Source organism: Sinocyclocheilus rhinocerous, unplaced genomic scaffold (genome assembly GCF_001515625.1).
Source record: "Sinocyclocheilus rhinocerous isolate Xijiao unplaced genomic scaffold, SAMN03320098_v1.1 scaffold975, whole genome shotgun sequence".
Lineage (NCBI taxonomy): Eukaryota > Metazoa > Chordata > Actinopteri > Cypriniformes > Cyprinidae > Sinocyclocheilus > Sinocyclocheilus rhinocerous.
The window spans coordinates 2,435,281-2,488,150 of record NW_015628726.1 but is presented as its reverse complement, the minus strand read 5'-3'; the positions used below and the strand labels follow the sequence as shown (position 1 = coordinate 2,488,150).

Genomic DNA, 52,870 nt, shown 5'->3' with positions numbered 1-52,870 from the left:
GTTTTATACATATCTTACATATAAGTTTTATATTATTTACATATGCATATACATATAAACATATGCTTATATATGTTCCACAGGTTTTCCCCTAAAATCTATGCAGTAAAATAAATCCACACATTCCGTTTGGGGCTAGTCAGTGGTGTGAGTTGGCATTCTCCATTTCTTTGGTCTGTCAGTGGCCAGCTGTGCGCACAGGTCCCGGTGCAGAAGTTCACCGGTGTGCCCCTCAGGCTGGCTCCTTTATTCAAGTCGACCAGGACCTTGTGACTTGTGTGCAGCTGCCTGTAATGGACCCTCCAAATCTGGCTACTATCAAAGGTCTAATTATGGGGATGCATATTGACAGGCACTTAGGGGGTAGAGAGAGACTGATGTGTGTGTTTATTGTGTGTTCGGGGTGTGCAAGTTGAGGTGGCCAGGGTTTAGTTTCATTGAAGATTTAAAAAGTTGATTATTTTGTCATTTGAAATGTACCCCAGACTGTCCCCAAATAGGATGCATTCAAACATTTGCAGTCGCCATGTGAAAGATACAAGCTTTACGACCGCCTCAGTGTTTGCATTTACCCAGGCTCCTTTGGATCGCCTTAAGTAATTGAAACACTTTACTCTAATAGGTCTATTATACTGTAGACACAGTAAAGAAAGAACAACATGTTTGTATACTGCACATACACGAGCTAGCTCACTTTGCCCTTCTCGCATAGTTTCTCATTCTAAGCCAACGTCAATATTATTTTGTACTTTCACATGTATGTTATTCAGTGTGGCCGTATAATAAATCAATCACAAGATTTGTTCACCTGTTTCACCTGATTTATTTTTTTTTTTATCTACCACAAGAAAGTCATAAGATTTTTTTTTATTTATTTAATTTTATTTAGCTGGAAATTGTTTTCTGTGATAATTTTTGTATGAAAGTTTATTAAGGTTATTCCTTCATGAAGCTTTCTGATTATTTAGGAACAACACAGGTCAATTGTATTACTTCATTGATTTTGTTTGATCTTTTGTGTGGTGTATTAAAGTTCTTGGGATGTTTGCTAGGTCATGTGACGTGAAAGGTCTATGGTAAAGGATGCCACGTCCAAACACTTCTTGACACAAACAAAATGGCTTTGTCATAAGACCGTTCTGTCGACTCTACATACAATGTATTATGGCTTTCGTGTGGTAACACCCATAAATATTTGACATGACGTACACATTTTTGCCATGTGAAGTAAATGTACGTGACTTTGAGAAAGTTCTGGAGACTTCTCTTCCAAAGGAAAGCACAATACTGTTTATAAAAGAAAAAAAACATCCTAAACTTTGCTTTGTTGAAACTACAAAATTATCATATTTATTGTAACTGAAACAAACTCCCCCCACCCCCTGTTTCACAGACAAGGTTTAAGTCTAGTCCCAGACTAAAATGCATGTCTGAGCTGTATTAACTGAAAGAAACTTGCACTGACATATCTTGAAATCTGTAAGTGTCATTGATTTGTCTCAAGATGTATACCAGTAATGTTTTTTTCTAAAGCATGTTTATAAAAGCTACTTAAATGTCCTAATTGAACTAAACCTGGCTTAATCTAAGCCCTGTCTGTGAAACCAGGCTATGTGTTTTTAAAAAGAACTTTATTCTTTAACATGGTTTAATTTTTATGTCATCAATCATGATAAGTCAGTTTGCAGATTTCTACTAATTAATAAAGTTGTTTTATGTCTTTTTTTTCCCACAGGGAAGTGCATCACAAGAAAGAGTGTCAACTCTCAGCTATCTCTAATCCAGAGTGAGAGTCACACACAGGAAGTGTGTGTTTATTTGGAGAGGACTCTTCTGTTTACTGTGCCTGGAAGCTTCACCACAGGATGCTCAAATGCAGCTGTATGCTTTGTTTGTAAGTGACTGCATTTTATTGTATAATTTTTGTGTTCCACATACCTGCTCAACGTTTTGAGTATGTGGGGGAAGGCGAAGCTTAAGTGTGTCTGTATGTATTTTAGGACGGGTTGCCCGGATATTGTGTGTTCTTGGAGGTCAGAAACAGGTTCAGGTAATTTGCTGCAGCTGAAGCTGAAACGTGCAGCAGATCTGAATGACAAATCTCTACAAAGTTGCAGGAAATCTATTTAACCTCCTATGCTTTTTTATGTTTGAAAATTGCTATCTCTGTCTCTCTCCATGTGTCATAATTTCCATCTCCCCATTCCATACTTTTATCAGATTCTATTAGTTTTCCACATGGGGCACTTTGCTCGTAATACCATCATCATTCCTTCTGCAAAACACTGTCTGCCTTGTTTTCCACTCCTCCTTATCATGGCATCATTGTGTGTATATGTGTGTGTTTTTAGCTTTGACTTGAGAAGACGGTCTTTCTGACCATTCACAGACCATCTGAAAAATGTTGCAAGCTTAAATCCTATTGTCTAACATTATGTAATTTCCAGAAGCCATAGTGCAGGTTTATATCAGCCATGTTTCAAATTACTAAACTGGTACACTGGATTTGGAAGGTTTACTGTATGTAATCCGATTTTAAAATATATTAGCAGGTCTGTGCACCACCCAGAACTGAACTGAAAATGTCTTTGAATTTACAATTCAATTTCTCAGTTTGAATTTAATTTCAATTGAGGTGGCAAAAAGGATGCAGGCTAACACTTTAGATTAGAAAACACTATTCACTATTAACTAGTTGCTTATTAGCATGCATATTACTAACATGTTGGTTGTTTATTAGTACTTATAAAGCACATATTTATGCTTCATTCTACATAACCATATTCTAGATCCCTTAACCCAATCCCATACCTAAACATAACGACTTCAACAAGTACCTGCTTACTATCAATAAGCTGTAATTAGGAGTTTATTACTAAGAGAAAACTCTTAGTTAATAGTCAATATGTGTTCCCTAATCTAAAGTGTTACTGGATGCAGAATTGCAATTTAAATTTGAATGTAAGGAAGTTAAATTGAAACTTGAAAAGCAAATGTTTGTCAAGACAAAAACATTGTATTGAAACTATGTATGAAAGTTTAAAAGACAGATAGATGGCTGAATGGATGGATCAATAGATGATGGATGGATGGATGGATTGATGATAGGTTGAATAGTTAATAGAATGATGGATAAATGGATTGACCGATTATAGGTAAAATAATAGATAGAACGATAGATAGAATGATATAACAATATAACGATAGATAGATGGATGGATGGATGGATGGATGGATTGATGATTGGTTGAATAGTAAATAGATGGATGGATAAATGGATTGACCGATGATAGGTAGAATAATAGATTGAACGATAGATAGAATGATATAACGATAGATAGATAGATAGATAGATGGATAGATAGATAGATAGATAGATGGATGGATGGATGGATAAATGATAGATGGATAGATGGATGGATGGATGGATTGATGATAGGTTGAATAGTAAATAGAATGATGGATAAATGGATTGACCGATGATAGGTAGAATAATAGATAGAACAATAGATAGAATGATATAACAATATAACGATAGATAGATAGATAGATAGATGAATGGATGGATGGATAAATGATAAACAGATGGATGGATGGATGGATGGATGGATAGATAAATGATAGACATATGATGATAGACATAGTGTGCTTAAGTGTGCTTGTAAATATGTGTATGGTTGTGTTTGTGTGCACAGCCGCAATAAGACGTCCTTTGATGACTGAAAGGTAAATTAGTCTGTTGTCTGTAGCTCTGCATATCTTTACCACATCAGCACCACACTGAATGACTTTTTTTTTTGTGTTCACTGCACATGGTCTTCATTAGACACCAGACACACACCAGAGTGAATTCGTCTGTTGTTTTGTTTATTTGTGGGAATAAGGGCTAAACACATAGACCAAACCACATGTGGTAAAATCGCTGTTTGTGTTCCGATCCAGATATGGAGCCTGTTGCAACTTCAGCAGATTATGAATAGGATTCATGCGATTCACTTTCACAAAGTAGCATGTTTTGTGGGAATCACAGCTGTACCTTTGTGCTGATGAAGTAACAGATTCCACATGGACAATTTATGAACGTTCCCTTTAATTAAGCAACATTTTCAAAACTTCTCCCTTGAAGACTGAAAGTGACCTTTAGATGTGTGGTTCTGACCACCCTGAACACATCATATCATGCACTTATTCACTGATGTGGCTGTGAATCAAATTCCGTGTAAAATTCCGAATCTGATCAATGTCTTTTCCCATACATATAAATATCTTTTAATGGATGCTTTTTAATTTATTGTCAATCTCCACATATGTGTTGCGCACAATTTTTGCAACGAAGTGGCCTGGTTGACCACAGATCTCGTAATTCTGACTTCAACGGTGGGATTCTTCAGATGTCAACTTGTGCAATCTGCATGCATCTGCTCTTAGTTATGGTGGTTTGAAGCCTCTTTATACAGACCAAGGGCTCCTGACATGTTGATCCATGTTGCTACACTGTTTTTGTGTTGTAGAGAGTCACTCAGATGTTGGCAGAGAGGGATATAGACAGCACTTCAGGAAGAGTAGAGGATTGAAGGAACATTCACACTGACAGAGATTTGCAACAGTGAGGCAACTAGAAGTCATTCATCTGGGCATGGTGCGACAGTGGAGGACGTTAACTTGTGCAAATAAGTGACTTGGAGAGGCGAATACCAGTATGGGTGAAGTCAGTGTAGCTCAAATGAAATACACATATATGTATATATAAATGTGTATATATAAGAGATAATGAGAGGAGAACGGTATCAGAAATTATCAGTGTTACAACAGAGTTTGCACTGATAATTATTCATTTGATTGATCAGAATATGTCTGGGTCATGTTTCACCCCAAAATCAAATGTAATCAGTGATATATATATATATGTATATATAACACACACACAAGACTGCATTTATTTGATAAAAAAACAGTAAAAAAAAAAAAGAAATTATTTTTGTTTTTTATTAAATACTATTTTCTATTTTGCCCTATTTTAAAATGTAACTTATTCCAGCCCAAGAAACATTTCTCATTTCTTATTTTTTTTAATCGTTGTTTTAAACAGTTCTGCGGATTGAATGTAAAGTTCAAACATGCAGCATTTATTTACAATATTTTTCTTGTGACAATGTGAAGGTCTTTATTGTCATCCTTGTCGAATTAAATTTTTTTTTTCAAAAATATTGATTGACTGCAGACTTTTGAATGTGTATATGTAATTATATTGCAGTATTTTAAATGACAGTAAATAATCGGAATATAATAACAATCACCTAATAATTGGTAAATAATTAGGGAAAAATGCCCTGACACATTCTGGTAATGAGAATTTTGGAGAGAAATGCGTATACATATCTTGAAAATATTGTCAAAATGTAAAAAAAAAAAAAAAAAATCTTGCTGACCCTAAAATAGCCTTCATTGTCATTATGCAAAATATAATTTTGAATGTTTTTTTTCTGTTAATTTTATGGGTGAAATGTGAACTGGACATGTTGTGAGATTCACCCAGAGTTGTGGAGAGATGAGAGGACAGGATGTGGAATGACACTGCTGGAAACAGTGTTAGATACACGCACACAGTGACTGATTACTCCCATGAGGCCATCAGGCATGTCGTTTGGCATTTGTGGTTTGTACCTCCATCATCAGAGGAAGGAGAAGCAATACGAGTCACGGAGGACATTCACATAAACACTACTCCTATTAACTAAACTAATACAAACACAGTGCGGCTAACAACCAGCCATACACAAACATGCCAAACTGAGTAAAAAATTTCTATCCAAACAAATAATAAAAAAAAAGCTCAAATGCATCCAAAAGCAAAACAGCCTGGAATACCTATTTGAAAATGAACGTACTACAAATAAACAGATGGAGTGTATTTCCATCACAGAGCACAATAGAAGAGCACTTTCTGTTCCAAGAGAAGAGGAGAGCATCTTGAGTGTAGTGCTGTTTAATAAACAGTTCATGCTTCCAACCTGCTCTCATTCCTCCGTCTGAAATGTGTGGCACAGGAAGATGAGTTACGTTCATCGTGACATCAATATTGTAAGCTTCTGATTACAATGAATAGATGAGCTCCATCTCTCAACAGAAAGTAGTTGCTAATTTTAAGCTTCATATGTTGTGTAGTTCTGTGAATTTTCACAGATGCAGGATTTTAATGTGCTGGCTGTTGGGATGAATCCATAAATCAAATTACAAGAATAACAGCTGAATGTTTGTGAATGATAAAGCGAAAGGATAATATAAACAGAGAGATTACTTAAAACTTTGTTTAGTTAGTTGTTTGGTTAGTTAGTAAGTTTACAGTTAGTTTGCAGTACATTTGCAATTCATTCATTCATTCATTCATTCATTCAATAAATTATGTCCCACAAACAGAGCAGAATGATTCATGCTGAACATTTTATGTTTTTATTTATTTCTTTTGATTCTTTTTATTTCATTTGATGTATATTTATTTGGCTAATATCAATAATCAATTTTATGTGGACACTGTAACTGTTTTATCTATGATATTTTGGCTAGTTAGGTTAGTTTGGTTTGTTAGTCCATTAATTTACTGATTAATTAATTTACTGATTAGTTTAATAGTTTGCAGTACATTTGCAGTATCTGACTATTCATTCATTCATTCTTTCATTCAATAAATTATGTCCCACAAACAGAGCATTTATGCAGATTTATGCAGAACATTTTATGTTTGATTTCTTTTGATTTCATTTGATTTGGCCAATAATCAATTTTATGTGGAAACTATAACTGTTCTATGTGATATTTTGGCAGAAACTATGGTCGCCATGGTAGATTATTGAAAGGCAGTGAAATGATAGCATGTTTGTGAATGATAAAGTGAACGTGATTAATAATTTCTTGCCTGAGTTCATGACTAAGAGGGTTGACGATAACCAAATGTAAAATAAGCCATCACTTCTTACAAACTAAAACAAAGTGAGTGGCCCAGAGTTTATCAATTCACAACTTTCCTCCCAAACACCCTCAGGGAGGTTAGTCAGCATCACACAGCTGTGTTGACATCTCCTCAACACTTTCCATCCGCTCCAATAAATTAGACAGGCAACAAATATAAACATTTTCCATTTATTTTACTTCCCGGATCGGTTCAACAGCCTCGGTGTCTATCAGGAAATGCGATAATATGGGATAACATTATGAGGTGGAATGGACAGTGGCGGGACGACTTTAAATGGGCTGAGGGAAAGGGGAGGGAGCGCGTGAGTCTCTCAGCTCGCGCTCATCTTCAGTCAGTCCATCGCGCGCTTGCTCACTGTCCGCAAGAGCACCGCTACAGCCGCGCTGCTGTCATACTTGAGTCTTACAAATAGTCTTATTCAAAGCAGGAAAACGCCAAGACTTTTGACGTCTCTTTTGTATTTTTTGGGGTCACGTAAACCTATCCAAAGCGACATGTGGATTTACAAAATTTTGCTCTGTGTGGCCGTTTTGGTTTACTCAGGTAAGTTTTTTTTCCCTCCAATAAGCTTCTTACTTGCTATCATGTATCATGTTTTACAGTAATAACTGTGTTATGTATTACAGTTGTAGCAATAACTGTAGTAAATGTGGTTTACATGTGTAGTAAACTGTGGTTACTATGGTTAATTTGTGTAACAGTATTCTGGAGATGCCCACTCTCTGCGCAAGTTTACATGATTTATGGGTCATTCCTACTGGTGGCTTTTGGGATTTGAAAAATTAACTGATAAGTATCTTTGTTTCATGAAAGTAACATATTAAATATTTTTTTTACAGGCGTTATACTGATTAAGCTCATTGACTTATATTTACATATAGAAACATTTTAAACAAATTAGGGCTGAGTCTGACACAAATGTCCACCTTGTAATGAACAAATAAACGGCAGCCTAATAGACTATTAATGTACACTTCTGTCTAGTTTTTGGGTGTATCAAGTGGCTTTTTATGCAACATTGTTAATATATTATTAAAATGTGTCATTTCATGTGTTTATTTCTTAAAACATCACTGTTTACTTTTAAGCTACAGATTAATTATTTACAAAATATCTCATAATTGTAATTTGTGGATAATACTACTATATGTAAATATTTGTACAAATATGTATATTTTTACTGCATTATTATTGTGAATGCACAGTGTATGCATAGGATAGTTAAAGTCTGAATGAAATTCAAATTAACTGTTTACATTGTTAGTGCACATTACTAGTCTTGTGGTGAACAATCAATCTGTGCAATTTAAAAAAAAAAGTCTCTCAAAACCTGAAATTTGCTTCCCCTTTGAAACGGCATTCCTTCTCAGATGATGTCAGTTTGATGACTTGGGCTTAACATCCTTAACAACTTCCTTCCAATCTTCAGTCTGTTGCGACCTAGAGATAGTGAGGAGGTGGGCTAAAATAAAGCCCCACCCTCTTTTTTTTTTTTTTTTGCTCTGAAATGCATCAACATATTCAATAAAATCGGTCGCAACTTCAGGTTCACACAGACTTTAATGTTTCTGATAAAAATGGCCTGTTGTTTTGCCTTGTTTTTTTTACCAATAAAAGAAGCCAAATCACATACTCTGATCTGGAACCCGACAAACACAAACAGAGTGATGCAAACCGTGTTGCTGGACTGCACTGTATATCAGCACTACTGGAACATCCCTCAGCCAATCAAATTTGAAGACCAGTGCTAACTATACTGTAACGGATTGTGCTACATACATTTTATCCTCAGATTAATCTCCATTATTTTTCATCTTTATTAATCTCTTAAATTTCATTTTTTTAATCTAACTCAAAATATTGAAATGCATTAGGCATGCCAACAAATTGCATTTCATGACTCAAATTACACATGTAACAAAAGCGTCACAGTTCCCAAACATTGTATTAAGTTTCACTACGGAAAACTTCACAGATGTTGACATTCATGGTGAGTGGGCTGTTTCTTCTTCGCAAAACATCTGGATAAAATGAGTCACCGACAGTGTGCACGGAGCTGAAGGGAGAGATGAAGTGTTGGCGTGTGGCACTATGAAACCCTTCTTTTGAAATCAGAACTGCTTTATTGCGCAGAACCTATTAATTATTCTGTGTTTAGTTGTTTTGTTTCTAATCTGCAGTACATCTGTGACATTGAAGGATCAATGTGGCCTGTTGCTTGCTCAAAGTTTAGATCAGTTAAGTTTTTATTGATTTTAGAGTAATATATTCTGTATAATGGAATGTAAAAACCTTTGTTCAGACATCCAGAGTCATGTAGATGTTCAGATAACCTAGCTAAATGTGCATTTTGCATACATTAGGATATAAAGGCCTACATCATGTGAGTTGTAATGCTTTACTATTAGACTATTGTAATTTTGACATTTGTATAAACGTATTCATGCTACTTTCTTACTTTTCCTACTTTTGTATTATGAGATGACCCTCAGTGCTGTGCAAACTGGCCATATTGGTGCTTGTTCTGTACAGACTTACTTTCTAATAATATTCAGAGCTAGTCAAGAGCAGGAGTCTTTTTAAAGAGCATGACTGTTGGCTTTGGGTCAGTTTTCGAGCTTAGATGGGGTCTAATGTTCCTTGGTTGGTCTACTATCAGAATTTAGAGCTTGTTTCACACACAAAAGCATGCCTGATCTCACAGTGTGGCTGTGAAATTGGTGCTTTCTATCCATGTGCTTGACAGATAACTCAATTCTCATGACATGACATGGATGGGCTCGGATGGTGATTTGAGAAGGTTTGATGCTGCACACTAGGATCAGAGTCAGATTTATTTTCCTTCAAGTATTCTACCCAGCCCATAACTGACTAGTCAATTCGTGACCTTACTAGTTGTAGGTTGTTGGGCAACTAGGATCTTTGTGAGTGTAATATTTTTAGCTGTGTTGCATTTAAAGGGAGATGCGGTTTTAAAATAATTGAGAGTTTTAGCATGTTAACAGTCAACAGCCTGGTAAAACTGACTAAAGGTTTAGTCTGATCAGGGCCTTGTGGACTTGATTCCACCTAAGGACAGAGGGTTTCCTTAAAGGGATAGTTCACCCAAAAATGAAGATTGTGTCATCATTTACTCACCCTCACGTCTTTCCAAATCTCTATGACGTTCTTTCTTCTATGTAACTCAAAAGAGGATATTTGGAAAATATGTGTTTATTTTTTGTCTACACAAGGAAACGTTCTTCAAAATATCTCCTGTGTTCAGCAGAAGAAATAAATGCATACAGCTTTAAAACGACATGATGGTGATTAAATGATAAAATTATGAAATATTCATTTTTTTAACATAGGCTAGTTATCTAGGCATCCAGCTGTCAAGTAAATTATGAAAATGTGTAGTTTTGCACATTCTCATTGTGATCCAAGCAGGTTGTTGAAATATAGTTTCATCATCATAGTTCCTTTTTTTGCTCCATATTTAATATTCTGTTTTATGCCTCCTATGAGGCTTATAATCAGCCTTTACTGATTACGAGAAAGAAAATCACGTGCCATCTGTCATGAAACACATGTTCTCCCCATCCTAACACGTGTTTTCTGTGTGGCAGAAACTAAGAGGCATGCCCTGCAAGACTACCAGAAAACTGATGCCGTGCGCTTGGTCACACCACCTGATGTGTCCTACATGTCCAAAGGCCGCAAAATGAGTGTGGGAAAATGTGCACGTCGCTGTAGCCGCAACAGGAAGCTCCAGTTCACCTGCAGGTACAGAGGTCTACAAAGGTTAAAGCACAAAGACACTCCACCTTACACGTAATCGTAAACAGCCTGAAGTGTGTCTAAATAAAAGAAGCACACTCCCAGTTTGCTCTTGGAAACTGGCTGATCTGAAGTAGAATTGGATTAGCTAATTGTGTACAACACAGTGTGAGAGGAAGCAGCTGGAATCTGTTTCACTAGTGGAAATCAGCAGTCTAAGTATTTCCTATTTTGATGTTTCAGGTTGATGACCTCTGGTTACTTCTGCATAGAAAGAAAGTGCAGCTCTTAGTAGATAGAAATTGCACGAGGTTGCATGACATTTTATCTTTAGCTCTTGCAATGTTTTCCTTTTTTTTTTTCAAATTACAAAATACAAAAATCTGACAACAATAGCTTATGTTTTGCTTTACATGAGAAGACTATCTACTGATAACATTAAATGATAAATAATTTTTGTCACCATCCTTTTGTTTTTATTTGCTTAACATAATTTAATAGGATTAACATGTGCCATACATCTTTACAGAGCATTCAACTTTGATCAGAAAACTACAAAGTGTAATTTACTCTCCTACGACAGCCTCACCATTGGTGTCCGCATGGAGAATGACTTCAACTTCGACCTATATGAGAAGAAAGGTACAAAAATACTGTTTTATTGCCACAAGTCAGGCCCGGTTCTACGGGGGTGCTAAGCACCCTCAAACGAAATCAAAAGCACCCTCAGTTAAAGCTGTATTAATGGCATTTTATTGCAGATTTGGCAAACTATCCAGTGCGTTATGGTTTGCGCTCTGGAGATTGATTTCTGTTTCAACGTGTTTTTGCAGCGTTGAGCAATGTAGCTAATCACAGACATATCTGTTGATTTCTTGAATCAGAGGCGTTTAAGTTAGAATCCACTCACCACTCAAATCGCCGGAGGTTTTTTTTAGGTATTGTGTCCAGCAGGAATCATCTCATTGTAACAAAGTGTTGATGCAATGTAAATAAGAGATTCGTTGTGCAGCATAGAGAACTTTAATCATAATAACGTATCTTTGTGAGATCGCGATGAACTAAGATGAGTGACAGCTTTTACATTTACATTTAGTCATTTAGTCTTTAGTCATTTTAGCTTTTTTAGTGATTATAAACAAAGCATTTTTTGCGCCATAGCAACGGACGCCACTAATATATGTGTATGTATGTGTGTGTGTATATATATATATATATATATATATATATACTGTATATATATATAGTTAGAGCACCCTCACTAATTTAAGAAGCACCCTCAGTGATTTGATTCTGGAGCCGGGCCTGCTACAAGTTTTGACTTCCTTTAGGCCAGAGAGCATATCTTATAGGGATGCATAATATATCATCGACCATATTGACATCTACCAATATTAGTGTTTTAAACAGTCATCTACTTAATTCTTATTAAGCAAATATTAGAAGCTTACACATTTCTTTATCCAGTTCAAGCACTACTCTTTTTCTACACCAGGTTTCAAAAGTATGAAACCATTTACAATCTTATTTACTGTGGAAAATAATTAATCCTGTGTGTACATTTTTTATGCAGAATATAAAATTCTAGATTTGGCTTTAGTTGACATTCCAAAACAGTATAGATTTTTAATATCGTTCATCATATCAGTTAATATATATAATTGATATTATGCTTATAACTGATATTGAACCAAAATGTCTATATTGGTGCATGGTTTGTTTTTAAACCCTTTTAAATCTCAAAAACATCTAGAGTTAAAGCTTATGCTGCCATGATCTGCCACTGATGGGTTTCATAATATGAAGAGCTGTTCTCAGACCTTAACCAAGAATTGGACTCTTAAGGATTAATTAAGTTTCAGTGTGAATAAATGTGAGATCAGTGTCCATGTGATGATGACACACTCATGCAAACACACACATACTCGTTCTATCTATCCACCACCATGATGAGGATGACACAGCAAACTGAGTTACACAAGTCACTGGAAGTAAATACCCCACTGTTTGTCCCTTCTATTTCTAAGAGTACTGCAGATTTTCTGAAGTCTAAAACACTTCTTAAGGCTTGACATTTATCAAATGTTTATGAAGCACTTGACCCAAAAACACAAAGATCAGGCTCGAATATCTGTTGACTTGTCTATATGTATTACTGCTGCCAACAAAGTGAACAGTGACATTTATAGACTTTTAGTGACCTTGGTTCAAAACTTTGGGATTAGTATTATTATTTTTTTCTTTTATTCAGCAAGTGCACATTAAATTGATCAAAAGTGACAGTAAAGACATTTATAATATTACAAAAAGTTTATATTTCAAATAAATATTATATATATAATATATATATATATAATTATTCACCAAAGAATCCTGAAAAAAATGCATCATGGTTTCCACAACAATATCAAGCAACTGTGATAATAATAAGAAGAAATGTTTTTTAAGCACTAAATCAGCATATTAGAATGATTTTTGAAGGAGCATGTGACACTGAAGACTGGAGTAATGGCTGCTGAAAATTCAGCCTTGCCATCACAGGAATAAATTATAATTTTAAATATAGTAAAACAGAAAAAATACTTATTTTAAATTGTAATAATATTTCACTATATTACTGTTTTTACTGTAATTTCGATTAAATAAATGCAGCCTTGGCGAGCATAAGAGACTTTCAAAAGCATTAAAAAATTTTTACAGACCCCAAACTTTTGAATGGTTAAGTATTTCAAAATATTCAGATGTATACTAATTTATTAATAGTTTGAGAAGACAGACCCAATTACGTCTACTCATGCAAAATTAAGTTTTAAAATGATTATAGAAATTACAGCAGGTATAGGAGTGCATGGTTTGTCTTGAAAGGTTAATATACTGTACATTATAAAAATCCATTTGGTGAGATTTTTGGTTTCAGAAAACGATTGTTACACATAAAGATTACATTACCTAAGGTGTGTCTATATGTTTACTGTTCTTCAGACTTCATGAGAGAATGCATCATTGGCAATGGACTCAATTACAAAGGAAAGAGATCGGTGACCAAGAGTGGAGTCCAGTGCCAACTCTGGAATTCCAAAATGCCGCATGAACACAAGTAAGTGTGTTCATGCTTACTCATCCTCTTTACCTCCCATTCTTGGTTTTGTCTCTCTCTACAGGCAATTAAACTCAATTTCCCTCTATGTGCATTTCTGTGGCTATCAAAAGTATTGTGGAGTGTAGATAGTTGTTAACATCTCTTTGGTATGCTTCAGTTTATTTATTTATGCACATATTACGCTATTAGATAGCTAATGGCAAAACAGACTACATGAGTCGTAAAAATCTCCATTAGTTTCTAATGATGATGAATGCGCAGTTTAATGTGTGCTGTCTCACTGGCTTTGATTCGTTAGTGGGTTCTTGCTCTACAGTAAGTGTGACAGTAAGTGCAACTCGACGATTCTCAGAAGTGGAGCGCCAACAGAGACAATTAGGTCAATGGCAGGAACGCCAATGAGCGACCAGTACATTTTCAAACAATTGCTTCCGTTCTTGCATCGCCAAAAATAGACGTTTGTTTACAATTATGCATATGCATAAACACTTCAATGCAGGTTTACCCAAAATATACATTTTTGTATACACTAACATCTAAAAATAAACACCAAGAAGCCATATGCAGCCTGGAACAGATGTCATGTTTACAGGATTTGAGGGTTTGTGCATAAGTGGGAGTTTGACATAAAGCAGCACAAAGGTAAGATAAGATTCCTAATGCAGAACACGCCTTTCTTTGAGTTCATTACGGCTACGGGAATTCATTAGGGACACCACATGGTGCTTTCGATTTGCTTCCTGTACTGCAAGTCGTTATGATAGATCTGCCCTATCTGGCCTATTTTTTGGCCTGTACAAAAGTTTTATGCACTTTTCTTAAATCCTGAAAATGTGATTACCTTTCAGAGACCTTGAACCCTTACTACCAACTTTCCCTCTCTCTCTCTTTCCTCATTTCCCTTCAACTCTTTTTATCTCTCTAATAGACATTAGTACAGATTTAAAGCCAGCTTTTGATATGCTTGCCTCTGAAACATCACAGGCATGTTTTATCGGCTCAAAAAACCAATGGACCTGAACGTTTTGAAATACCACACAGGCCTGTAGGTCAGCTAATTTGTCACAGATTGCATTTTTATCTGTATTCATCAATCTTCATGAACTTGGTTGATTTGTGCTGTGAATGCCAGAGGCAATTACACAAAAGATAATTTCTGTTGTGCTGCACACATCTGAATATTTGGGTTGAACTGTTCTGGAACAGTGTTGTAAATACAAATTAACCACTGATTTCTAGATTTGTGTCCTCTTTTGGAAGGCCAAACAAAGTAATTTCGCTTTCACAAGGAAACACAGCTTCACACACGGCGGCCTTGAGTGAGCAGTTCAAAAAACACATACTGTACATTATTGTTTCTCCTCTATGCCCCGCCTTTCTGAAACGTGTCGATTTTTACTAAGCTCATCGGTCTGAAAAGCAGGTGTGCTGTGATTGGCCAGCTATCAAGTGCATGGTGATTGGCCGAATACCTCAAGCGTGTGACGGAAATGATACGCCCCTTACCATATTGTGATGTCTTACCATATTGTGGTAACCTATTATAAACGAGGCGGCGGCAACAATACTACAGCGAGAATAAAAGTTACGCCTTCTTTCTTTGCGTGAACATTTGAATGAATGAATGAATGAATGAATGAATGAATATCTCTTTGGATTTGAGACTTTAGTCTTTGCAACTTTACAGATCTTCTTTATGCACCAAGAGTTTGTAACACTTCAAAGAGAAAGGACAAATTGAAATCGTATCATATGACCCCTTTAAGGCAATGATTAATTCATGTTTTACAAATATTTGCATGGCAAGGGTAAAAGACTTTTTGAAACTTTTTGCATTAGCAGCATCTCAGAGTTTTACTATTATACAGTGGTGCCCATAAAGAAATGAATAGTACCTTTGAGAAATAGGTTTAAATGATGTAGATGTAGAGTCACCTCATCATGGTGGTCACCATATCACATATACAGTACTAACTCCTAAATTTATTGCGGTAATCAATTTATTTTAAAAGCTTTGGGTTTCAGAATAAATGGTTTATTGGATGAAAGAACTGTGTAGTTCTGTAATGGCATTGGGAGCCAAAAACATTTGTTTTTGTGTGATGCTGCTTTCATAACGTTTAAATAGCCAAAAATGCTATTAAAGCAACAATGCTTATAATGAGCGTAGTCTAACTCAAGGACTGTGCAGTTTTTGACCTTCTCTGACCAAGGGCTTTACACAACACCATTCACTTGCCAAAATCATTATTTACCTACATTCATTTGTTGTTTTAAGATTCAACCTTTGTACTTTTTCCTTAAGTAAAAATAAAAAAAAATGAAGATGCAACAATTTCCCCAGAGCCAAATGCGTGTTAAGCTCTTGCATCACAATGAAATGTAGAAGCTAATAATTGCAAAGGATTTTTAACGTCAATAAAAGAGCATTAACCCTCACTCTGCAGCTAAAAATGTCAAGTAATATGTCAAAGAGTAATAGTATGTTGTTCCAGAAATTTGGAGCAATTTTGTTTGGTTATGATTAACAAACATCACCTCTATTTCATGTTTTTCTTCTCACTCCATTAGTTTCTTACCCCAGAAGCACAAGCACAGAGATCTAAGGGAGAATTTATGTCGTAATCCAGACAACACCACAACAGGTCCTTGGTGCTTTACCACAGACCCCAAAATGCGCCACCAGGACTGCAGCATCCCACAATGCTCAGAGGGTGAGTTCAAGACCAGCAACTTTTTGTATTTTATTGTTCAGAATTATTATTATTCGGCTTTCAGTTATGTTTTTGTATTAACTTTGTCAGATATTTGTACTAAACTAAACTGTTGATAGCATGTAAGAATATAGAGCTATGAAATGAATGTGAATATTATCAAGATCATTTGGTCTTTATGAGAAGAATTACTGAAATTTGAAAATCATTGAAAATTTCATACTTAAATCTCTGACATTTAATAGTAAACAGTTTTTTTTTTTTCAAAACTGAGCACATTCTAATATGCTAAGTTTTTTCATGATACAAATCTGTGTATCAGGAGATTTCAAAAGTCTCCATTTGTTCTCAATTGACTGTTTTGGAGAAACAATTGTGATGTTAAAGCAATCTCACTTGTGATATCTCTTTTCTATTGGTTAGCAGTTTAAACTGAGGAATGTTAAATATGAGCACTAAAGATTTTCAGCCTTTTAAAACACCTTTTTCATGTCAATTGTTAATTTATTAAATTCAAGTCTTTATCTATTGAAGAAGAATGAAAGCGCTTGATTGTTGGGGTGACTGGGGATTTTCGTTAATAGGAGATCACATCGGGTCGCATGCATAAAAAGGGGTTTTCTGCAAAGATAGCAATCAGGCCAACAAAGAGAGCCTCTTGTCTATTCTAAGAGTTGCATGGTGAAATATGGCTGGGAGGGTTTGCTAATAAGTTAGTTTCCCATAATCAAAAACACACACAAACACAAGGAAGTAAAATCATGCTTTCATGAGAGTGGCTGACATTAACATCTGTTTCTACAACAGCAATCCTTATACTCCTTATACTGTGTGTACTGTACAACTAATAACAGTATTTAGAGAGACGACTCTAGCTGAGGTGACCTCCATCTTCTGTTATATTTGGTTTGGTCCTACAGTGACTAAGCTCTTTACTAAGTACTGTAATAATTACATGTTGCTGTAACCTCTGATCGTATTAAATCTGTTAGAAGCTGCAATGTACATTTGGGGTTAAAAGTAAGGCCTAATGGGTGGAACGTCCTGCCTAGTAAATTGAAGCGGAAGATGATTTATTTTTAGACAATCTAAGGGTCACATGTGGCTCCGTAATTGCTTGTCTTCTTGATAAATGCGATTACAATCCCTGCAGTCATTAATCGTTAGTGATTAGCCTATGCGTATCAAATATGGGCACTAATTTACTACCAGCATTCTGCCACAGTTACAATCGTCTAACCATTTAACATGACAACCAAAGTTGAACCCTGTTGAGTCATCCTCTACAAGCATGCTAATGTTGCTCAGCTGGACTCTTTTGGGCCTCGTCCTGGTTAACATTCTTACCAGGCATGTTCCTTATCCATAGTGGAATGCATGACGTGTAATGGAGAAAGTTACCGTGGACCAATGGACCACACGGAGAGCGGTAGGGAATGCCAGCGCTGGGACCTTGAGGAAACACATAAACACATTTTCCATCCTAAAAGGTATGAGACCCACCAGAAAATGCAAACAGTAAGGGACAACATCAGTCAGAAAGATTTCAGGTCAGGATTTTCAATCAATATGAGAGGCTTGACCAATTTGGCATACTTACAAAAATGCAAATCTCTTTTGTTCACCTGTTGGGTACTATTGATGATATCTCAGATCATGTGGCTTGTTGCAAAAAGGTGTGCAGTTAATTTTCTAAGTGATGAAAGTTATGATTTTGCACCTGGGAGACACAAAACAGGTGAAAAATCTATAGACTTAAATTAAAGGGATAGTTCACCTAAAAATTAAAATTCTATCAGCATTTACTCACCCTCAAGTTGTTCCACACAAACCTGCATGGATTTATTTCTTCTTCTGAACACAAAAGAATATATTTTGAAGAATGTTGGTCACCAAACTCTTTCTGGTCCCCATTAACTTTCATAGTATTTTTTTCCATACTATGGAAGTCAATGGGGGCCGACACAACTGTTTGTTTACCTACGTTCTTCAAAGTATCTTGTTTTTGTGTGTATGTGTGTGTGTTCACCAGAAGACTATCCCTTTAAAGAGGGACCTGAGACATATCTAACATATTATGGAGACTTGTGGGGTGGCCTGATTTGAGTTGAGACCCAGAAACCTTCTAGAACTCCATAGCAACTACATGGAAACAAACAAAATAACGAACAATTCAGAACTCTTTCGCAACCCCATAGCAATGCCCTGGAAACCACTCAAAACACTTTAGTGAGGTTTGGTGAGTTTTGCACGGCAGACACCACTCAGGTTTTCTTCAGAAAATGTAATGGTAGTTGATGTTAATATGATTAAGTTTTAAAGAAAGTATCAGATATCAGTTGAAAAACTAGTCAGTGATTCGATAATGTTATGCTGAAGAAAGCTGGGGTCATAAATGGATCACTGGCCTCATGTCATTTAACGTTAATTGTGGAAAACAACTCAGCTATGCTTTAATCTGTCTTAAATCACAATGCAAGCAGGCATCTTAAAGTGATGGCCAACAGCAGTCATGAAAAATTACACTTTGTTTTGGAAAAATATCATCCGTTTGGACCATGTTCATATTGGACAAAAAAAGAAAAAGTTCTAAATTTCCTTGTACATCTTTACTCAGTTGCACACCTATTTTGTGAAGAATAGCAACTGAAACAGTTGACCACATTGTTACCTGATGGACATGCACATTCCATTCAGTAAATGGCATTTTCATTTTGCGTGACATTCCCAGTGACCCAGTTACATCTTTACTAGTTCTGGGAAACAACAATATCATTAATCTTGAAATAAATGTTGGTTTGTTTGAATACTCTCCCTTAAGAGTCTCTAAATACACAAAGTATATTTTTTTTTCAAATGTCAGATTGCATACATGGTAAATGCTCTTGCATTTTGCCTAATCTGGAATGGCATTTGTGAGCAACTTTTAAAAATATTTGAAAAATCAATACATTTTTTCCCACTTGACCTCATGGGAACTGTGTCATGCCCCCGTTTGATATAAATCACTAAATCAAATGACTGCTTTTTGTGAACCTACCAAAGAGGCAAATTGTCTATTATGTCTTAAGCTTTTTTTTTTTTTCAGAAGTGCAAGCAACCATAAAAACCCATTGAACATTACAAGACAGAAGCTCTTTACTCTTTACATGACAAGTCTGCCACAAAAAGTCTCAGATCGTAGTGTAAATACAACATTAAAATTTTAATCAATCAGATATTTATTTCAAATTGACTTTGTTATATAAAAATGTAATTAATATAAAAAATATAGGAAATGCATAATTAAATATTGAGTATCAGCCAATATACACTACTGTTTAAAAGTTTGATTATTTAATGATTATTTAATGTAAAGAAGTCTCTCACCAAGGCTGCATTTATTTGATCAAAAACACAGAAAAAAATTTTGATATTATGAAATATTTTTACAAAAATAATTGTTTTCTGTTTTAATATATTTAAAGGAGACATATTATGCCCCTTTTTACAATATGTAATATACTGTAAGTCTCTGGTGTCCCCAGAATGTGTCTGTGAAGTTTCAGCTCAAAATACTCCACAGATCATTTATTATATCATTTTGAAAATGCCTATTTTGAGTGGAAGCAGAAACACGCTGTTTTTCGTGCCTTTCTCTGTAATTGCAAATGAGCTGCTGCTCCCCGCCCCCTTTTCCAGAATAGAGCTGTGCCTTTACAGCTCGTATCTGCTAAAAACATCTGTTTTGGTTCTGAATATCATGTTTATCGTGCTGAAATCATGCGTTTTAAACCATATTAGTTTAAACTTCTGATAGGTTTTCTGAGCGCACACAACCGAAGCACACAGACAGAAAGTGGCCACCAGACAGCATGTGAGTACTAAATTAAGTTCTCATTCACACACAAGTTTATGTTAAAAACACACATGAGTTACAAAAACAGTCGGTTATGTCTGTGAAGGTAAACAGCTGGGAAATAAATCGCTTGTTTATTTTAGATCTGCGTAGCAGCAGCAATATACAGTAAATAAATCAATAAATCCACTGCTCTCTTGTCTCCTCTGAGGCTGGGACTCTAAACAGTGTTCTGTGCTCGTCAGTGCAGCCAAAGACAGAACAGTTAGCGTGTTTTGCGCAAACTTTCGCCATGGCGTTAGAACTGGTACATTGTTGTCGCTTGCGAAATCAAAATGATGGCGCTGTGGGTGGAAATTTACAGATTAAGGGGCGGTAATATTATAATGAGATCCCTTTGCCACGTCACCAAGGGAGCGAAATCTGACGCACTCGTTTTCTCAGATGCTTGCAGAAAAAGGCTTACCAAAACAAAGTCACTTGGTCAATCTTTTTCATGTTTCCTTGGTTGGTAGATGCACCGGGGACCTGATTATAGCACTTAAAACCTGGAAAAGTCAGATTTTCATGATATGTCACCTTTAAGTGTAATATACAGTATTCCTGTGATGGCAAAGCTGAATTTTCAGCAGTCATTACTCCATTCTTCAGTGTCACAAGATCTTTCAGAAATCATTCTAATATGCTGATTTATATTTAGTGCTCATCATTTTTTGGTGAACAGAAAGTTCAAAAGAACAGCATTTACTGAAATAGAAATCTTTTGTAACATCATAAATGTACATTACATTCTGTCACTTTTGATCAATTTAATGCATCCCTGTATAACTCTGAGACTTTGCATGTGTGCAGAGCAATGAGCTTCTGTTGTGTGCGCTTTGCCTAAAAGGTCCTGTTGTACCAGTAGCGGAAAGCATGAAATGTGTTTTCTGGAGGCTATTAGAATTTTATCCTGCCTATAAATCAAAGCTTCCGAAGAACTGGGATAGTTGATATGTGGTGTGTTAAGCGTGTTCATTTTGCCCCTCCTATGACAGGTACCCCGATAAAGGTCTAAAGGACAACTACTGCAGGAACCCAGACGGGCGCCAGAGACCCTGGTGTTTCACCACTGATCCGAGCACTCCATGGGAATACTGTAACATCAAACAGTGTGGTGAGTGTGCATCTTATATGTAAGATGAAGAGACAGAGAGAAGAACAAAAAAGAAGCCAGAGAGAAAGAGAATGAAGAGAGGCAGAGTTTGCCAAATTTACAACTTCCTCTTCCTGTAGCCCTGGCTCCCCTCTCGTTTGGGACCCTCACAGGAATGTTGTTTGTAACCGGGAGAAGAGAGAGAGGAGGGTCCACCTATAAAACTCTCTCTCCTCTCTTTCTCTTTCCTCAGCTCTTGCCCCGTCTTTTCGTTAACATGCCTCCGTGTTTATTTTTCCTCATCAGAGCAGTAGAGCATTGCCTTATCTGCACGAGAGAAATGTGCTCGAGTTTCAAGTGCTATGTAAACTTCCATACTAAAGACAAAACAAGCGTGTGGGTTTCAAACCCCCAACTCGCTCAAACACACAAGCTCACAAGTGCCCAAAAACCTATTATTATAATGACTCCCCGCCCCCCCTCCCCTCACGCTGCCTCTGTTTGTTTATTTTCATTAGCGAGGCGACGGCATGTTGGTTCAAGTGGGAAGCGAAGTATAAACTCAGGCATCCGACACTCACGTTCTTCACCATTTTAGACCGAGCCGTGGGGGTCGCATTTGTTTTTCAGAGCTATTTGGCAAGTCCATGTCGTAACTTTGAGCAAAACTCTGTGACGGATTCTCAAAGATCACCGTAATGGGAGGAACTTTTCAACACTCTCTTTCCTGTTTGGCAGAACGTAGCTTCTTTTCAAACACCTCGGCATCTCAATAAGCAGCTAAACAGAGTTGTCTCTCGTTTCCCACCTGTGGAAACCATCATAGGTGCATCTGCTTTTACAAGACGTGGCTTTCGTCCACTTGCAGAAGGAACGTTGTCATTAACAAGACTATTTGATCCTCTATAAAGCTAAACATGCTCTTAAAAGATACAATGCTGCTCTGCAGTAAACACAACAAGACAAAGCGCCTCATTGTTTTCAATTTCTTGACCTTTGTATTTGTTTTCATGATGTTATGCTCCACTGCCTTAACACCGCTAAAAATGCTAACCTAACATTGTACGAATATAATCCCAGCTAACAGAGAATGTTGTCTGAACATTGGCTAATGTTCTGGTAAGGTTCTCTCAAAGTTATGAATAAATGTTTTTCTAGTAATGTTAATAGAATGTACGTTCATAGCTATCTGGTCTTTAATAATGTTCTCAAAACAGTGGCACAAAAACATTTTTATACATTGTTCATGAAACATTTTTTCTTAAATGTTTTAGTTAAATGTTCGTCTAACATTTTTTAAACGTTACTACTTCACTAGATTCAAAATGTTTTCAAAATGTTCAACATCCAAAGTCACATTCCCATAATATTTGTTTGATGATAAAATGTAAAGTTCACTTAATGCTGTTGCAGATATTCGCATTAACAAGAAAAAAAATGTTGTAAAACTTTTTGAAAATTAGATGTTCTGAGAACATTCAGAAATAACGTTTCCGTAACTTAATTGGAACATTATCAAAATGTTCTTAGAACATATTTTTGTTAGCTAGGATAACATCACATATGCTGGGATCCACTGTACATCTCTTCATATTCTCAGTGTATTGGATGCATTTGAGAATTTGACTTAAGGTTTTATTAGCAGGACTTGGCCTATATACCCAGACTGTTAGCCTCATTATTAGCAGACTGAAGCACTATCAGTTTATTGGAGGTAAACATAATAACTCTGTCTCCAATGAACGTAATTTATTGCAATGAGATGCATGGGCAAAAACAATATATATCTGTTGTGCACTCATACAACACTTACGTTTTACCCTAAAAAAAGCTCTGTAGGCTACTGTTTCAGCATTTGTCACAGAGTTAGTGACTGCTTTGACTCATTCAGGAAGCATCTCTCTCTGTTAAGCAGGATAAAGCTGTTGTTATTCCTCCCTCAGGCAGCGCGGTCTTACAGTTAATGGTGAATCTATGATTCAGCGTTCATCATGCCTAAGGAGTGATATTATGTTTCATTCACTCCCTTTGTCTTTCTGTTTATGCTTTTCACTATTTACTCAGATTCAGACAATGGCGGTGACATTGACAACACAACAACTTGTTTCCGTGGACGTGGAGAGGGTTATCGTGGAACGGTTGGCATCACCCCCGAGGGAGTGACCTGTCAGAGATGGGATGCCCAGTTTCCCCATCGACACTCTTATACTCCACAGAATTACCGTTGCAAGTAAGAAAATGCTCCTAAAACATATGCATTAAGTATTCATTTATAGTTATGTGTCGACTGGACTTGGACTTGATTCGTGCACATCAGCCAAACTTTGTTCTTTTTATTGAAGGTGGTTGACAAAAGTCTTGCTGGAAAATCTAGTTTACATCAGTACACCAGCATCCCTTTCTGTTAGAATATTCTGTTAGAATATTAGAATTCGGGTTGATCGTGGAAAGCCGATATTTTTTTTAAATTATGACAGAAAACCAATAAATGGCTGATATTAAACACAATTATACTATTTATACCATTTTGTTTAAATATATAATAGTAATAAAAACTTAATTTTGTTCTAAATGCTACAAGTGCATTTAGGCATCACAACGTTATAATGTATATTATGAAAATATTAAATAATATAAGATGAAAACTGATAAAATAGACAAAAAAAACATAAACATACATTTAATTGAGGGACTTGACCCATATCAAAGGAACAGTATAATAGCGAGTTTTGCATGGGCAATCACACTCAAAAAAACTTAATATTAATTTTAAGATGAACATGCAAACTAAAATATCCAGTATAGACCAATAAATATCCATTACCAACCTAAATACAAATACAATTCAGAAATTGTTTTATATATGTATATGTAACCACTTCTGATATATTGTGAAAAAATACATATGTTTACCAGGTATGCTGGTTCTGTTCTGTCATCACTAGAAAAATCTAACCTGAATATTTAGATTTAACCTGAATGTTACCTGTCATCATACAAGTTTATTCTTCAAAACCTGTAGTTTTTAAGATCAATCTTAGTCTGTTCAGCATTTGCTCTGTAACACTAACATGTGTGAAATATGTTTATATGATTAAATGTACGCATCTACACTGCAGGGATCTCCGGGAGAACTACTGTAGGAATCCTGACGGTCATCATCTCCCATGGTGCTTCACGACTGACCCCAATGTACCTGTGGCGTTCTGCACCAACATCCCTCGCTGTGGCATTGCACCACCTGAACATGAAGGTAAGAGTCATTCACTGTGTATTTGTCTGATATTTATTATATTAAGTTTGTTGTTACTGTTGCATGGTACTAGCTTTATATTTTTGGTTCTCATGCACACACTTGAAATGTATATCTTGAGAAATGTTTTAACCATTTAGACCTCATTGCTCTTCATAACAACTCAAATATATTACAGCATATGTTCTTAAATAACAGTAAAAACAATATATATTTTTTTTCATGTCATCAGTGCCATTTTGATGCACACAGTCAGGTTCATGGCATTGAGAAATACAGTAGTCTTGCACAGGGCTACTGTGTTTTGAATTCAGTGAAGCTATGATGGAAGGGCATTACCTTATTGGGTAGCTAATGTTCAAGAGTGTCACGTGTTCTTCTCAACCATATTTGTCATGCAGGAGATCACATTGTTGTACATTTATTCAGGCCATGAATTCTTACAGACTAATCTGAGTTCAGGGACATTGATATACAGATCATTCTACAGTATGTAAAATATCAGCATCCTTGATTATCAGAAAATCCAGAGAGAAATATACATTTCTATTGAAATCCAAGGCATATTGATACTTTTGAATGCATTTGAACATTTCAGTGCACACCGAAATTCGTTTTTTAAAATATTAATCATCTTGTAAAAGCACTGTGGCAGCTGTAGCTTATTGGCAGAGTATTTCAAGTCAGTCATTGTCACCGTGCCCTTGACCAGAAATATTTAACCCTTGAATTGCTCCTGAAGTACCATGACATGTCTGACCCTGGCTTTGCCTTCTCTCTGTCTAGATGTGTATTTCTGTCCTGTGAGTTATGCAAGAGCGAAAATTCTAGTATGGCAGACGAGTTTATAGACAGCGACCATAAACACTTATTTGCTTTTCAGAAACACATTTATAATCTACTGGCTTGATCTTGTTTTCCATGATGTTATGGCTGGCGTTCCTCCAACTGTGTTTCTCTGGCTGGGTAAAAAAAGAAGGCTATAACTTTTGAAGTAGTGCCCTCTTTGCATATCAAAACGACCCTCAAAAAATTTCCTTGCCTTTGTTCTTAGTAATCCTCCCCAGCAAGACATAATATCTATATAATTTATTTTCATGATGCTCAAGAATGTCGTAGCACTTTCTCCCTCCCTTCCTCTCTCTTTCATTTGCTCTTTCTTGGCTGTCTTGGCATTGGTATATGGTGGTCCCTGTAGTCCGGTCTCCATGGCCACTAATGGGGGCTGTTTGAAACATGTGCAGAGAGCAGGAGCCGCGGTGTGGGAATGAGACAGCATGAGTCAAGCATTAATCACTGCTGACAGCTTCATGTGACTGGCAGGGCCCAGGAGACGTTCCATCGAAGGACTCGCACAAACGCTGATGTTAAGATCGATTTAGCCGGTGTTCCAATTGAGGCCGTTGGGATGATCATTTGACTATTGTTGTGCGCTGGGAGCCCTGCTGTGTTTCCATAAGCAGTGTGTTTCCACAAACCTGCTGTGTTTCTTTAAGCACTTTGACTTGCAGAGTTTGATAATAATTTTGAGGCATTTAGGTTAACATCATTGATTAAAAGCAAAGCTCTCATTGGGATCATTAAAACATCTATATTTAATCATGTTGCATTGCATTTATCTTTTACTTTGTGCATATTGTGCATATATTCATAGGTTAGCAAGCATATTATTGGGGTTAGTGGGTTTAGAAAACTTGAAATTAAACTTTGGCACAATAATTTTTATCAAAAGTGCACCTAAAAAGCCTTATATACTGTAGGTTTTATTTTTCTGTATGTAATTGGTTTATCCTATGTGTTTATTACTTGTTTCATTTTAAATATGTGTATTTACCTTTCTTTTTTTTTTTTGTTCTTGCCATGAAAATAGCCTTCTGCCGTGGCATAAAACAACAAAATAAATGCACTTTGGTGTGTTACTCATAAAAAATTAAATTAAATAAAGTAAAATGAAATATATAAGATTAAGAATTTAAAAACCTAGAAATTTAGACATGATGCCTTGGCAGCTAACTGTAATAAATAAGTTGAAGTTGAAGTACTAAAATTACTAAAACTAAAATGTAAATAAAAATCTATTAAAGCTAAATAGAAATCTAAAAAAATAAATAAATAAAATAAAAACAACAGAAGAACATAACAAAATTACTAAAACTAAAATTCAAAAGGAAACTGAAGATATAAAAATAAAAAGCTAATTCAAAATATTAATAAACAATAGTATATTAAAAAATACTACATAACAAAATTACTAAAACTAAAATTCAAAAGGAAACTGAAGATATAAAAAATAAAAAGCTAATTCAAAATATTAATAAACAATAGTATATTAAAAAATACTAATCACTGGCAGCTGGTTGAGGAAAAGTCTGCTATTACTTTCTAAGCAATTTTATGTGCAGTTTTTTGCCTGAAAAACTGATAAAATGGGTGAAAAAAATCCCCATTTTAATGAGGGACCCGACTCGATGAGGGACTAGTGACTTTTGCATTGGCAAACATACTCACATTTTCCTTAGAAAAGTTTTCATAGAAAATGTTGTTGTTTACTATTATTGCACACCCACTTTATAATATCTGCTTTAGTTTGAAAATGTAATGCTTTTTGTTTGGCTGTGTTGTTTCAGAGTGTTATACGGGCATTGGTGACACATACAATGGAAAACGGGCTAAAACACGCTCTGGCATCCCTTGTGCTCCATGGAAAGATCACAGTGAAAGGTGAGAGCTGGCCATCCATGTCTAGACTTCAAAATAAATGTCAAAATAAAAAACAAAAATAATTTTTTTTAATCACTTCAGCTTTAAACTGAATAAATAATATGCTCAGATTTAGAGATAAGAAATTGATTGTTCATAGTCCTTCAGTATGGGCACACACATAGTTTTCTCTATGAATTTTCCATAGTCTAGTATTAAGCAGAACCATCATTTATAGTGGTACAGCGGATAGATTCAGTTACGGACATTCACTCAGTTTCCATGGAAACCAAACTAGGTCCACATCTTGCTATGCAGGATCTCAAGGGCAATCCCATGATGCCTTTGTGCTGCTTTGCAAGGTTAGTTTCAATGGTCAAGCACAGAAAGTTGTCATTAAATTGGTGAAAGGGAATAAATGGTTTGTGAAATATCTCATGTTTTTTTTTTACATATGTAAGCATATGGAGCTATCAAATATGCATTCACAGTTTTACTTACAGCCATACTGGAGTGTTAAATAGCTAGGGTTTATATTTGTTCCTGCCAGGTGAGGTCTGTTTCCTTTAATGCAGTTGTGGTTTTGCCTGTGTTTAATGTGCATTGGCACATTATCAATGAGCATATGTGTAAGTCTCAGAGGAGTCAAACAATCGTTTCCACAAAAGACCTGTGTTGTTTCTGCCATCCACACTCACCCTGAGATGTGTGGCGTTAAATAACTTCCCTGTTTTATGAACAAGTTCCAGGTCAAAGGTCGACCTTTCCAGAACCCCGCCAGTTCATTGATGCAAAGCTCAGGGATTGTCAGGTCGTGTTTGTCTTCATTGAGAAAATAAGACCCTCGACGTTTTCTAAGAAGAAAAACACGTTTTAGTGCAGGACCCCCTTTCTGAAGAGTTCTAATTGATGGTAAACATGGAGCAGTTGGAGTGACTCAATTCCTTAAAAAAAACAGGCAGGACAACCCAGCTGGAACGGGATTCTGAAGAACCACCTTCTGACCCTTTTCCTCGCCCTAACCCTCCTCCATGAACACATCAAAGCCAATCAGCTCCTTTATTTGGCCCACAGCCTGTGAGCCACCATGGCCGGGTTGCAAAGGTCACTGTCAGGCAGGCATTAGGAATAGATTGTTTACATTGTATGAACCCTAGAGTAGCACGGTGAGAAAATCATCGGTGTCATGCATGTGCTCTTCATTGCAGCACTTTTGGTCTCTGGTGAACTTTTGGAGAATCGTAGCATCTCTACATCTGTGAATCTTCCTGAATCTGAGTGATAATGTGGAAAAGCTTGGGGGAAACATGTCATGAGTAATGCACAAGCTAAATACTTCACCTTGCCTCCTGAGAGGAGCTCCACACAGCTGGGGCTTAAGATGAATTTATGAGAAGAAGCTGTTTCTTTGGATTATTTTCTTAAATGGATTTAGATTTATGGATTTATTGTTTTGTTACAAACACTGGATAAACTGTTTGATTAGTGTTAAACGACCCTGGATTTGTCTGAATGATGCACCTGTTTTGAATGTTTATATTAATATGTTAATTTTCCTTCTTAGCACTCTGCTATTAAAGCTGCACATTTTCTGTGTTGTAAGGATGAGATTTGTTTTTGTTCTCAGCAACGAAAGAGATGTGGACTTGCTGATGGCTGAACAGGCGGGGAACTTCTGCAGAAACCCGGACAAGGACAAACACGGCCCATGGTGTTATACCAACAGCTCATCCATCCCCTGGGATTACTGCTCTCTCAAACCCTGTGAGTGAGCAGCACGCTGTCTGTGCTAACATTACAACCTGATTGAGACCTTTGGGTTCACTAAAAATGCTACTTGAAACATGAGGAGTCTAACACAAGCTGAGGAATATGGGTGTAAAGTAAACCACTGAATCAAAACAGTTAAATGCTAAAAAGATAATGCCGAAAATAGACTAAAATTCAGTATTTTATTAATTTATAATGAACTATGTCACCATACAATAGCCAGAAGTGTCTAGTTAGAGCAGAACATAAAAGTATAAAAAAGTAACTATAAAAAGTGTAAAAGGCTACTTTACTACATTTTGAAAATCAAATATATGTTTTTTAATTAAACACTTTTCCAAGACAAAGTTGCAAATAAGTGGCTTTATTATGGTAATATTTGTTTAAACTGGTTACTTGAATTAAATTAGTGGAACCGGTTTGTGTCTGAAATGCAGCTGAACAATTAATTTAGAACAATTGCGAATTAAAATCACAAATGTCTCAATCAGTCAGACAACTAATTCAACTGTTTTCTATTTTAATATATTTTAGAATACAATTTATTACTGTGTTGGCAAAGCTGAATTTTCTGCAGCCATTACTCCAGTCTTCAGTGTCTTCAGAAATCATTCTAATATGCTGATTTGATGCTTAAGAAACATTTCTTAGCATTATTAATGTTGATGTGCTGATCAATATCAATACAGATGTGCTGCGTAATATTTTCATAATTCTTTGATTAATAGAATTTTCAAAAATTTTAAATACAAATCTTTTTTTAACATTATAAATGTTTTTGCCGTCACTTTTTATCAGTTTGTGTCCTAGCTGATAAATGTATTAATTTTGTATGTAAAAAAAAAAAAACCCTACAGTACAGTATTCAGAAGTTCTTCTGGAGTTAAGAACTCAGTCAGTCAATTGTTCGTAGCATTTAAAAGCTCTCACACACTTGTGTCAGAAGTTTTATACTTAAGTGCAAGCAATGTCGCTAACTTTCATTTGAGTCTATCTGTCTTTACTCACATTAAAGTATGACTTTTGGTTTCTTTATACAGTACAGACAATAACCATATTTTTGACCATTATGTACCCACATATGCTTTCCTGTTGACTTATACTCTCATCATTGACACCGCAGACTTGTGTTGAGCATGTAGGCCATGTGTTACGAATCTACATACGCACATCAATCACTCACACACACATGCGCACACTTTCCACAGAGGTTTCAGTTTAATTAAAGAGTGTAAAGTCCAGGTGGCTCGGACTGTCAGCACTCCCTCTGTCTCTGTCACACACACACACACACACACATACACACACACACACACACACACACTCGCATGTATAAGTTAAGCTTCAGTGCTGTGTGGGTCTAACTGGTCCCACATGCTGGACCAAGACTAGTCCTATGCTAAAGACATCACACAAACTTTCACTCAAATTATACTCTAAACAGCCATCACTGGTGGCCACATCTTTTTTCATTTCTCATGCCTATTCATTGCTTAGAACAAAAATAAGCTTCCTTTCTTTTTCCTTCCTTTTTAGGTGAGCCCTCACATAACAATCTGCCACAAAAAGGTAATCATGTCTTTCAAGTGTTGTTAAGCCATGCAGAATTTTTTTTGCTTCAGATTACGTTAGAAAGATTATTTCAAAAACACGTTTGAGCATTTGTGTGTTTTCTGTATTCTGATAAACTTGTGTGTCACCCCTCATTTTGTCTTTTCGATCTCTTTACAGATGAGGGTACAAAGACCTCATGTTTTGTTCACAAGCAGGTGAGAATCGTCGGTGGTGGGCCTGTCCAGATTAAAGAAGGCAGCTGGATGGTCAGCATACAGAGAGGGTAAGCCATTTGCAAAATATGTAGGTAACATTGATAAATATTATCATTAACAAACATTATTTGTGGTGCACTAAGAATTGGTACCTCAAGACTTACCCATGTGTAATTATTGAAAGATGAAGAAAGATGAATGGTGAATAACTGCCAGTATGTCATTTTTTTAAGACTTCATTGACTATAAAGCATATTTATATGGAATGTAATGCTTTAAATGATATTAGTCAACAGTTTTAGAACAGAAATTTCATTAATGGGCAGTTTTTAAAATGACTTTTTATTATTATTATTACTTTTCATTATTTATTATTTATTTATTAAACATTTTAGTAAATTTTTTTATAGTAAATATATCAAACCAAAAGGGCTTATATAATTGCTTGTTTTGTATTATTTTAAGAAAATATTGTTAAATTATTGTATATAATTGTCTTTATTTATTCAAAATTTTTTCAAGTTTGTATAGCGCTTTTCACGATGCAAATCGTTGCAAAGCAGCTTTACAGAAAATTATTTAGTTATATTTTTTATATAATTATATTTAGTAATAGCTTATCAGTGGTGACTATCTCAAGTTGATGTCCATATGGCAGTAATGTATGGTACGGTTTATTGAAGTTTTACTGTTATCATGATTATTTTAGCATCTACTACTCTTAAAATTGCCATGTAAATAGCATTTGCTGCTGATATGGCATTATTAAAAAACAACCAAACAAATATATAAATAAAAATAGTGCACTAATAAGCATCACTATTACTGTTACTTTTGTTACAAACCTCTAACCTCTTAAGTATTAAACGTTAGCATGCAACTCATCCTCCACCGAACTACTTACAGGTATCTGTTAGCATTATATATTTACTGACTTATTAACAGGTGATACTATTAAGTGTAAGATACTAGTAAGATACAGTAATTTTACAGGGTGTTTGCATTTCCCAAATCTTTGTATCCACTTTCTTTATATCAAGCAAGAAGTATACACAATGTCTGTTTTCCTAAAAAGTCCATCGTAGGACGATTGACTGTAAAATTCCCTCCAAATAAAGTGCAGTTGTCCATGAAGTTCGGACAGCTCCTCAGAAGTAAAGCCCTGCGCTGTCATGTTTTATAACGTGAGAGAGTCATGTTGGAGATGCGTCACTGTCTCATGTCTCTCGGTCTCTTCAGGAGCACTCACTGGTGCGGAGGTTCTCTGGTCAGGGAGGAGTGGGTGCTGACAGACAGACAGTGCTTCTCGTCATGGTAATTATCTCCAGCCTTGCTGCACAGTCACCATCGTGCCCTGGCCGTGACCTCTGGATTCTCAGGGCCACAGGGTCAATGATCCACAGGCTTTCATGATTTGTCCCGTGCATGTAACCCAACAAATCAAAGCTGCGGATGTTTTTAGAACATGCATCTTATAGCATGAAACATCCATATATCTACATTTCCACAAAAATAATTTCTATTATAGAGGTCATATCATGAGGAATCAAATTTAGCTTGAACTTTTGAGATAAGAAGATTCATTTTACTACGATAAACATACAGTAACATCCTCCCTACTCTAAAAAAATTAAATTTTTAGACCATTTATAAAATCAAAGCTGCAAAAATGGCCTACTCTGAGCTTTTTAATTGCAAAGAGGCTGAAAACCTATTTTTGGACTTGCAAACATGCAGTTTACTAGTAAATTTGATGCACCACATTGTAAAAGGCTGTTGGCAGGAAACAACAACAACAGCAAAAAATGTCCTGTTTAATTTTAAGGATCAGAGAAAGAGTAGAAGATGGCCATAAAAAAAATAAATTATTGGCACAAAAAAATTAATTCAAGGATATGTATGCCCGGTACCTGAAACCATACTTTTTTGATATACTGTATGATATCATTTTTCATTTATTAAAATGTTATTGTTTTTATGATTATTTTAATTTCTACTACTCTGAGTTTGCCATGTAAATAGCCTGTTCTGCTGATATGGCATTAAAATCTAAATTGGACTTATATTGTGAGTAAAGTTGATGCAATAAGCTATATCTCATTGCACATTTGTAAAGGCTGTTGACATGAGAGTTTTTAAGGCACAGTTGAAAAAGGAGTACAAAAAGAGTAGAAAATGGTCATAAAAAACTAAATTATTGGCATAAATAAATAAATACATACATTTATACATTATGTAATATTTATACCCAAAACTTGAAACCATACTTTTATGATATGCTTTTCCCCCCAGTGTGCCTGACCTATCAGAGTACAGAGTTTGGCTTGGTATATCCCATTTGAATGAGTCGGGTGAGAATGACTTCCACAGACAGGAGAGGAGAATCTCGCACGTGATCTGTGGCCCGGAAGGCTCAAGTCTCGCTCTTCTCCGACTGACTCAGTAAGACCTGTCAAAAAATAAATATGTATATTATTAATTTATTCCATGTCTGATCTTATTCCTTTGTTGTTGATGAAATGACCTCTCTGTTACTCTTTCTCACAGACCTGCGCTCCCAAGAGAGCGTGTCAGAATCATTCAGCTGCCTGTGGCGGACTGCAGCATTCAGGAGGACACCATATGCTCTGTGTACGGCTGGGGTGAGACCAAAGGTGGGTTCAGCATAAGAGCCAGTCATCAGAGACTCCCCAACACCTGACAGCTTTACAGGCACACAACATTGCTGTCTTGCTTCCAGTCTAACACAACAACCTCCCAGTGGCTTCAACTGACCATAAAGTTTGGTTTGTTTTATTAACATAAATCCATTACCCAATTCTGGGTGCACACCAAGGAACAGCACTTGAATATATTTTATAAATGGGGGCAGGGTAGGAAATTAACCAGGCTTAGGGAAAAAAAAAAAAAGTTACCAAAAGTGACAAAAATGCTACAAATATTTAAAATGTGAGTGCAAAAGTTCTAGTTTTGCTGTGAGGCAACATTAATAAACAGCTTGTTGGTGATGAAAGCATTTTAGAAGCTTTTTTTTCGGTTTGGAACTACATAGCGTAACAGTGTGAAAGCAAAAGGGAAGGCACACACATTTGAGTTCACATTCAAGCAAATGTGCCAAATATAGTCTCTAATAGAGTGTTTTATGGCTTTCTCAGGCACTGGACATGAGGGAACATTGAAACGGGTTCATCTGCCCATAGTGAGCAATGAACGATGCCAGCAGCTTCACAAAGGGGCTATTCCGATCACCAGTTCAAAACTGTGTGCTGGTGGCAGAAGGGATGAAGGAGTGTGTGAGGTGAGTTTATTCACTATAGATTTACTCTCTGCAGAATGAGCTACCATTCAAAAGTCTGGGGTCAGTAAGAGTTTTTTTTTTTTTTTGGTCGGAAATGAATAATTTTAATGCAATAATGCATTTCATTGCTAGTAGAGACTTCTAAATTGTTAAAAAATCTATTTAAAATAAACATGGTTCTTCTAAATGTTCTATTAATTAAACAACCCTGAACAAAAAAGTATCTTGGTTTTAGACAAAAACATTAGGCAGCAAAACTGTTAGAAACGTCAATTATAACAAGAAATGTTTCTTGAGCAGCAAATCAGCATTCTAGAATGATTTCTGAAGAATCATGTGACACTGAAGACTGGAGTGATGATACTGAAAATTCAGCTTTGTCATTACAGAAATTTTTTTTTTTCTATATTGCATTTTAAAATATATTCAAATAGAAAACATTTTTGATCAAATAAAACCAGATTTGGTGAGACTTCTTGAAAAAATATTTTTAAAAGTCATACCGACCTCAAACTTTTGAATGGTTCTGTATATCAACGGCTACTTATTTAAATCGCTGACATATTGAGACAAATGCCATCTTATTTTTTGTTTAACTGTACGAAATTATAAAGGTTTTGGTGGCGCTTTTACTTTTGTTAAACTTTAGATGTATTTCTAAATATACATTTTTGTCCTTTTGTTTTTTGTATTTTTCACAGAAAGACTATGGCGGCCCTCTAGTATGCCAAGAGAGTAACAGTAAAGTCATTGTTGGCGTGAGCATAAACGGCAGAGGATGTGCCCGACACAACCGACCAGCCATTTTCGTGAACGTGGCCTTCTATACTGGATGGATTCATAAAGTATTCAAAAATTATCCAAACTCAGAAATAAACAACTGATGGAGAATAAGCAGGATTGAACATACGATCTGAGATATAGGAACAAAAATACAGAATCTCCATAAATCTGACAGTTCATTTCTTGATTTTGGGTTCATCTGAACAGCTCTTGTTGAAAAAGTTCTTGGGAACTTTCCCAGCATGGCCGTGAAACATATATTCAGAAACTACTCAAAGAGCTAGAACTGCGGCTGAAACTGTTGCTCTGAATTCAAGCAATTTGTACACCTAATAATGCCAGAACCGCAGAGCAAGGCGCTGGGAGACAGAGTCTCTAAAGGCTAAATTCGCAACTAGCCATACGGAAAGATAAAGATTACTGGACTGAAGTGCGGATGGGCAGCCAGAATCTGTTTCAAGAATCAATAGCAATTCCTGGCCACCAACCAAAAACTTCAAGTCCTCGAAGAGAAATCTTGCTGCAGTGCGTTACAGAGCATTCGTATGTACATTCAACCCACACATTACCCATCAAACTAACAATCTGTACTTCAATTGGGATATTGGATTCAGAGACTCAATCCAAGTTTGAGTCTGGATTCAGACCAGGACTTGATATATGGATACAAACTCTTAGATCCCAGCAGGAATCTGCCGTTCCCCTCTTTAAAAGCGTTCAAAGCTGACCGACGTACATATTTCGGCCGCTCCTCATCGAGAAAGAGGGTGTTATGATTATAAGTACTTGTTGATATAAAACCCTCATTAACAGTGTCATTCAAAAAGCCCCTCGATAAAGTATTAGCTGTTAGCTGTTAGCATAGCTAAATGTAGAAAATCTTATGGGTAAAAGTATACACAGAAGGCTTTTTTTGCGTTTATGCTCCTGATAATACTTGAAAACACACATGAGAGAGGTCACTGTGTCCCTCAATAACACCTCCACGTGTCGCCATTACAGATTGTCGTTTGGTCAGCGTAGGTGTTTATATAGTCAAAGGTGTTCCATCCATTTCCAGTGTTGATATTTTGTCCGCAAGCCTGAACGGAGATGACATGACCTGCTTGTAGTGACAAATTCGTAGTTGTCATAACATATCAGCATTTGAGGTTCCCATACACTATGTTCGGTTTAGAGCAGAATTCAGAGGATTTGGAAATGTGTGTTGTAAATACTGTGGTCGTGGGAGTGGGGTACTCACTCCCATTTCTTTCGTAGGTCTCATAGACCTTTATAAGATGTTGGCCTCCTCCATTCCAGTGTCGTTTTGTGTCCTCATTGGGTGGTTTTATATATTTGTAAATATATCTGTATTAATTCCAAATGCACATGTTGTCAGTGTACGCTAAGTGTTGTGAAAATCAAGAACGAGTGTGATATTTTATGTTCACTGAATCGTGCGTGTGTGTATGAGTGTGTGCAATGCTGCAAAGATGCATTGAAGCCGAAATGTGCGTCTCTGCAGGACAGAGAGCAAAGCGAGCGTACATCGTGTGTATTTGTAGACATCGGAATAAAGGGCAGTTTGGGAATTTTACAGATTAATTTAGCTGATTTTCAGATCAGAGCCATTGTAAGATAAATCCGAGTGATTTTCTCTCTTGTGTGGTCTTGGATCGCTCATTCCACGAGCGCCTCGTTCTCTCGTAGGCTACTGGCCTGCCTCCAAAAACAATCAGCTTGGGAAATTACCTCCAAAAATCATATCGGCTTAAACAAATAGCTCTCTGAGTGATGACTCGTAAGTGTTCGTATTCCATCCACTCCCGATGCTAATTATGTTGGTTAAAATGAAGGATGAGTCGTTTTGTAAGGACGTTGTTGAACACATTGAGATTAGTGTTACTAAAGCACAAGACAAGGCAAAAGAGCCCTTCAGTGGTACCTCATTTGGCTTTAACATTTATCAAAACAAATGTTTTCGTGTAGTAGTGTTTTTTTTTTTCTACTTTGGAACAACATGAAACCTGTGTTTGAGGAAACCTAGAAGCTGCTGGATGATTGAGCTTGTTCTGAACTTTTTTCTAAGATACGTTGAGGGGCGAATTCATTTGTAGTATTTCGGTGCGAAACCTGCATCACATTCCCTAACCACCTGCTATCCAGTTTAACCAGGCGATAAAGTCATTGTCATTATTTTCAGTGCAAACATACCTCCTTTATGCATATGCAAATTAGTCTCATTATGGAGTGTGAATTATTCACACAACCCACCAATATTTGCCTGCCGCAATTAACGTCCCGGTACTGCAGTTAAATGGAATTTAATTTTCATTTCAAGAGATGTTTGTGTACATTTTCTGTTAAACATGGCAGTACAGATTTAGTTTGCACTGTTATTTCATTTATGTTATTCCTTTTTTGAATCTGGAGCTAAAACTTACAGGAAGAAATGTGCTTTGGTAAATCATAATCATGACATAAAAAGTCATATTTATAATAAGTTCAAATGACAATTCATAATTATGAGATACATTAAGTGATTAATAAGTCATTAATGAAATAATAGATCATAATTATGAGATACAAATTGATTTTGACATAAAAAGTCAAAATTATGACAAAAAACATGAGATATTTGAGTCATATTTGAGATACTCTGATATAAAATGTCAATTATGAAAAATTTTTGAATTTATGAGTTAAAATTATGAGATAAATCATTATGACATAAAAAGTAATAATTGTGAGATATAGTCATAATCATGACAGAAAGTCATACTTGAGACTCAGTCATATTTCAGATCAAAAGTTGAAATTGGCATAAAAAGTTGGATTTATGTCAAAATTATGACATACTAGGGCTGTCAAAAAAAAAATCGAATTTCGAATATTCGTCGAATTTAAAATAAAAATCCACATTCGAATGCAAAAACGTTGCATTCAAATTTTAGATATGCGTTAAGGAGGCAGCCTTATCAGTGGCGCACGAGATGTGATGACGATGTAAGTGTCACTGCATTTTAATGTTTTTGTTAGCCTATCCAGTTGAAGCCACTCAAAACTGAAACCAAGCCGTTCACACAGAACACATATTTTGCGCATTTTCTAGAGGGACATCTATCATCGTTGCACTCGCGTCTCACACAAGAGAACCGCATGTTTAGAAAGCCATGTAAAATTAATGCAAGTTCAACTTTGAAAAAACATATATCAAGACTTTACGGCGGATTTTTTCCCCATCCCACTGCAACTCGTGTTTTTAAATGAAAAATGTACTCTGTGTGATTGGTTTTCGGCCCTTTGTATTAAACTATGAATACATACATGATGCGGTTTTGTTTATAGTTGTTTAAGCAACTTAATTAATTATAATTGGTTTATAAACATTATTTTAAACATTATGCACTTTTTTTTCCACAGATAGTCATGTTTTCTTATGCTTTGAATAAACGTGGCCTCAAGAGAGAAGCCAAAAGCTATTCTTCACCCTAATTGAAATTATGCATTTTAAATTTTAATATAATTCGAATTTTGATCATATTTAAGTACAAAATGTGAATTTAGTTTTTCAGCCATTTTGACAGCCCTATGACATACTAAGTCATAAAAATGAGATACAAATTCAAAAGTATGACAAAGTTTTGTCCTAATTATAACTTTTATTTTGTCAGTTTCATTTAGTTAGTTATAACGTTTTTTTATTTTTATTTTTATCTCATGTTGACTTTTATATTCGAATTTTGACTTTTTAGGTCATAATTTTGACTTTTCACCTCATAAATATGACTTAATATTTTTCCTTTTTAAATAATAAGTATGATTCACCAAAGCACCTTACACCTCATGTGGCGGAAATGGGCTTCACATTAGGCAGTTCATGCATGCATGCATGCAATAAAAAAATAAAAAAAAAACAGCTTTTTCCAACCAGCAGGGGGCAGTGTTGTTTGACACCCTGAGGTCCTTACTAATGGGAAAACGTTATTAACATTGGACTTTAGTTTAAGAACAGTCAAGACATTTTTATTTATATATATATTTTTTTACATTTATTTTCATTTTTTGTATCAACTTACACTGAAACAGACTAGTGCGTTTCTATTTAAAAAAAAATGCCTCCCAGCATCCTTTTCTGGTCTGAAGCCAAAATGTGATTGTTTCAGTAAAACACATTTACTGAATCCATTCATATTCCTTTACTACACACATAAGTGTGTGCAGACAAACAGTGATATGGGTCAATATCACTATGAAGTGCCTTTGAGACTTCACAATTTCTAATTTCTATTAAACTTCATATTTGTTGTGTTAAGGAGACTGTAGGCCGTTAGAAATGCATATTGGTCAAGCTCCAGCACTTTTTATAAAATAACTGCAAGCAGACAATTTTCGAGTAAACCACAAACTATGTCCACCCTGTCATGAACAAATTCAAAGTATAGAGTATATACATTTTCATTACATAGTGATTATAAAATGTAGATTTTCAGAAAGATATGTTGTCCCTTTCTCAACAATACATTTTGTTTAGTTGGAAAAGTCTTTTGAAAAATTGAAATTACTGCAACATATTTGTATCCCTATAAAATATGCGAAAGTTGCACTTTCTTTTCTAAATAAAATCAAACGACAAAGATATCTGGTCAAACTTTCAATGAATACTAACTGGCCCTCATTTCTTTATAAAGAAATCACACAAAAAGTTTTGCTAACTTATTTAAATAATTTGTTTATTTTCATAAAAGATGAAGATGACAGGGTGGACAACAAGATGACAGGGTGGACCTTGGCATGACAGGGTGGACAAATGCATTAATGGGTGAAGAGAACAACAGATAAACAACAGGAACAACAAGAAACCCTTAAGTAATATAAATAATGATTTCAGAAATATATATTCTACACTGCAATTGTAAATTGATTTAAAAGGGCATTTTTACATTTAGGAGGCCATTTTTCTCACCTTATTAGATTTTGTCAAATACTTAATTCAATTCAATTCAAGTTTATTTGTACAGCGCTTTTCACGATACAAATCATTGCAAAGCAACTTTACAGCATATTAAGTTTCTACAATATTTCATTTCATTCACTTACATTTTAATCAATAATTTAAATGAGAATAGTAAGACACTATGGGGCTGTTCCAAATCAAATTATATAATTATATATATATACAAAGCAACTGCATACAATGTAAGATAGCATACAGTTTTGGGCTGGGGTGCATTAAATGCATTTATCAATTCAACCTTTTTCCCCATAATTAATCACACATATATATATATAATTAATTTCCACAGACTGTATACACTGCACTTAGAATTGCATAAATAATGCTATGAGATTAATGGGTTTTAAATGGGTATTAATGGGTTTTTTAAAATGTAATATTAAATTATGAAAGTAATAAAAAATTAAGTGATACTCTAAATATGAAACTAAAGCCACTCACTAGATCTGTTAAAAACACAGATTTATTCAGTAACTAAACACCGCTTTGTGTTGCTCAGAGATGCACAACAGACAATATTGACAGTATTGTGTTTAAAATGTAACTATATATATTTTTTATTTTATTTTATTATTTTTTTTTTTATTGGTACAAACACAATATGATAAAAATGAGGAAATATAAGTGTAGATACTTAGTGTACTTGCAGCAGATGTTTTAAGCGCCACTGAAGAAAGGCAAAATGGGGGTGGAGATTTCACTAAACAATGTAAGATAGCATACAGTTCTGAGCTGGGGTGCATTAAATGCATTTATCAATTCAACCTTTTTTTCCCCCATAATTAATCACACCAATGTGACATGTTAAATCAATAGCCCTTTTTAAAACATTATCAGAATTTGGCAAAAACTATGCACATGTCCCCCCTGTCATGGAAGGCTTGGTGACAGGATGGACAATGACAGGGTGGACATTTTTGGTTATAGTTAGCATTTAATAAACACATGGTGTACCTTCAGTCAGCAAAGTGGTTCATTGTTGAAGCTGAATGTTTACTGCTTAAAATATATATTTTGAATTTCTGAAAAACTTTTATGTAAATTAATATTTTACTATGACAGGGTGGACATGTTAAGCTTGGCAACATGCAACTACAAACACAATATGATGAAAATTAGGAAATATAAGTGTAGATACTTAGTGTACTTGCAGCAGGTGTTTTAACCTCCACTGAAGAAAGGCAAAATGGGGGTGGAGATTTCACTGAGTAGATCAGAGGGTTTCTTAAAGGGGCATTTACAACATCATGACAGGGTGGACAGCAATTTCAGGGACACGTGCAAAATGCTTAATATTATTATGAAAATACAATATAAATGAACAATCTGACTTGTTTTATTAACAACTGGCTGAGGGCAATAAGAATATTTAAAACTTATTTCAATATTGTGTTATTTAACCACTTTTTACACTCATTGAAGTTAGCTGAGCTGTGTGAGGGACATGCCAAATCACACACATCCAATCAAAGAAAATGGTATAAAATGAGAAAAATACATTTCAAGACACTGTAGTTGTATATGTGTGCAAATGTTTGGTCATTTATCATACAATTTCAGAATTTCATTATATTGTATTATGTTCATGATGACTAAGTGATTCTGATGAGGACACCAAAGGCACTTTATAGTGATGCACTGTGATAAACGTTTTCGTTATTATTTTGTTTATCGCTTTACATTTAGCTTGAAGTCAAAGAGGAATAGGCCTACTGAACCACAATTACAGGGAAGGGGTTATTTTAGGGGTTTGTTTTGAGGTGCTGAATGTACCATTTCCTGAGAGTTATCGCCAACAGCACCCGGGGGTCGAATAAAAACACTTTTAAAAGCGCTGACCTGTTTCCTCAGCCTGTTTGCTCATAAAGCGAAGGTGTTAAGCACCGTTTTTATGGAGAGGGACAGGCCGGTTTAGTTGGAAAGTGGCTCTCGGGAAGACACTCTCCAGAGGGAAGCGGCAATAGATTAGAGAGGTGTGCAGTCACCTTGTGTTCAGCACATCCAGCCCGTTTACCTGAGTTAACCTGGGGCTTCATAGGCCTTCGGGGACGGACACTGCAGGGAAAGTTGCACCTAATTAGCAGAACAGCGGCACGGCGGGACAAACCGGTTCCGTGTCCGATCATAGGGTGTAGTGTCAGTCTGCGACCACTGGGTGGCGTTGATGCCACATCAATGAGACGGTTCTAACATTCGCTAATCTAATAAAGGTATCTGAATGATTGGTTTTGAACAGCTTGGTTTCTCTCTCTCACTTTGTTAAACCCAAGCAATTTATGTATCCAGCCAGCCAGCCAGCCAGCAGTGGAAAGAAGCGATGTACTTTGATCTCTCTCTCCTCCGTTCAGTGCGAAGGTTGACGCTGTGTATAGTATGCTGAAGCTCTGTATGTGTGTCGTGTTGGCCTTGGCTGGGTTTTAATCAGCGATCTGAGCTCAGGGACAGCAGCCAGTACCCTGCAGGGGTGGCATTGCTAAAATTGAAGGTGGACAGATGAGTTAAATACAAGCTGGATCACATAGGACAAGAGCTCTTCACACAAGGACGAGGAGCTCAGCTCATATAGCAGAGCCATAGTGGCATCTGGCACCAGTGCTTTTGCTCTCAGGAGTGAGGAATAATTACGATTTTTAAAATGATTTTGAAAGATGTCTCTTATGCTCACATAGGCTGCGTTTATTTGATCTATAATACAGTAAAACATCATTTTTTTTGTGAAATATGATTATAATTTAAAATAACTGTTTTCTATTTGGATATTTTAAAATTGTACATAGAAAAAGTCTTAAATCTTTGAGTTCAGCTCATGAAAAATGGGGGCAAAAACAAAAGTGTTGCGTTTATAATTTTGTTCAGTGTAATATGGCTGTTTTATATATTTTAAAATGTATTAAAACATAAAACAACATGTCACAATATTACCATTTTTACTGTACTTCTGATCAAATAAATGTAGCCTTGGTAAGCGTAAAAGAGTTCTTCCAAAAACACTTTTGATCGGCAGTATAAAAAATAATAGGTGATCTGTTATTTTTACTTCTATAATGTGGCATATTTTGAGTGAAACCGGAAAATCAGTGAGAAAATGAACATAAGGTGAGACTTGGTTTTATCCCTCTGCATGTGTCGCAGCGTGTGGCCCTGTGATTGTGTGGCAAATCATCAGTCATCAGTCCGGCATGGACTGTCCAAGTAGACTTTTAAAAATAACGTTTCTCTACTGGCATCTCTGATTCCATTAAGAACCTTTAACATAAAATATTCTTCACACTAATAAAAAAAATGGTTCTTTTAAGAACTGTTCACTGAAAGGAGTGTTTGGTTATACAAAAAAAAAAAAAGATGTTGATGTTCTTTCTCTGTACAAAGGCACTCTCTTTATGACAACACATTGATGTTTTAAAAAAGTAATAGACTTCAGTCAGTGTATATGCCAGTTCAGTTGTTGGCGGTATTGGGGGAGGAGCTTTCTCAGTCTAGAAATAATTTGATTGGACAAACATCAGCGCAGTGCAGGATGAATCAACATTTCAACATTTTTGTTCAGTTGGGTCCGTGAAATGTGAGATTGTAAATTGTGTATCTGATAAAAGAGAATTATGTCAACATTTAGGAGTATACAGGGCTTTTCAAACCTTTTGAAACCAAGGACCCCCAAATATGATCTACTTTCGAAGGACCCTTTTTCCTAAAAAATGAAGACTAATTTATTCTGTGTGTGAAAAATAGCAAGTGTGATATTATATCATATTATTTTGGAAGTCCATTTCCACCATGGAATAAAAAAGGTAATGCTCATATATTATTTTCTCATATATAAACTCTAAATTATGAGCTATAAACTCAGAATAAAAAAAAACATGAAAATTGCAATACACTTTTTATTTTTTTATTCTTTGGTGGAAACAAGTTTTCATATATAATGGAAATGTTTTTTTCCAAAATTTAAGATTTGTTTTTATGTTGTAATTTTACTAAATCTAAAATAAATAATTAAAATATTATCTGAAAAATATTATTATTTAGTAGGCATCTTTTTTTCGACCCACTATAGTACTGTTAATGTATAATTCTGAGGAGAAACATTTTTGGTTCAAATAAAAAAAAATTTTGTTGTTAAAAATTTTAATTGTTTAAAGTGTTAATAATTGCATTCATCTACAGTTTCTACATACGTTCTGCAGATCTCCTACTGTCCCTTTGCAGCCATATGTTTGAATTGGTAATCTTACTATGGCAAACCCACCTACCTGCTGTTTAGTTAGGCCGCATTTACACTGCATGGTTCAGGTGGCCCAATTCTGATGTTTTCCTCTAATGTGGCACAGATCGGATATGGACCACGAACGTGTAAGCAGGAAAAAAAGCACGTGGATTCCGATATTCTCAGATCGGTTTCAGGCCTCATTCATTTGTGGAAATAAGTTTTTGTGCGGCCATTATGTCATGTTATGTTTTCTTTCAAGCCAAGCTGAAAGTACAGTATATAGTTTGCCTCTTTAGTGTATGTTTTTATGTTCACATGCACTTTTCTGACTTCCTTACACCCTGGGGCTGAACGATCGACTCGCAAGTCGACTACACAATCGCTCAACATATTGAACGATTGTACTTTCATCCCTCACAGTCTCATGTTCGTTCACGTCAAATTAAATATGTCGTCTGCTCTGTCCAAAGTCTACAGTGTGCAGAAGTCTGGCTTGAAATAAATATAACATGCTTTGCTCCTTATTTCCTCATGTGATGTTTTCCCATATCCTCCTTTAAGACATTAGTGCCCTTTCTTCTAATTTCCCATCAGCCCGCACTGGGAGTCGACGTGCAGGCTCTGCCGTCCAGCTACATTCGGTGAGAATTCGCTCCTTGGTCTCTGTTCGCTTCTGCTTGTCCGGTGCTCTGAGGTGTAAAATAATAACAGATATGTGCCGTCTAAGGTGGAAAACATCCACGTTGATATCGAGCGGAGGAAAATCAATATGTGTTGAGCACGACTATCTCAACCCGAGACCCCGGGCTGGCTTTTGAAGGTGTTGTGGGTGCCAGGCAGATGATGAATGTCAGTCAACAATCGGTCGTCATGGAGACTCAAGGGTCAGGTGGCAGGTGTCCTGAGGTCATCTAGCAGCCAATCAGGGCTTAATGATGTGTGAATGAGACTGAACGAGTCATCACTCTATTAGCACAGAGAAAGGTCTGGATCTGCTGCATCAACATGTGGAAAATAGCAGTGAACTGTGGAAATTAATGTTTTAACCAAATGCAGACATCTGCAGTCCGGCTTTCTGAATACACCGTGGCACCAATATAGCAGGGGATTCATCTGTCAGACATGCTGAAACGCCAGCTGTTATGAATGTCCTGTGGCCTGAATCATAATTTATGACCTGTCAGTCTGTGCGACTGAGTAGAATGTATCGCCATGAAGACATACAGTGCAAAATGGCAGCCTAGATGGTTTTAAAATGAGCGCAAGATTGTATGAATGAACATTTATCTTTCACGTTTATCACAATTTGCAATCATGGGTAAATAAAATCTGTAATACTTTTATTTAGTATTAGAAGTATTGAAGTACTACAGTAAGTGGCATATTACCACAACCATAAATTGATCATGATAAAACTTTTAACTTTAGGTATATGCATATAAATGCATATAAATACAAGCATCAGCCTTGAATTTGTTAGCCTTTTTCTCTAAAAGAAATTTACATATTTGACATATGCACCCTAATATGACATACTGTATACACTGAAAAAATAAACAATTTTTTTACAATTTTCATGTGGATTTTCCCACATCATTCTGTTAAAATTGCTGTTAATAAGACACATTGTCTAGAAAATAATATATTATTGTCCATTATGCTTAAAATGCTTCATGCAAGTGCAAAATGGCAGCCTAGATGGTTTTAAAATGAGCGCAAGATTGTATGAATGAACATTTATCTTTCACGTTTATCACAATTTGCAATCATGGGTAAATAAAATCTGTAATACTTTTATTTAGTATTAGAAGTATTGAAGTACTACAGTAAGTGGCATATTACCACAACCATAAATTGATCATGATAAAACTTTTAACTTTAGGTATATGCATATAAATGCATATAAATACAAGCATCAGCCTTAAATTTGTTAGCCTTTTTCTCTAAAATAAATTTACATATTTGACATATGCACCCTAATATGACATACTGTATACACTGAAAAAATAAACTTTTTTTTTTTAACAATTTTCATGTGGATTTTCCCACATCATTCTGTTAAAATTGCTGTTAATAAGACACATTGTCTAGAAAATAATATATTATTGTCCATTATGCTTAAAATGCTTCATGCAAAAACTTGTTTAACTTTGTTGTTGCTTCACTTGATTCCAAGAAGATGAATGCAATATAGCTCTATGTATTGCTAATTAATTATGTTAATTCTTAGAACTGCTGATTTGCTGATTTTTATGAAAGGAAAATAAATGAAGAACAAAGAAATATTCAAAAATCTCCAATAATTCCTCTGGTTAATCATGTGACCTAACACCCCAAGGATCAGTCCACTAAATATTCATATCTAGCTTAGTGCTTAATGGAATGTTTTATTATTATTGTTATTATTTATGCTGAGTAAATGTATTTGACTCTTGAAATCTCATTATGGTAAGTATTTTTGTGTCAAAGTTTTAATATCTTCACATTTTTGACCTTTCTTTTTGGCACTGTGTACTTTGAAACTTTATTATTCACTGTAAACATCAATGCAGTCTATCTTTAGACAAATCAAATAACTCATTAGTCCCAAATTATGTAACATTTTGCCAGTGTTCTGAAGGGGAGCTTGAAATATAATAACTCCTTCTTGTGCTCTTATTTAGAAACTCTTCAGATTCAGAATGAAGAGGATGATAATGGCGATACCAGCAAGGACAGGTACATGAATCATGTTAAATGTGTAGGACAATGGCAGACAGCTTGCAATCTAATCTTTTTATGCTGTCTTTAAACACCTGTACAGCTATCAGACGGACACAAATGAAGGTCCTCTCGACAAGAAACAGTAAATGACACTGTAAATAAAATTAATTGTCCTTGTGCCTCAGCTGTCAGCAATAGAAAGTAGTTTCTGACAAAACAGAAGGTGAAAATGACAGATAAGCAATTATGAATGCAAAACACAGAAAGATCACATAACAGCCTTTAAAAAATCCAGTCCTTTTATTGCTCATTAGAAATGAACAGAGACACCACATGTGTATGTGCAGTATGTATGTGCAGCGGCATTTCTTTTTATATGAAGTAGAGAAGAAAACTCTGTTAAATCCATTCAAACTTCACTGCCCTTCAACCGTTTCTCTGATTTCTCAGATCAGAGGCTATTCAGGGCTCTTTCAGAGCTGTAATGTATGTATGTGTGTATGCCAGCAGTCTATTGAAGCGCGACCAACTAAACTAGTTGAGTTAATTACCCGTTGCATATGGTTTCCATACACCTCATTAGATGCATTAGGAAAAAGGTATGATGGCACAACACAACAGTTGACTCATGAAATGAAAATTGACCCTATCTGTTTTCCAACATTATAGACCTTTTTGTGATAAGTAGGCCTATATGTTTCATTGAAAAAAGTTTTCACTTTGTAATGTTTAACCAAAATGTCATAAATGTCAAAAAGTCCCCGCCCTACATTTTTTCTTTTTGATATACCCACTCGTGCAATGTACATTAAAGAAGAATAGTACATGGCGGATGTGCGTGACCAACGGTTAAATAGAGAGGTTTAGATAAAGGGGTTTACGGTGCCCGGGAGGTGACATGCTCGGTTCACTTAGTTTTGTCGTGGCAAGTGAACCGACCATGTCACCTTCCGGGCACTGTAGGGGTTTGAGTTACTAATAATCAGCATTTAACCTGGTAAAAAAAAAAAATATTTAATGTTATCTGTGTATATTTAATCTGCAACAACAATGTGATCTTTTATAAAAATCAGTTTGGCCATTAACCTTTAAATGCATCATCATACAAAAATATGAGCAGAGTTCTCCGCATAAAGTTCCATGGCTGGCAGATCAACGTGCTACTTCTTTTCTGTCCAGTACGGTAGGAATTTAAATGAAATGAAATGTGAAGGATGTTAACTGTGACAAGATGATTGACAGGCCAGTTTACAGTGACAGGGTGCGTGTAACTATGCAACAGAGCAGTCCATTAAAGACGCAATTGTATGATGTGATGGTATGTCCCAAAGCTTACCTAGTTTTCTACTACACACTCAAAAGTGTGTACTTTTTCTTCACCAAAAGAGTACATACTTTAGGGGCGTATAAGTAGGCACATTGGGATGCAGCATTAGTTAATTCTAGAGAATTGTTTCTTCTTAAACGGTCCTATGTCATACATAGTGCTGAAAAGTTCCATTCGGCCCTGTCCACACGAACGCGGTTATTTTTAAAACCGCAGCTTTTTCTACGCGGTTTCAGTGAACTGGTGCTGCGTTTGCGTGTGGACGAACGGCCTAACCGCATAGAAAAAGCTGCGGTTTTGAAAATAACCGCGTTCGTGTGGACAGGACCTGAAACCGAACATTTTTTAAAACTCCTGCCAGGGTGAAGATTTTCAAAAACTCCGGTTGCATGCGCTGTTATCTCCGCCAACTGGAAACTTTTTCAGGCTTCTGATTGGTCAACATGGTTTTACGGTTGAGATTATATCGCCACCTGTTGGCTTGGCATGCTCTTGACAGTGCTTCACAGCATGCGTTTGTGTTTTCATGTGGACGGAGATTTTTTTTTTTAAACGGAAGAAGGAAAAACTCCTTTTTTAAAAATACACATGTGCGTGTGGACATGGCCCTAGTGAATTGGTTCTTCTCAAATGACCCCTTATTTCTTACTGCTCGAGAGTTCAGTTCATTCTAACGAATCGATTCTTCTTAAATGGTCCTCTCTCCTGTGTTGGCTAGCGCTTGAAAATAGTACAATGAAAGTCATTATAGTGAATCTGTTCGTTTTAAATGGCCTTTTCTGTCAGTTTCAGTTTAGTTCAGTTTAAGTTTATTTGTCATATGTACAAGTGTCAATGACAATACATTGAAATGCTTTTTGTAAGGCTTAGGTAGTCTATAGCAGACTACTTAAGCTGTACAAAAAGCATTTCAATGTTGTCATTTAGCTTCGGAAAGTCCAATTTGTTTCCAGGGAACCAGTTTGTTTAAATGGATCGAATGAAAGAACAGATGTGCTGATCTGAGTGAGTTTATGACATTTTCGGCTTCTTTATTCTATCAGAATATTTACCCTAAAAGCAGCTGTTCAACATAAGTTTTAGACCTGTATTCTAGTTTTCACTGTTCTATTTAGCATGAATTGTTCTAATTAATTAAAAACCCCTCATTCTCTTTGCAGAAAGATACGGCTCTGATTAAATGATGAAATCTGGTACTTATTTATTAATAAAGGCCTACATTTAATTGAGGCTATTATGTGAGCATTCTAGGAATTAATAAATTCCGTCATATATAAATTATATTTAAATGATAATATAAATTATATTTAAATGCTATGTTGTTCTCTTAAGAAGCTTCAAAGTAGCTTTTTGTTTGAAGCTTATAGTTAACCAATTTTTCAAAGAGTAATTCTGACGACTTTATATTATCTTGTAGCTTTGCAATCTACTGGTATGCAGTTACAAAACAAAACCTAATTTGTCAGCTGGAATTGTTGCCTAATCGTGAGGAGCTGACAGAAAAGTATGTCTTGGCTCATTAGGATTCTAAGCTCAAAGAGAATATTTTGGTATTATGGAAAGGGCCCCATCTCATTAAGTATTTTTCTATGACGTTATTAGCCCTGCACTGATTTGTCCCCTTGCTGCCCCACTGTGAGCTGTAATCACCCACAGTCTCTAAACCCAGCGCCTGGCTGTCCGAATGCCAACCCTGCTCTCCTGCTCTGAAGGGAGCACTTACTCAGCTATAATTATGGTAAGAGTCCTACAGCATTGCTCTCTTCCATGCTCTCCAGCAGAGGCCTCAGGGCACAGCGAAGTCAGATTGTTCGGAAACAGCGAGGAGATGCAGAATTCCTGCCTGGATCGCCAGCAGGAGGCTAACTAGCTCTGACAGTGGTGGGGTCATCTCTGATTCCTGGCCATCAGCTGATGCCACACCTAATGCAACCTGAACACTATGGGAACGGGAGAGTAGACTGCAGAAATTCACTCTCTCACTGTCATCAGCATGCATGGACAAGTGTGGGAGAGTGTATGCATGAATGTGGGATTGGTAACTACTGTATAAAACGAGTGTGTGTACATGTGTGTGAATTTGGCCATATTAAATATGAGCAGGCTGTAACAAATGCATCAGACAAGGAGCTAATGCAGAATTATGGCCCTTGGCATTGTGGGACATGAAGGACATGTGGTTTACAGAGATACTGGCTCTGTCTTCAGAACTAGATATTGAGGGTATTTTCACCCTTGGTTCAGGCGTCAGAGAGGCATACGCATTAATACATTGATGTAAACTCTAACCCTGCAGGAAACAAACTGAGCACATGTTTGGAGGTTTATTTTAAAGCCTGCAATGCAGCTCACATATGGAAAGCACATAATATTCATTTTATTTTCCAACCCGATCTCATGAAAGTGCGTATAAATAGTACGCCAAATAAAAACGAAAACTCGTGGTATTGATACGCAAAAATGGACTTTGGCGTGTATATACTACGCGATGGGTAGGTTTAGGGTTGTGGGGTAGATGCGTATCATATGTACGCGAAAACTGCGTATCATATGTACGCCAACAAATTTCGTATCATATGCACGCGAAAGCTGCGTATTATATGCACGCCAGACACATGCGTATCATATGCACGCCAAAGTCCATTTTTGCGCATCAATACCACGAGTTTCCGTTTTTATTTGGCGTACTATTTATACAGATTTTCATGAGACCGGGCTCTTATTTTCACATGTGTGTCATGCTAAATATTTTTGGGTATTGTCGTGCAAAGGTAATGATGATATGCAGACATGAGGTGCTTATTTTGTTTCTGTGGAGATGACAGTAGGAGGATCGTAAACTGCTCATTGACTCTCTAAGGTTTTCTTTTGATGTTCTGTGCAAATGAAGGCTTGCAATGACGCGTGAAATTACAAGAAAATATAACACTTTTGTATAAATGAATGCAGGCTGAGGCTGTTAGTAGATTAAAAATGAATTATGATTGATCTTGAGTAGTTAACATGAATAATCTAATGTGATGATATTTCGTATCAAAATATTGTGTTCTATTAATACAGTTTTATTAATGCTTTTGATCTCCAATGCTGCATTTATTTGATCAAAATACAGTAAAAACTGTAATATTGTGAAATATTACAATTTAATGGAACTATTTTCTTTTTTAATGTATTGTAAAATGTAATTTATTCCTATGATGGCAAAGCTGAATTTTCAGTAAATCTTCAGTGTCACTTGACCCTTCGGAAATCATTCTAATATGCTGATTTCAAGGAATATTTACTACCTATGTAGAAATCCGTTTCTGGCGATTGCTAGTGAGACGTTACGAGACTCTGGGAGATCAGCTGAGACGTGACGAGGCGCTGGCAGATGAGCTGAGACTTGACTTGACTCAGCAATGAAGCTGTGACTTGAGTTGACTCAGGGGAATCAACTGTGACTTGACTTGACTCATGATGATCAACTGTGACCAGACTTGACTCAGAGAGATCAACTGTGACTAGACCTGACTCATGAAGATCTGTTGTGACTTGAATAGACTCATGATTATGAACTGTAACTTGACCTGACTCATGACGATCAACTGTGACTAGACCTGACTCATAATGATCAACCGTGACTTGACTGCACTCAGGAAGATCAGCTGTGACTTGACTTGCCTCCTGAAGAACAACTGTGACTTGACTTGGTTCATGACGATCAACTGTGACTAGACTCGACTCAGGAAGATCAACTGTCAAGTCAAGTCAAGTCACCTTTATTTATATAGCGCTTTTAACAATACAGATTGTGTCAAAGCAACTGAACAGCATTAATTAGGAAAATAGTGTGTCAATAATGCAAAAATGACAATAGTAAACACAAATGTTTCAGTTAAAGGCAGTTCATCATTGAATTCAGTGATGTCATCATCCAGCTCAGTTCAGTTTAAATAGTATCTGTGCAATCAAGGCGACGATATCGCTGGAAATGAAGTGTCCCCAACTAAGCAAGCCAGAGGCGACAGCGGCAAGGAACCAAAACTCCATCGGTGACAGAATGGAGAAAAAACCTTGGGAGAAACCAAGCTCAGTCGGGGGGCCAGTTCTCCTCTGACCAGACAAAACCAGCAGTTCAATTTCAGGCTGCAGCAAAGTCACATTGTGCAGAAGACTCATCTGGTTCCTGTGGTCTTGTCCCGGTGGTCGTCTGAGACAAGGTCTTTACAGGGGATCTGTATCTGGGACTCATCTAGTTGTCCTGGTCTCCGCTGTATTTCAGGGCTGTGGAGGTCCTTTCTAGGTGCTGATCCACCATCTGGTCTGAATATGTACTGGATCCGGGTGACTGCAGTGACCATCTGATCTGGATACAGACTGGATCTGGTGGCAACGGTGACCTCGGAATAAGAGAGAAACAGACTAATATTAGCGTAGATGCCATTCTTCTAACGATGTAGCAAGTACATCGGGTGTTATGGGAAGTGTTCCCGGTTCCGGTTGACCTAATTAATGCAGCCTAAAAATCCTTTAACGGATTTGAATATTAGAAGCATATTTTAG

The 52,870-nt window shown here is 36.1% G+C and overlaps 1 protein-coding gene across 1 annotated transcript; it reads left to right on the top strand.

Moving 5' to 3' along the window:
• Positions 1 to 7,283: 7,283 nt before the first annotated feature.
• LOC107738418 (hepatocyte growth factor-like) lies at positions 7,284 to 37,498 on the top strand. The gene is made up of 18 exons (XM_016550187.1): positions 7,284 to 7,513; positions 10,579 to 10,735; positions 11,259 to 11,371; positions 13,712 to 13,826; positions 16,401 to 16,543; positions 17,913 to 18,033; positions 21,419 to 21,537; positions 23,581 to 23,746; positions 24,636 to 24,769; positions 27,397 to 27,490; positions 29,097 to 29,233; positions 30,776 to 30,808; positions 30,971 to 31,076; positions 32,248 to 32,322; positions 33,301 to 33,450; positions 33,556 to 33,662; positions 34,164 to 34,306; positions 35,008 to 37,498. The coding sequence occupies exons 1-18, from the start codon at positions 7,465 to 7,467 to the stop codon at positions 35,188 to 35,190; spliced, it is 2,145 nt and encodes a 714-aa protein (XP_016405673.1). The 5' UTR covers positions 7,284 to 7,464; the 3' UTR covers positions 35,191 to 37,498.
• Positions 37,499 to 52,870: the final 15,372 nt, after the last annotated feature.

Coding starts and splice junctions, on each gene's coding strand:
- LOC107738418 (XM_016550187.1), top strand. CDS start 7,465: ATGTGGATTTACAAAATTTTGCTCTGTGTGGCCGTTTTGGTTTACTCA. Junction 27,491..29,096: donor TGGAAAGATCACAGTGAAAG/GTGAGAGCTGGC, acceptor TTTTGTTCTCAG/CAACGAAAGAGATGTGGACT. Junction 33,451..33,555: donor GCTCTTCTCCGACTGACTCA/GTAAGACCTGTC, acceptor TCTTTCTCACAG/ACCTGCGCTCCCAAGAGAGC.